This window comes from Vidua chalybeata, chromosome 6 (assembly GCF_026979565.1).
Source record: "Vidua chalybeata isolate OUT-0048 chromosome 6, bVidCha1 merged haplotype, whole genome shotgun sequence".
Lineage (NCBI taxonomy): Eukaryota > Metazoa > Chordata > Aves > Passeriformes > Viduidae > Vidua > Vidua chalybeata.
The window spans coordinates 51,160,845-51,232,563 of NC_071535.1; the positions used below are offsets into that span (position 1 = coordinate 51,160,845).

General features: G+C 42.5%; 1 protein-coding gene across 1 annotated transcript; it reads left to right on the plus strand.

The window, feature by feature from the left end:
* Positions 1 to 7,768: 7,768 nt before the first annotated feature.
* Positions 7,769 to 50,195, plus strand: RRAS2 (RAS related 2). Its single transcript, XM_053946498.1, has 6 exons — positions 7,769 to 8,101; positions 38,790 to 38,877; positions 39,358 to 39,460; positions 40,834 to 40,942; positions 48,118 to 48,236; positions 48,718 to 50,195. Exons 1-6 carry the CDS (start codon positions 7,997 to 7,999, stop codon positions 48,803 to 48,805), a joined length of 612 nt encoding a protein of 203 aa, XP_053802473.1. The 5' UTR covers positions 7,769 to 7,996; the 3' UTR covers positions 48,806 to 50,195.
* The last annotated feature ends 21,524 nt before the right edge of the window (positions 50,196 to 71,719 follow it).

Below are 71,719 nucleotides of genomic sequence, written 5' to 3' on the forward strand. Positions count from 1 at the left end.
CATCATACTAAAGTGTTATACTAAAATGGTACTACAAGTCTTTATCGTGGAAATTACTCTGTAAGTTAGCCAGAGAAATAAAATACAAGGAAGCTATTTCTGAAAGTATATATGTAAAAGGAGGGAGTTCAAGCTCAGCTGGTGTAAAATACCAAGAAGCAAGGAAAAGCACCAAGGAAAAAGTAAGTATTTTTTCCAGTTTTTTTTTCCTAATACACTTAGCTGCAATCAAATTACTAACAAATTCTTGTCTACAGGCAGAACAATATTGCATTGTTTCTGAATTGCATTCTCTATTTTTTAGAACTTTTCTTTAATTCTTGTGGTTATTCACAAGTCTTGTTTTCTTCCCTAGCATGCAGCTTTTGAAAATGTAGGACATGTGCTTTCTTGTTTCATAATCTAGGTTATTACTAAAATATTTAATAATACTAGATTGTGTGACATCTTCTGGATTGTTGTGTGCTGCTGCCCTCAATTTTGTCAATGAACCACTGGAAATCACTGGGTCCAGCTGTCCCACCTGTCCTGCTCCAGCTTTACTGCTGCCATCTAATATAACACAAGGGTTATGTAATAGCCTAATTATAAACACAGAGAATCATAAAACCATAGAATAGCCTGGGTTGGAAGGGACCTTAAAGATCATCTCATTCCAACCCCCCTGCCATGGGCAGGGACAGCTTCCACTGGACCAGACTGCTCAGAGCTCCATCCAAGCTGGCTTTGAACACTGACAGGGATGGGGCACCCACCACCTACCCTGGGCAGCCTGTGCCAGGGCCCCACCACCCTTACAGTAAAGAATTTCCTCCAAACAGGTAATCCAAAGCTGCTCTCTTTAAGTTTGAAGCCATTCCCCTTGTCCTGTCACTATGTGCTTGTGTAGAAAGTCCCTCTCCATCTTTTTTGTCAGTTCCCTTTAGATATTAGAAGGTACAATTATGTCTCCCTGGAGCCTTCTCTTCTTCAGGCTGACCAAAGTGAATCATGAAAGACAGCATCAAGATATAGGATGCATACTACTTCCTCCTACTCAAATGCCTGTTAGTGGATCACAGGAGAACAATATTTTGACACTATTTTTCCTGGAGAAGGACGTATTTGTTGTCAGTTGCCTCCTTGTTTTCTTAGATGTATTTACAAATAGTTTAATTATTTGTTTTAATACTTTTTCTTCCAGAAAATGAGATTAGAGTAGACAATTTTCTACTCTTGCTTTTCTGTCTTTTTAACACTCTCCTCAACTTCTTGCCCAGTTTCTATAAAGTTCTAAGGGTAACCACCAATGTCTCTGAGACTGCTAACCATGTACCATGTCACAACATGACAAATGTTGTCAGACTGAGATGATTTAGTCCAACCAACCTAATTTCTCACCCTTTCTTTCTCTAATCAATCTTAACTATCTCCTAATTGGATCTAGAGCAGTACTGGTGTGGGAGCTTTGGTGAGAAGTGGAAATGTGGCTTTCTTGAGTGCCCTATCTAGCCAACTCCATAAAAACAATAGAAGCCAATTAAGAGGTGCCCACAAACCTTCAGGTTTTTGCAAGGTGAGCAGCAGAGAAATCTTGGGACAGGTGATAAAAGCTGATTCTCCATTTTGGGGTAGCAGGATCGTGAATGATGGAAAGGTGTATGAAGATGTGGCTGTTCCCAAGGCTGAGATTCAGAGACAGGTTTGGATAGCTCTGTGTTTCCTACAAAAGAACTATCTTTTTATTATACTGCCTCTTGTAGCTCTGCAGAATCATCATAAATGTAAGAAAGCAAACAGGCTCATGAACATAAGGGGACAATAAGTTTTCTATATCCTGTATGAGGGGAACAGAAACTAGCAGTGTTTAGCAGTTTTGGTGATGAAGGAAAAAAAACAGTTTCTGACTCTGGAGGGGTTCTGTGGTGGTACATGGAGTGGCTGTGTGCATTAATTAAGGTCACTCATTTTCTGGCCAAGGAAGTCCAGCTGTGGTTTGTGGAATTGCCTTTCACAGCACTGCTGGTTCATCCCCTTCCAAAGCCCCCCAAACTGTGCAGTGAGCTCGGCTGCTGAGCCCCATCAGGCTGGAGATGCCCTCCTGCGGTGTGACAGGAGAGGGGCAGCTCTGTGGGGTGTGCTGATGTGACTCTGGCAGGCTGGGAATCCTCCAAACCTCTCTCATGCAGGTGGCACGTGCTGCCATTAGGGACGCACACCGAGACCGGCACGGGAACAGTGTTGCAGGTGTTACCTCAGCTCTCAGCTCTGAACTTTGAACTCACCACCCACAGGTTCACTGCAGCAAGTCAGGAGCTGCAGGGCTCTGCACTCTCACTGTGGGCAAGCTGTGGTGCTGTATGGCAGCTGCCCTTCCTGAGAGACAGCCCTCAACCTGCTCCTGCATCGTGGAATGGTGGATGCAGTTATTCACCAAGGAATGGACACCGTAATGCAATCCCCCCGGGATCTCTCTGACCCAGAGACCACTCTCAGAAGATGCCATGAAGACCCTGCGAGGAGTACAAACAGCAACCAAGGGCATGTGTGGAGCTCACCAGCCTCTGGGGAATGCTCCCCTCAGGTCCCATAGTGTAAGGAAGATGGGTCAGCCATGACCACACTGGATGGAAAAGGGTTTGTGGTGTAAGGGATTGAAGGCACCACCTCCATGGTGCAACATGGACATGGCCACTCTGCTCCAGAGGGAATGCCATCTGCTCTGAGCTTACTTCTGTGTCACAACTAGTGTTTGTACCCCTACTTACTGCCTTCATCCTGAAAGATACCAGGAAAGGTACACACCTTTCCAACAGAGTAAGAGTCTTCTTTCAAGTAGTAATTTGGAAGTGATTTGTGGAGAAATTTCCTATTGGGATCACTTTCTCATTTTTAAGGTCTACGGAGGAGGTATAAAAGGTATTAATTTAGGTTTCCTTCCTGCCTCTTTTTTATCCTAGTAACATAATTACATAAAGAGATAAATCAATACATGTGTAAAAATAGATAAATACATATTATCCAAATATACCTGGAATCACATATATCAAATCAGTCAAGATTGGATTGCTTGGTTTGGTAGAGGATTGACGGAATGCCCAGGTGTGCAGAACCTGAGCTGCTCACTAAAGAGATGATGCTGGTGCATTCTCTAAAAAAAAACCCATATATTTCCCCTCACATTAATTGCTCAAGGCAGTTATGTAAATGTTAGGGAAAACATATAGCATCACAAACTTTAAACAATCTTGTCTAAAAATACTATTCCTACGCAGTTTATTTTACTTTTTTCTCATGGGATATTATTTCTCTGCAATTATTACTGGGTATAAACACATGTGAATTGCTAATGTAATCACAATAATTAATAAAAATTGACAAACCCATCTTAAACATTACAGAAAAAAAACCCAAAAACAAAACAAAACAAAAAAAAAATACTTTTGTTTGTAGATCAGTTTCAATCCTCAAAGAAAATGATGCGTTTTGAAGTCTACAGACTTACTACAGACTACTTGACTGGAATAGGTAGATGTAAAAATAGATGAAGATTTATAAAAAGCTGTAGTTACTTGGCTGAAAATAGTTTTACTTTTTATTCAGATAGAAACTAATAAGTGTGTCTGAAGAGAAACAGCTTATTTTTCTCCCAGTTTCTGGGTGCTCATTGCTCATTAAATAGCTCATCTTTTTTGTACAGACAAGAAAAATTATCAGCTCTTTTCTTCTGAATTAGGTCTTACTTTCCTATTCCAAGGGGGAAAAAATTATATCTTTTTTCCACAAGCTTTTTGTTTTATGGCTTTGAGAAAGCCAGTTTCTCAAATATTCTTATGGTCAGCAGTGGAGTCCTTGATGGGAATTGCAGCACATGCATGTCCTTTAGGTGAAACTATCCACGGGAGAGGTGATGTTTATGGCCTGTTTTAGCAAGGTCAATAAACAAGTGATAGGTACATATATAATCCTAAATCAATGGTATAACTCAAAGTTACCTGCCACTCTGACTCATGTCCCAGAGATTTTTGTAACTTTTTTCTGTGCTAAGCCTGAGAAGAAGTTTTCCTCTAATTAAGCTTTTAGGTTCTCATGGAGCGCTTTTTAGCTTTCAGTATATCACTTACTGCATACACGTCTTCTAACCTTCCCAACCCACTTCTTTGCAAGGCTGCCAATGTAAAATAAAGTTCTGGATGTTTCCCTCAAGCCTTCCTTCAAGACTTCCTGAAGTCTTTTTTTTTTTCCCTGTCATTATATAAAGCACTATGGTGATCTTTCTTTTAAACCTGCCATCTGGATGTCATTCTGATTTTGTCTCTTTTTAGATATGCATATTCAGGCTAGACCTGAAATGACGCAGCTTCTTTCTATGCAATGCTTCTAAAGCTGTCCTTTCTTTCCCAGCTGCTTCATCAAAACTATAGTTTCGGCTCCCTCATCTCAACTCTTGGTATTTCGAGTTCTTCTTCTCTGTTATGAAATCCCACATTTGCTACCTCCCCAGGGATATGAAAACTGGTGCTATAAAATTTATTTTCCTGGCTGCATGGAGCACTCCAAACCCTTTTTGCATTATCTTGCCTTGCTGCCTCCTATCAGTCCCAAGTTTCTTGTCTTCACCTGCTGGGTAAAGTGCATCACCAGTCAAGTCTTTCCCAGGTTAGTGGATCTTGAAGTGAATCATGGAGTGTGTAGTTCCCTCATCTCCATGTCTTTATTCACATGTATACCCCTTGTCTTCTGAAACCAGGGCTCACAGCAAGGGCTGTTCCTGAGGGAAGACAAAGTGTAGAGACTACACTTCCAGGCTGGACCTGCCCTGGCTGCCCTGCTTTTAGACTGTCTCTATACTTGATATTCTCTCCCTCTACTTGTGTTTATACAGCAAAGAGCAAACAATTCTTATTGGCATCTTTGGGTGCAGTTACAAAACTACAAAGCCCACTGCTGTTCATTAACTGCAATCCATCTCCTGTTTTTCTGTGATCACTGCTTTGTGCTTTGAAAGAATATAACTCTATTTATAAAACTAGATTTCAAAATTCAGAAATGCACAGAATTTAACAGTATTTTTTTGCAATAGACTCTTTTGATCATAATAGATGACTGTATTATTTTAACCCGTTGTCATACCTACCAGTGTTATTTAAAGAACAACACGATTTTCTTGCAGAATTCACAAGATTGGATAGCTATATCAGTGACAATACTGATACTGTTTTCAGAATACTAAATTTGTTTTAAATGATGTATAATTAAACTGAAACCTAAAAAATAAGGGATAATAAAAATGTTTGGCTTCCTATGTAACTTTGAACCAAGAACTCAGATATCCTATTCCAATAGTTTGCATAGAGATTTGCGTGTCCTTAAAACTCACTAAAAATCTGCTTTTCATGTCACTGCCATTCCTGGCAGTGGAGTTTAGTGGTTACTGTAATAATGGCCAACTGTGAGACTGTAGCTGTATTTTGATTAAAAACCACCCAATACGTGATAAATTAGCTGCAGCTTCACTTTCTCACAATCTGTACTTTTGATTTTTCTTAGGCTGGAGAATGTAATTAAGAATTAGGAGATTTGTCCTGCTTGATTAATACTTGCATGGGTCCCTGATCCTGCAGTGGCCAGTAATTGATTTATAGGTGAAAGAACACCAGAACCAGGACACGTGGGAAGAAAGTGGGTTCTGTGTTCAGCAAACACTGTGCTTAGGAGCTGTTTTATGCTGCTTTCTGCTCTGTGACTTTGTCTAACCTTTCGTCACTCACATGCAGTTTCATTTTCCACAGCCCCTTGTGTCAGAGATGTCCACAGTGCCATTGATTGTGTCTGTGGAAAACAGTATCCTCTTTTATCCTTTTTTGTTTGTTTAAACTTGTTTCTTCCTACTATCACTGGGTGTCCCTCAGTTCTCCTATTTTGAGCCTTTCTCTGTTCAACTTCCCTATGCTGCTTAGGAATTTACAGACCTCTGCTTTATCTCCCACTCACTTATCTTTTTTCCAAACTGGAAAATATTAGGCTACGTATTCTTTCCTGTGTGAGTTGTTCCTTATTTTTGATCAGCATGGGCAATAAGGGAACGGATGTGAAAAAGCAGCTTATCACTACAGGAGAATACCGAGGCAACTGAGCCTGAGCTCTGGCGTTCCTCTTCCGAAATACTGTTGTGAGTCCTGGGGACAAAGTATCTCCCTCTCATACACTTACACCATTAACTCACAAAGTAGCAGTTTGTTTCCTGTGTGTCAGACGCTCTTCTCCCCTGAGACAGAATGGGCGTTGAAGGATGTTGTTCTTGGTTTCAAAGTTTTGGCGTTTTAAGTGGAGAAATTCAGTTAAAGAATTGCAAAGCTCAGCATGACAAATTGGGTAATAGTGGAATTCAGATTAGGCTACATAATGGATTTGCCCCCATGTGTATATATGATATCATGTTAGCTCCTAATTAGCTCCACAAGCTGTAATTTCTCAGTGGATCTCTGTTGGTTACTGCACTGGTCACTCAGTGCTGTCCTGGGTCTGTGGAGGGAAGGAGTCTCCTGCCTGTGGGACCCTCTCCTCCTTTGGTGCAGAGCTGAAATGTGTGTTGAACGTTGAAAGTCAGGGTTTCTTGGGTGAATAAGCAGGAGGATGCTGTCCCTGCCTCCCCACACAACTCCAGTGTTGAACAGGTCAGGCGCCTTCAGCGAGGATTCCATGCGTGGCCACTACTTCAGGAGTTTTGTTCAGGAGTTTGTAGGGAGGAGGAGCCTGTCTGCTTTGCTGATGTGATTGTGCCGTCCAGGCACATGATAACAGCTCTGTCACTCTGTGTTGGCAAAAGGATGCACGTGTGTACAGGTGTGTAAGATTAGACATACGTGGGGTCGTTGCTTTATATCTTCACAAAAAGGGGAGAGGAAGCGAAGAAGGAATTCCCTGAAAATTCCCTGAAAAGCAAAACTTCTGCTTCGTTGTATTATGACCATTTGCCGAGTGTTGGGTGTGCAGAAACACCGTGGACAGTAAGATATTGCCCAAGGGGTAAGGACACCACTGGAAGATCACAGCAGCCTGTCCCCAGCAGAGGCGGTGGAGATGCAAAGGGTGAATTTATCACACACTGAAACCAGAGTGCTCTGACCAAGTACAGAGGGGGATGAATATGGGGCTGTGACATCCAGCGGTGGGTGACACTCAGAGGAGAGGTTGGACTTGATCTGAATGGCTTAAATTAGTGAGAAAGCTATTCACGTGCATGCTCACAAGGAAACCTGATGAAGAGTGGCGAAGGGCTTTACTCACTATATGACTTTTTCCCTCTTGGTGGGAAACGACATTTGCGACGCTTCGGCTTTAAACCTCTCCGCGCCTTGGCTCTGCATCTGTACGAAGGGTCACCAACACCTCCCTCCCCATCCCGTGGGCATCCAGAGCCTCATTAATGGTGATGAGGCACTCAGACGGGCGCCCCACCAAAGCCCGTGGGGACATTGCTAATTACCTCCGCGGCGCGCTGTCTGCCGGGGGGCGGAGGGGACACCCGGGGGCCGCCGCCACCCGCACGACACAAACACGGCGGCGTGCCGGTGCCGCGGGCGGGCAGCCCTCATGCATATGCAAGAGCTCATTAGCATGGCGACGAGAAGGCCCCGCCCCCGACGGCCATTTGTACGGCGGCTCCTCGCTGGCCCCGCCCCCCGCGCATATCCCACCCTCCTTAGCATGCAGATAAGAGGTGACCCGCCCCCTCATTAGCATGGCGGTGCGCGGGCCCCGCCCCCGGCAGCCATTAGCGCCGCGGCGCCCTGGCTGCGGGGGCGGGCGGTGCTGCGCGCTCCGTTGCGCTCCGCTCGGTGCTGCCGCACCGCACGGCGGGGTGGGCTCTGCTGCTGCTGCCGGCGGCGCGCGGCGGGGCCTGCTGCTGCTCAGCCCCGGCGGCACGACGAGGAGCAGGAGGAGAGCGCCAGTGAGAGAAGCAGTTGTCGGACCCCGCGGCGGCGCTGCCGCGATCGCTCCGCTCGGCTCCCCCATGGCCGCGGGCTGCAGGGACGGCCCGGGACAGGAGAAGTACCGGCTGGTGGTGGTGGGCGGCGGCGGCGTGGGCAAGTCGGCGCTCACCATCCAGTTCATCCAGGTGAGGGGCCCCGGCGCCCGGGGGGAAGCGCTCCGCCCGCCGGGGCCTGGGCGCTGCCCGGCGCGGGGGGGCCGGGGCTGGAGCCGGCGCGGCGGGCGGCAGATCCTGGCGGCGCCTTGGGATGCTGCCGGCGGGGCAGCGGGAAGCCCGAGGCGGGGAGGCGGCGGCGGTCAGGCTGGTGCGAGCCCTCGGGAAGAGGCGGCCGCCGCCCTCGGCCCGTCGGGCGCCGCCGGCGGGTGGAGTTCGCTGGCCGGGCGCGCTGGGCTCCGGCCGCCGCGGCGCTCGGGACCGGCGGCTTCGGTGTGGCGGGCGGGGTCCGGCCCCGCGCTCCTCCCGGGAAGCGGCAGGCGCGGTCGGCAGCCGCGGCCGGGGAGCGGTGACACTCGGCGTCCGGCTCCGAAATAGCTGCCCTGGGCTGAGCGTCTTGTGCTGGCCCGGCAAGGGGCCAGGAAGCTCCCGCGGCTCTCCCCGAGAGGAGGGGTGTTTGCGGCGGGGCACGCTGTGCGAGCTGGGGCCAGCCAGCGCCCACCGCCCTTCGCAGCGCCTGCTGTTCATCCTGCAACTTGTAGACAATTGAACTTTTTCGTCCATTCTTTTTCAGTAGAAAACACGCCAGAATAGGCGATACTAAGAGTGCATGTCAGTGTTACGAGGACGATCCCTTTTTAGTGTTTCGCCACGAAATCAGCTGTACCTCCTTTACTTATTTTCATGCTCTGCCCTGTTGCTGTTAGCTTTTCTACTTCTGTTTATGGTGGTAGGAGGAGACAACTACTTGCATTCTGCTTGCTGCTGTTGCTGACGGCAGAGCAGCAAATCTGGAGAGCATGGCTTCTTGTTTGTTTTCTTTTATTCCACTGTGGAGAGCCGGTAATGCTCTACCTACCCCTAAGATGGGCTGCTTGACAGCGGGCAGACTTGTCTTTTAATGCTTGGGGCCATGATGTTCTCCACTAATATTTTGTTACAACAAAATAGGTGTTGGGTGATCTAATAGCAAATAGACTATTCCTTTATTTCAGTCGGTCTTTTCATTCACATGTGCACCCCATGTGTTCATTAGCTCAACTACTCTGTTAAAAATTTAAGCTCTGCAGCATAGACTAAGTAACTACATAGAAAACATTACTTTGAATTTTCCTGTAAGTACCGGATACCGGAATGCTTATAAGATCCAGTAGTGTAGGGAACATTAAAAGAGGGGACCTTTTGGGAGAATTAGTTCTTTGGAACTAGTTTAGTGTGACTGGTGTCTTTTGAGGTATATTGTACAGGTGTCTTTTGTCAGATGTGTAGATGGCTGGTCAGTTTTTGGTAGAATACTGGCTGGTTGGTCTGTTTGAAGGTGATGGGGCTGGAATAACTGCAGTCCTCTCAGTGTGTGGATTGAATTTCTTATTGCTTGCGTATGGAGATAATTAAAACCTGAGTTTTCTGCAGCTGGTTGAGGGTGCCATTCACTCAAGCACGACACTGCTGCTGTAGGTGGTGTTGACTGTGTCTCGCTGTGGCAGTCATGTGTGCAGCTGGGTATGGCTTCAGTTCTGTGATGCTGCTGCCTCGGGAAATATTGCTGAAGGGATTTCTGGATTGAGGCAGCATTGAGGGCTTTGGGATAACTTTACCTTTGCAACAAAAAAGCTGTAATTTCTACTAAAGATGTAAGGAGGGAAAAAAGGGAAGCTCACACTTGATGCCTTTGTATAGCCATATTTTCTAAGAGCAGTAAGGTTCTGCTGAGTACTGAGTGGCTTCAGTATTTGAGTACTTGTAGAAATTAAGTCTTTAACCTATTAGTTTGAGCTTACATTAAATATAAACATAAATTTTAGGACAAGTGCTGTGACTGACACTTGTCTTCCAGCAAATATCTGCAGAAGAGTACCCTGTGTCTGTTTTGCCACATATAAGGATCTTTTCAAATTAACAGCAGAAAAATAAATCGTTCACTTTGAAAGAGTGTTGAGGGAACAGCACCGTGGTGTTAAGCTGACACATTGAGGGTGAATTCTTCAAAACAACTTATTGTCAGTTTGCATTAAGTTATCTCCATCTTCTTGCCCTCTTGGCAGCTTTATTCTGAGATAAAATCTTGCCACTGCAAAGTGAAGTTTAGCAGAAAATTCAGCTTAAAAAAACCCAAACAACCTGAAACAAAACTGAAGATAAATAGCTGGGAAATAAAGACCTGGGCAATACTTCAGGTGCCTTAGAGAAGAGTTTTGTGTTGTTTCCGTGCTTGCTGTGTAGTTTTGGACAATAAGAGATGAGGCTTGGTGTACTATTTATATATCCCACAGCGTCTTCCTGAGCTCTTAAAGCTGTGATGTTATCAAGCGTGCGCTTTGCCATGCAGGCACCTGGGTAGTTTCTGTATGGCAAGCATATTGCCAAATATGTTGTTTGTCTTTTAAAGCTGCACAGAAACTGCTCCAAGTTGTTTTAAAATTGATTACAAGCAAGTCACGTGCTTCATTTTTGGAATTTCTTAGGATTAAGTGACAAACATGTAGTGGCCTTCACTAAAACATGGATCAGTACTAGCTTTTGCTACATGACAGATCCTGATGTCAGTGGAGGATTTAAATTTTTTTGCTTCTTTAGTGCTTGTGTTTAAAATAAGGCTCTCACCAACTGAAGCTTAAAAAGGAAAGCTTTTTTCTTCTTACTGATACTAACAAATATTTCTACACTTGGTATTGCTTTCCTTTTTAATTTTCAGTAAATCAGTACTCAAGTACAGCTTTTACTTCGGTGCTGATTGTTTTCTAGTAAATCAGACTTTTGTGGTGATAGGATATCATGAGGAAGCATGTGCCACAATTTATGTTGTATCTTTGAAAGACAGCAGGGAATCCATACTTGAAAATGGGAAAACTCTTCTTTGATTTCAGATAAAACAAAGGGAAACATGAGAAAGTGAAGATGCAAGAAGAACCAGTTAGTCTTCTTTCTTTAGCCAGCTTTCTGGGATGTCTGCACAGCTCATCCTTCCCTGCCTTGTTTAGATGATGGTGGCAAAGCAGAGAGCATCCATTCCTATAGGAGTGGCAGTGGCTGAGGTTATGGCAGTGCAGAGTGCTCCTGTGCTTGCTGTCCTGTGTGTGAGAGAATCAGCTCCTGAAGATTGTTGTACCTCAGTCTGGCCTGAAACAACAATGTGTTTTTTAAGGAGGCCAAGTGAGCAAACCCATCTCCTACAATGGAAGGTCTCTGGTGTCCTGAGTTCAGCCTCACTGAGCTAATTAGTGCAGTGCAGGAGTAAGTGAGGTGTAACTGGTCACTGGTGTATAACTGCCTGGGCTCACCTCTCAGACCTTCATCTGACACCTTGGAGTAACTTTAGAGTTAATTAGAAGATCAAAGCTTTCAGTGGTTAGATGAGTAGCATGTTCCTCAAAATTCTTCCTCTAGGGAGGTAACACACAGCTTGATATTGCTGTTGGTGGGCCAGGATTTCATCCTGGAAATATCAGATCATTTCCTTTAAATCAGGATATGATAGATGAATTTACTGCTGTTGAGCCCGTGCTCTGGTAAGACAGGAAGTGAAGTTGTTTTAATTGTGGAGGAGAGTTAATGGGATGTTGCAGCTATAAACTCTAGGAAAGAAGCAGTGAATGATAGTTCAGCAATACACCACAGCATTTTGTAAAAGGCTAAGTGGTAGAACTAAGCATTCCTTCTGTTATTGAAAACATACACAAATAATCCATCATACTCACATCCCAAGAGGCAGAAAACTTTTAAAATGCATTGCAGCCAGTTAACTGGCCTCTTAGCAGGCTGAGGTATTTGGGAGTATGAGCTGTGCAGAGCACACAGCTGTTGCCACAATAGCTTTTCTCCAGCTGTCATGCAGTGGTCTGTCACAAAATACCCCACATTCCCTTGTAACTCAGCCCTTTGTAATATTCAGGTTTCCTTGCTCAAATGGAATACAACCTAGCAACTACCTAATCACCCTCTGATTTTTTTATCCTGCAGTTGCCATTTACTTCATGCTTTTTTTTTTTTTTTTTTTTTGCAAAACTGAACAATATATAGCTAATTTTAGCAGTATGCAGCAATAAAGCCACTAATGTTTTATTCTCTCAAGTCTGCTGTGCAAAATACTGCCTATTTTTGATCAGAGTTGATAAATTTATTTGTCCTGGTGTTTTTTCCTCTTTGTAAAGCTGTGCCTTTTGTTTTGTGACAATGACATGTATAGTTTTGCATACTGAGTAGGCTTTGGTGACTTGTATGAATGTATTAGTTAATAAATGTCACTAGATCCTTGACATGATATTGAATAGATGTAATTCAATGTGACTGAGTTGAGCTTAGTTTGTCAGTCAGCTTAATGTTACCTGTGGTAATGCATGAACATGTTTGAAACTGCTAAAACACTTAATATGAAATCTGTGTAAGGCTTCGGTGTTTGGAGCTTTTTTTACCTGTTTACGGATTTCATGCTGTATTTACAAGCTCAGATCATACTGCCAAGTTTGTAAAAGAAAATACTTTTCCTACTGCCCTTAAAGTGCCTGTAACAAATTCTGATTGGAGCTAAGCTTACTGTTCCACTCAGTAGTGAGTAAAATGAGTTGGATGTAGATTTTTGGCTCTTTAATTTTAATATCAGATAATTTGTCTGAAAGCAGGCATATGACTTGCAGATGGATGGGTGAGCAGTTGTTCAGGCTTTTTTTCCCCTTTTTCCTTTCCTTTTCCAAACTGCTACTTTCACAGGACTGTTCTCATTAACTAGCAATAAACCCAAAGGTGGGTTATCTCAAAGTGTCTTTTATCTCTGATAGCTGTTGGGCAACAAAACAGCTTGTTCTGAATTTTATGGTCTATATGTGAATTCCAAGCTCCAAAATAGAGTAGTAAAGTAGATTGAAAAGCAACAACTGAATGTGCAGCTGGTGTTGGAGCCAGCATGCTGGGTGTTTGACAGACTCTGATGTCTTGGTGCCCCATTTCCCTGTGCTGGACTTGGGATGTGCAAATCCCTCCACAGTTTCTGGGTATTCTAACTAACCCTCAGTGACCGTCAAAAAATGTTCTTGGAGTAAGCGCGCAAGCAAATTAAAGGAATAAAATGCCACGGATTCCAGGCTAGAGATTCACGCAGGGCTATGCTGGGACTGGTATGCTCACACAGAGATAAAGCCTGGGGCCTCCTTACAGTAACTCTAGGTGACAAAATACAGTTCAGGAGCAACTGATTGTCAACATCTGTTGAGGTTAAAGGTGGGAAATAAAAATCCCAATCAAAACAAAGGACTTGTGGTGCAGTCACCTGGAATAATAAGGGCTGTTTGTCGCCCCTCTTGTGAAACTTGAACTGCTCGGCTCCTTGCTTCCTGCAGCACTGCTACCAAGCAGAGTCTGGGCTCGCTCTGGTTACAGATCTACAGCCTGGGAATGTAGTAGGTGACTTTAGGCTTGCCTTGCAGGCAGCCAGGAAACCTCAGGCTGCACGTGAGTGTTCCAGTGTAGGTTAGCAGTGGCATAATGAATCCTGTCATCCAGCGCTCATGCCTTGTACCGTAGTGCACGCACAGGGTAGAGCTGAGCTGGGTTCAAAAGCTGCCATAAATTTGGAGAAGTGCTTAAGTTTTGAGATACTCACCATTCTGGTTTTGAGTGATTTACAAATTTTTTTCCAAAGTGAAATTCCTTTGGGATAACTTAACCCCGGTGGCAGTCTGAGAGCACCTTTCTGTGCACTAGCTCTTAGCACCGGTTGCTTGTATAGCGAGTAAATATTGACGTACCTTTTGGTTATCAGGTCGTCTTCTACTACCACTTGCACAAGGAGTCCTGGCACAGTTTCCCAGATCTCTGCCTGGCATGCCCTTTGCGCTCCCAGGGATGAATAGGCAGCCGCTGGCCTCTAGACCTGTGCCTCCTTCCCGTACTAGAGGGAGAGGCTCCTGCCTCTGGTTTTGGCTGGAGCTCTGAATTCCAGTGCTCAGTAGCGGTGGTGGAGGGTGGCTTTTATAAGTAGAGTCCTTATATTCCAAGAGTTTGGAAGGGCATAAATGGCTCATGTTTGTATACCTTGTGCAACCTGTTCGCACTTAACGAAAGCATTCCCGGCACTGCAAATGTTGTGACTGAACTCCTTGAAGTATCCAAAGATAAATAGCAGCTTCATGAAGTGGAATGTAGCAGGCTTCTGGCTGGCTGATAGGAAGCCGGGTTTGCTGCAGACCTTCCCAGATTAGTCAGTCTGCAGGTCTAGACTGGTGTGACACAAGCAGAGAACTTCTCCCTTTGTTCCAACAATTCAGGTGGCTTAACTGCACCGGTTTGGTAGTCTTGTTCTTCAATTATGGTCAAAAGGCAGTGATAAAGGAAAATGGAACCAGAGAAATGCACCACTTCTTGTTCTAGTTCAAGAAATATGTAAAACCAACATTAAAACAGAAATCATGCCTGTACCTGGTATTTTTTTTTTTTAAACTTGTTACTCTGTTTAGGACATGTCCAAAGATTTCTGGATGTAACAACCAAGACAAACTCTTACTGTGAGGAGTAGGAGGCAACCAGGTTGAAAAGTTTAATTGCAAATAATGCACACGATGTTGGCCTCCAAGCACAAAGCTATACAAAGTTGCTGGAGTTCTGTTTTGAAATTCTGAGAGATAGCAGTGGTAACCTGCCACTACAAATTTCTAGTTAGATCCCAAGTGAATTATTTCTGTCTGGGCAGTGGGTGAGACCCTTTCTGTTCACCTTGAACGGTATCCTTCTTTATGAAGACATGCTCTGTGACTGTGAAAAACCTTTTTCATGTCTCTTTTTCATCTTTTCTTTCATATTTTGTATGCTGTGTTATGGCTCAAGTGTGGTTGCAGCTTGGGTTTGGGTAGCCTGTAGGGCACTTAATGGGAACAGGTAACACAAAAGAAAATATTTTTCTTCTCTTTATAACTTAGTTACTTAAAGTAGATAGCAGACATGGAATGTTTGCTAAATATGTTTGTTTTGCCTTTTCTTACTTTTTTTCCACCATGCACATACTTAAGTTGGTCACATCCCAGCTCGTGAAGTTCATGATACACATTGGTGCTTCTGGATGGAACTTTGGTGAGGTTGAAATTACTGTTTTATAGATTGCTTGCTTTTACTATGTTGTTTTTAAGAGGGTTGGCTGGACTGCTGTGCCTGGATTGTTCTTGGTTAAGCTAAAGAAGGTCACATACTCACATTTGAAGTGCTTGATCTTGAGGCTCATCAAGCATTGTGTGCAAGGGCTGTTGTTGCAGCGAGGTCAGGGATTCTGATCTGCTGCTGGAATGGGAAAGGCTGGAGAACTTGGACTTATGCAGAGCCTCAAACCTGACTGAGGGCTGCTGAGGAGGACTGTGTGCACTTCTCTAGTTGTGTGGGGGAATGCCATAAACCTCTCATAGAGGGAGATCCTGTTGGATGATGGAGTTCATGGTGAATCTTTGTAACACACAAATGTGCTCGTGCTAAATCTCACAAAGGACTAAAGAGGAGAAGGTGCCTCTGGAAGAGGCTTGTGTGGAGCTGCCCAGAACTGCAGTTGGCAAGTGAGGGCTGTATATGTGACCATGAGGGCTGTGCTGGTGCAGATGGGGAACTGGAGGGCCTTGGGAGCGAGGGCAAGTTGATTGTTTGCTTTTTAGAAGGGACTGACAGTAGGGAGGCACAAGGCTGGGGAAATGTTTTTGTTCTTCAAGCCTGAAGAAATAGGGCTTTGCTGTAACTGAAGGCTTAATTTGATAAGCTACTACTACAAGTAAGGAAAAATGTTCAAAAGGTCCCCTTGCTGCCACAGCAGTTTGCCATCATAGCTATTTACTCCCTCCAGTGCACCAAAACTCCGCAAGCCATTGGAGTTAAAAATAACCAGGGAATGTTTTTACCCGGGATCAGTTACCCTGTCTGGTTCACTGTGCAGCTCTGCAAACAACTTCATCTGGCAGTCGAGCTCATTTAACCAGGCCTGCACCAGCTTCTCAGTTGTGAGCAGAAAGTGAAGTGTAGTTTTCAGTGAATCCAGATAGGAATGAGTTCAGGCGATAGGAATGTATGCAGAAGAGCACTATTAAAGATAGCATAAAGTGCTGGCTGCTGGGACCAGCGTGCTTTAATAATTAACTAGATGTTAGCACTGACATGTAAAAATGGTGCAGTTGAAGAAAAAAAATTAGTGTAACACAAGCAAAGTACTCCACAAAGATCTTTATTCAGAGGACCTATGAGAAGTGTTATTTCTCAACAGGTTAGCTGTGGGTACACGCATTAATAACTATCAAATGTGTCACTTTCCACAAGTCTTCTAAGCCAGAAAATAAACTTGAGCTTCCACACAACTTACCAGTGAATTATTCTTCCAGTCCTGTTCAGAGTATTCTCTAACTGTAGTGTTATAATATGTTGAGTCACCAGTTATATTTGCTAGGGAAAGGCATTTGAAAATCACTCTCGTTACCATTTTGAATTTTCCTGACAAAACGAACAACTTAGCTCATATTGCAGAGCATCTTCAGTATTCCTCATTTAAGCAGAACATAAATCTTATAAACCTGCAAGCAAATCTAGGTGTTTCGCTTCATATGTGGTAAGTAGACCATGAAATGGTAGGATGCCAGTGATAAATCTGTGTGACAAATCTGGCATCTTTGGGTAGAAAAATGATCTACTAAATTTCTTGTTGTCAGACTTGTTCTATGCAGGGAAGGTAAGTGGGATTACAGTAATATGCACTGCTTGAGGTAGGGAGTTACTTAACTGTGTGTTCATAATATTTCTGTGTTTCTTACTCCTTTTAAGAAGGTGCTTCATGATCATGTTAAAAGGTACCTGTCTATAATATTCTTGTATATGTGCAGCCAGCTCTACTAAAAGCAGGCTGCAGTGTTTTCTTCTACTAGTTCACACTAACAAGCCTTCATTAGCAAAACCCAATAAAGTAATGGTGATATATTTAAATGGATTCTGGCTTTGCGTGACCCAGTATTACTGAGAATGCAATAATGAGTATATTTGTACTTTGCCTTGCAATTTCAGTTGCTGCTTAGGATATTTTTTTCCTAGCAGCTTGGGTTTGAAGTCCTCCAGAAACACAGCATCTTTGCCTTTGCATCCTATTCTCCTGCATCCTATTCTCCTGCCTTCTCTCAGACCCCAAACTATGTTACCGGAATCTTGACCATGTCCTGAGAGATTTCCAAGATGCACCCATATGTGCTGTATCACTTTGATTTCCCATACTTTGATTTTCCTTAAACTGATGTTCCCCCTCCTTCTGAAGCAGGTTTGCATCCTGATGGGAATTCTCAAAATATCATGGATGGAGGTGATATCCTCCTGTGCTCAGCAGCACTCCTGTAATGTTGCAGCAAATTCTGAAGCTTTTTTCTAATGGGTGTATGCCATGATAAACATTTTCCAGACCCTCCAATTTGAAATTGAGCCTGTGAGGCCAAGATCCTTCTTAGCACATCAGCAAAGTTAACCAACTGTGCCTTGTTTTACCATCTGAGAGTATTTAAAGGAGAACTTTTAAACTGTGTAGATAATCTTATTTTTGTCTCTGTAGGGGCCCTAAGAGGGATGGTTGTGGTTTTTTTTCTTCTGTTGTTTTTAGAAGTAAATTGTTCTGTCTGTGGCATCCAGTGGACCAACCACTTTGAATGTCCTGCCTTGCTGCTTTTATTGCTGGCTCTTAGCAGGTTGTCATCAAGCCACAGTGCTGTCATCTACTTAGCTTTGGTTTGGAGTCTTGTGCTTCCAGCTCTTTTGAGTTGGTTTAACTACTTCTCTAGCTGTTGGGACAATATTATTTTATGTTGTACAAGTGATGCTACCAACTGAAGGAGTGCTAAACCTTAAAGCTCTTGTCTGGTTTGATTGCTGCATGTTTTAGCTGCATGCCATACCTGGAATATGGGAGGTTTAATCCTCTGGAGGCACTCCAGAGTCATCAAGAAATTATCAGAAGGGAATCAGTCTGCTCACTCTAACTTCTTGGGCATTATTTTAGCCTTAAATTTTACATAAAAACCAGGCATTCTGCTGTAATGTAATTTAAGATGCTCCTGCTTCTAGCAGTTACGTAGTTTGTAACTTGTTGTGTCATACCGTGTCAGCCCCGGGGTAATGCTGTAAAAGCTCACGAATGTCCAGGTAGAATTGGAAGAATTCTCTGTAGCTCATGGGGACCAACAGAGCCATGGTGACACCCTGGTGCAGGCAGGGTGGGTGGGACAGGCAGCTGCTTCTGCAGCAGATTAACCACAGAAGATGATGTGTGTACAACTGGCTGCAGCCTTGTGCAATGTGGGGAAGTTGACCCGTTCCGGGGTGCAGGCTGAGACTTAAGGGTGGTTGTTCCTCTTGCAGAGGGCACGGGGAGAGCTGTGAAATGCCCCCTGTGTGTAATCCTGATGAGCAAGTCCTGCTCTCGGAAAAGAGGGTGTTCAGCTGAAGCCTCTCAGAGGTCAGACTGTGTCAAAGCAGCTAATGGAGCAAGAGGTTTGATTTCGTTCAGGTTCAGCTTGTAATGTCAAGGCAGCACTTAAGTTTTTGAGGTGTGTCTTCTGGCTGATCCAGCTGCTGTAGGAGCCTGCACATCTCTGAGACTGCCTGGCAGTGGGTTTGAGAACATGACTTAGTGCAAGGAGACGTTTTAAACAAGAGTGCTTCACATTCATCAAGGATGTTTAAAACCTGAAACATTTCTGAATTCCTGTATCTGTGACCTAAACCTACTATCTATAGAAAATATTTTGTCTCATGCGGAGTTTCTGGTTTGTTTCTATCTTGCTGGAGCAGTACACCCAAATATATTGCTGCAGACATCTCAACTTCTTTGAATTTAAAAAAGACACTTGAAAGCTCAGCTTTTGAAGTAGCTAAAGATGTTTTCCTTTATCTGTCTAGAAGTTTTTGCACCCATTAGAATGGATAGTGTCTATCAGGTAACTGGCAGATTTGACAAATTATTTTTGTCTGTTAAACTATTTTTAGTTATGTATATCCTACAAAAGTTGACAAAATTCACTAGCATTTGTAAATTTGAAATTGCCCAGTGTCTCTGTTGGTGGGACTGTATGGGAAAAGAGCCTCAGATCTGAAGTAGTTGACTTCCTTGTCCCATTATCTGCCTTCTGCCCAGTAGGTTACATTCCACACATTTTTAATAGTGGCTTCCCCTCCTCCTTAGCTGCTTTGACTTGTTTTGTGGGAGGACTTGAATATTTCAACTGACACTCCAGAGGTTTTCTCCCAAAAAAGGAAACTGATAATAAAATTGTTCACTTAAAGCAGATTTTTAAAATAATCGAGTCTGTGCTGATCCGGGTGTCTGTTGGAATTGTGACCTGGGGTTTTAAAATCCAGTTGAATTTGGGATTTTGCTCAAGGTTTGAGTTGGTTTTTTTTGTAGTTTAAGAGCTAAAATTGCACCTTGAAATTCTATCTCCTGTGCGTTTCTTCAGTTTATAAATACTCTGAAGAAAAAAAACAAAAGCCCTGCATCCCTTGAGCTGATCTCCTGAAAAAGATACTGGATGCCTGCCTGCATGAGGGAAGGTGGTGATCTGGAAGAATTTGTTCAGGGTGATTTCAGAAGATGAATAATTTAAAGTGCAGCCACTTGCTTCAGACTAGATAATTGAGGCTGGGTTTTCTTACAGCTTATGTTCAATCTTTAAAAATTCCCTGCAGCTCATGTACTTTAGGCAGCTGTTTTGTACGTGAGTTAATCCCATGCCAGTTGAGTAGCATGAGAAATTTAAAAGTATCTCAGCTTTTCCCCTGTGCTAGGAGTTACGAGTTGCTGCTGTGACTGCCTAGCTCTATTCACCTGGTTATTTATCACCTCTTTGTAACTTCTTCCTTGGATGGATTGTCTGTCCTCAGTCCAGAAAACACATGATACACACAGGGAAGGGGACTTGTGCTACTTGACAACAAACCCCACGTTCTGTTATTGCTGACGGAACATCTCCAAGTTGGAGCACTGACTTTTGTCAGCTTCCAGACTGTGCTTTGAGGTGTGAGCTGTTGCAGAGGAATGGCTGCCTGTTCTCCCAGCACTGGGCTGCCACTGCCATTCCCGGGAAGATTTCCCCAGATTTGTTTTTATGTCTTCAGGATCTGATGGTCATTTCCTAAACATGAAGCATGTAGACTGTTACTGCCAAAATGTACTTGAAGAGGTCTTTATTATAACTCTGCTTTCCTGGTTAAAAAAAAAAAAATATATATATATATATATATGAAAAACAGCAATGCATTAGTGGGATTTGATTCTATCCCACATGTTTGTAACACATACAGTCCCTTCAGGCAGCTTTGAGTTTTGGTCATTATGAAAGGTTGAGTTTAACACATGCACAGGAAATGAGTCTTCTAAGACTTATGACTTAAATTAAAATACTTTCTAATGCTGGAAGAAAGCTCAAAAGAGAAACTACTTCCCTTTAATTGGTAGCATCCAGCCTGTCTTTGTAAATAACATCAGCTTTGCAGCCTGTTAAACGCTGGCAGAGCTGTGTGGTGCTAATGCTGTGATCAGAGGGGCGTTCACACTCTGCTACATCCAAGTTAGAACAACAAGAAGATAAGGTCTCCTGAAGGGTTTCTGGACTGCCCGTCCAGAGGCTTCACCTAGGATTACTGCAAATCTGAGTAGTCCATTATTCTGAGTGTGATGAAGTTGAAAAACCTATTTCTAATCTATAAAAATGGAGAGAAACTAATGTGCTTTCCTGTGGTTTTTGGTGCAGAAGGCTGTCTGCCTGTGCATTCCACACTCTGTTTTCTCTTCACTGAATGCCTAACCACAAGATCTCTGCTTGGTAGAATATGGGAGCGGAAATAGCAGTAGGTTTTTTTTTTGTTTTTTTTTTTTTTTTTAAGCCAAGAAAAAACCGCCCTCTGATCAAACCCAGTGCATTCTAAAGCTGCTTTCTGTAAGTAAACAAATTGAAGGTCTTTGCATACTGCTCACACATTTTTAGATGGCATTTGCTGTACTGCTGCCTCTTTATACCTTTAAATGAAACATTTGCAGGAATTCTTTGCTCAAGAAAGCAATCAAATAATGATGCTCTCTGCTTATTTGACACGATACTTCATTATGTGTGCCTGTCAGACCAGGAGAGAATGCTGCACATTGCAATTTGAATTTAGATGTTGCTCTGTAGGTCAATTTCCTAATGAAAACAAGTGGCTTTCGGTGATGGAGTATGTTCTTGTCTTCAGGGCAGGATGTTTTAAGCTGTCTTTCCTACTAGATGTATGGTAAAGCCACTTATTCACGTGCTGTTAATCTGTTAGTAGCAAGTTAGCAGAGGCTGGAGTTAAGAGTTAGTAACAGTACAGAAGGACTGACATGTAGTGAGTCTGGTTGGTTTGCTAGGAGTCCCTTACTTCTGTACATGTTCTGAGCTGGGCTTGGGTAATTTACTTGTTAGCTGCTCATTTCCTGTCAGTGTGAACTTGCTTGCAGAGAAAACAACTTGAATTTTGTTTGTTTCTAATGTTTTTGTTTGTGGATTTTGTAATCGCTGCATTTCATGCTACATAAGCTCTTGGGTTGCCTTATTTTTTCTTGTTCTTTGCATGGGGGTAGCAAGGCCTGTTTGTGCTGTCCCTTCTGGACTCTGGAATCGGCCTCTGCAGGACTGTGGCCTCTAGAAATAAAGTGAGGAATGGAGGGATTGCTTTGGAGAGGACTAAAAAGCAAGTAAGAGCAGCAAAGAGTGACATTTTGGGAGTACTGACTCCCCTCCTGGAAAGTCTTATAGGCTTTGTCAACTTGAAAGACTATAAACTAATGTAGTGTGGCTGATTATGGCATGTAAGTATCATTTGGCATGTTGAGATGATAAACAAAAAGGATCTTCCTTGTAAGTTGGTCCTAGACTGTGGGGGAAATCTAATACTTTCTGTGCTGTTTGTGGAATTCGTAGAAGTACCCTCTTTTCTGAGCTTGCTATATGCCTATGTTGGTCTAACATGGTTTTCAAAAGCAAAATATTTTAGTAATAAACAAATTAATTTACTTTTGTGGCAGTGGCTGTTCACAGTGTCTATCCTGAAGAAGGTAGCTTACTTCACTTGGGATTTGTTACAAGTTAGTAATTGTAAAATCAGAGGGAGAGATAGCAGCTGCTAGTGGAACTAGCTTGTCTGAAATGGAGAAATACAACTAGCATGATCAAATTGTTTTTCATCAACCCTTGTCCTTCTTCCCTTTGATCATCCTTGTAGGTGGTTTAGACAATAAACCACCTTGTAGGTGGTTTACTAATGCCTTTCATGGGCTATATTCATCTGATGTACACCTCTGTTTTTCAGATAATAATGCTTCTCTCCTCAACTGATATCTGAAAAAGAATAATGTATGGAGAAATCAGCCTGTATCTTCTAATGCAAACGAAGTAAAAATCATGTGGTCTGGCTGCCCTGTGCAGGCTGGCTTGTAAGTTTAGAAAACAAGTTTATTTGAGAATTTATGTAAATTCTTTGTAAGAATGATTGCACACGGGGCAGAAGGGAAATCACCTTGCTGGAAACCCCCAGAGCAGATCTTGACTATATGCTGTTACTGAACTGAAATATCTGAATTTGAACCCTTAGTTTTTAAGTTCACACCTTCAACACTCTAAAAATCCCAAAGCCTGCTGGTGTTCATGAGGTGGTGATGATAAACTGGTCAGTGTGAATATGCTGTAGGAGAAAAATAAATTCTTTGTATATTTAGTGATGTGTCTTGCTTATTTTCCCTTAAATCTTGAAAGCCTGCTAAAGTACTAGATTGTTTTATTCAGAACAGGAATAGCAGGAGAGGGAGAGAAGAATTTTTTCTATTCTATTCAAGTGCAATTTGTTTGAAGAGTTGTTTTTGAAGGTTTGTGTGGACCTACCAAAGATTTAGCTCTTAGGAAATGGAGACAGAAAACTGGGCTCAAATCTGTTTAAATAAGCACATAAAGTTACAGTTTTGCAAAAGGATGAGAAAAGTAGTTTGTTTACCTGAATGGAGCTGAGATGTATTGTGTTGTAGTCTGATGGTGCTTCTGTTCTCTTCAAGTTGGGATGGAGCATTTCCCTAAAGCAAAGCATGTGAACAGAGCAAGATCTCTCAGCCAAAAGTCTGTCCTTTCTGTTGATGGTTGGTCTGCTAAACCTTGGGATTCCATTCTAGAGGTACCATCTTGTCAGGATTTGTGTACCTGCAGCATATATGGTGTCCCAGAGTTTTTTAATATGAGGTGAAGAGCGAGGAAAGAGTACAGGAAGTTTCTAGATCCAATGGAGGTTTGCATGCTCTTGATGGTCTCATGTTCTGTAGATGAATTTAATAGTTTTCAGAGTTTGCTGCTGTACTGTTGGAAGAGCATTTTGATGTCAAGCCCTGTTTGCTGTATTAATCTGCTTGCCCAATTACTTAAGGAAAGCTGTGTTTACAGGCTTTAAATGACAGAACCAAGAGTGGAGAATGACTGTCTGAGAGTCGTGCTGTCACAGCAGTTGTGGCTGGGCCGGTATATGGAGCACTTGTGCTTCAAACAAGGAATTACAAAATCCATTGTTTAAGAGAAAAAGTCACCACTGGAGAGCTCAGGTTCAGCCTGAGCATCCAGCTCTGGAAGGAAATCAGGAGCTGTTTCCCTTCAGCAATTCATGTGCTTCTGAATGGGAAGTGTTTGCTCTTAATTTGATCTTTAAACTCTTCTTCCCCTTGGAGAAACTTCACTCACAAATGGGTAGAGAACTATTTTGGAACCTGCTCTACTGTACTGCTAAATAGGATATTGGAGAAGAAAATACTAAACAGATTTTTCAGTGATCCTAAGGTCTATGTGACTCTAGAAAATGATTGTAGCTCAAGCTGTGAATTCCTGAAGTAATGATGATTTGCCTGTAGATGTGGTGTTTGATACAAAAAATATTTTTTTCTGTTACTTAGAATCAGCTTCACCATGGCAAGTGATGGTGCTTGGTGGGAAATTGCTCCAATCTTTCATTTGCCTTCTTTACTGCTACCATAAATGGCCATGCTGTAAAAACATTAGTTGACTGTGTGTGGTGTTTGATTGTGTAGCACCTCAGCTGAATGTTTGCGTGCAGTTTCTTGATGTGGTTCGTCAAAGATGTGGCTTTTTGACACGTGAAAGTAGGTGTTTGCACATAAAACTAGTTTGTGGCGTGAAGTAGATCTTAACATTAGAACAGGTCTCCCAACATAGATCTTGAATATGTCTCTGGGTTTTAATGGAATGTGAATGGTCCCTTACAGGAGCTGTTTGGCTTTTTTGCTTTAGTTGTAAAAGCATGTGTTTTGGGGTTAATTATAGTCTCACTGAGGTAGAACAATCCTTGCTTTTAAGATATACATGCTCTAAAAGTGCAAAAGCCAGGATTAACATCCAACTGGGTGGGTCCTCCAACTCAATGTGAAATATTAATCTAACAATCACAGAATCAGTTAGGCTGGAAAAGACGTCTGAGCTCATCAGGTCCAACCTTTGACTGATCACCACCATATTACCTAGACCATGGCACAAGGTGCCTCATCCAGTCTTTTCTTGAACATTCTTAACATAACATCAGTGCCATAGATATTGTTAGTTATCTCCACCTTTTTCTATTCCATACAGTGTCTGTGATAATTCAAAGTGAAAAATAAAACTCCCTCTGAGATTTCTATATGTTTCCCTGCCCTGTGAGTGGGGTGATGCTGACTAAGAGTGGTACTACACCCGCAGGTGCATAGGCGAAGGGGAAGAAACACTGTGGTTGGTTTTAGTACAACCACATGTTTTGCTGGTAAATAAGTTTTTTTTTTTAGATGGAAATTGTTGCTTGCTTAACTATGTAGACTGACTACTAAGGGCAAAAGCATTTTTAATAAAATTTAAGGACATAAATGTGTTTCCATTTGACACTCATTTGACATCTGAAGTTGCTGAGGCTGAAAATTCTGGCACTGCTTAAGAGCATTTTAATTGTGCTTACTGGGGCTTTAGGATCTCTTCCTTTTCCCTGTATATCCACTAACAAGCTAATTTAGCAAGACTGTGCTTATAACCAGTTCTGTGCTATGAAATGGTACTCATGTCAGGATCAACAATGGTAAAACCACTCCGTAGTTTCTGGTTAGGGGAATTTGACTGTGTGGGCATTCCCTGTATGTCAGTTGTGACAATATTGGCCACATTGTGCTTTTAAAGTCTTGACTAATTGGGAGGTTAATGCTACTCAAGCACTTGCCTCTGTCAAGCTCCCTAGTGAATATTCCAGTTGTGAATGATTTGGCTTTGTGCCTGCCATGCTGCTGGGGTGGGCCTGTGAGTGCTGCTTGCTTGGTGGAACAAAAGGGTGGCCATCCATGCATCTTCTGCCAGGAAAGCATCCTCTGCCCAGACAGCATCTCCTCCTTGTTCTGTGATTCTGATGTTGAAGGGACTTCATGCACACTGTAAAATAATTCAGGAAAAAGAGATACTGCCCCATTTGATACTCTTCAGCTGAGTATAAGCAAGTGTGGATCCTGAAGGAGGGGCACAGCCAATGTTAGGGTTGCACATAAGCTTCGTGTGTCACTCTGCAAATGTGCTGATTTAAAAGTGGTCTCACTGAGTAACCTTGTGCCACTGAAGTGCAGGGTCTGGAGACATTGCAGGACCGCATGTTTGGGTTGACTTGTGGGATGCTGATGCAAAACATGGAGTGGAGCCATAAATTCTGTCTTCCCAACCATGAGTCTGGTGGTTTGGGTTAACTTGTTTTTATTTATATTTAGGAGAAAACTTTCTCTTTTACTTCTTGTTTTTCTTTTAAGAACTTCAGCTGTCTGCCTGTGATGTAGAAGTTCCAGTAGACATGGCTTTGCTTCTGAAGAGTCAGAAATGAAGTGCTACACAGCCTGTTTTAAACAATCCTCATGTGCTGTACTGTGCCTCAGCCACTTGATGAGAAAACCAGGCTGAATTACGCTGTTGTCAGATGGGAAGGAGTAATAACCTTTGATCTTGAAATCTGCTGCTGCTGTAGTGAGAGACTATGAAGGCATTCTTCAAGGACATTAAGATTAAACTTCTCTGTGAGCACTGACTAAGCTGGAAAGGAAAACGCTGTACTCCCCTGGTATCTGTGATCGAAAATACTCTGTATTGCTGCTTTTCAAAGTGCTTTGTCCAGCTGAAACTTTGTTTCAGTTACACCGGTCCTCATTGCATGTATTCGCACCCCATGTATTTGATTTCTAAGTTTTGTTCTCCCAGAAACCTGGAATTTTGAGGATAGTGATATTAATTTGAGCAATTATTTCTGAACAGTAGTGTCCACATCTGTGAGACTAGCCTCTGTTTAATATGCTTGTGCTTTGTGACAGGCATCATGCCCCATCACGATCTCAGGTCAGCCTGCATCACTGAAATATCTGTGTTGGGTATCTCCCTGCTCACATGGGGTAGGATTTCCCCATCTTGCTCCAAAGGTGGAATGACATACCATATTGCTTTGCGAAGTTCAGTTTACAATGGCTAAGTCTGGGTTCTTTTTCTTCCCATCTGTCAGAATCAGATCTGTTGAATGCCGTGCCCAAGCAGTGGGACAAAACAAAGGCTTGTGTGCCAGGAAGGTCTGAACACGCCGTCCCCGGTGAGAAAAGGCTTACGCAGCCTGCCCCACCTTGGAAGAGATTCCCTTCCTTCCTTTCCACTCTCACAATCAGGTGCATTAACCTGACACCTTAGGTTAGAGCCACAATAAAAAATACGCTTAAGTTTTTTGTTGTTTGGCTCTAAATCCCAAACTGAGGTTATGAGTGCTTCTCCTTGATGTGTCCTGGTTAAAAATCAGATGGTGAAATTTGAATCTCTTGAAAAACTTCACTTGGCAGAGGGGACATGAAGGTTAAGGAGCTTTTTGCTGGTTTGGGAGTGAGTGGTGTGAAGTGCTTTGTTCTGCCTCCTGGTCCCCATGGGAGCCTGTGTGCTGGCCCAGCTCAGAGCAGCCAGATCTGCAAGTACAGATCACATGGAAAAAAACACCTATTGACCAGTGCAAATTCTCCTTCTTTCTGAGGTTTTGCTGCTTAGTCACAAACTTCTGAGAAATGGTTTCAGGTGGAGGAAGGCACATTTTCATCTTAGAATACAGTGTGATTGATGACTGATCCGAATGTGCAGAAAAAGCCTGGGTACTCCTGCTACTGAGCTACTGGGCCTGCAGCATGGGACCAGTGAGCCTTGGGTTAATATATCAGCTTGGCTTTCATGCCCTGCTACTGTGGTGTCTGGAGAACTTTGGAAATTGATGTGTTAGAAGTGTGTGTTTAGTACGGTTTTGCTGTTGGGAGTTTTTAGCATGAATTTCTGGTTGATGGCTTGCCATCTGCAAGCTGTTCAGACACCCTTTTCTAAAGGAAAGTTACCCAGTGTGGTTTTATTTTAATTAATTTTGCAGCACATTTTGCCATTATAATATATGCACCATGCAGCCTCTGATGCTTGCACTCCTGAATGATTAACACACTTTGAAGGAGTCCATCATTTCATGGGTAGGCAACCAATTATTTCATTATCATTTAAAATTGTCATGCTCCAGGATAACTGCTGTATGTTTTACTGAGTTGGGCGAGGATCTAGGGGGAAGGCCAGTAATTATTAGCCTTGCTAATGAAAATAGATGACTAAATAACACTTACACAGCTGTAATTTCAGCATTCCTGACACTTCTGGTTATGACACTTTCCAAACTTAAAGATAATAGTAATTGTCTGTAGTCTGCAAAATTAGTCTAGACAGTCTAATCTAAGGCCAAAAGGTTGGAGTTGAATAAATATGTAATTTGGGCAAATAAAGCTATTAGAGTTGTGCTTATCTTCTTGAAGCAATAGTTCTTATTAGATAGAAGTGCTATCTTATAGCTTTTTCCTAAATAATTAGCTTTTAATGATCAGTCAACAAATCTTTGAAAAATAAAGCACTCCAGACTTTGCTAATGAAACTGAGTGTTATTATGCTGGATATTGTCCAAGCTGATGTTCAAAAATTCCATGGAATTTACTGGTAATAGAAAAAACCCTACAGGACAGGAACTAGTGCATTGCTATCAATGTCTACAATGACCTGGCAGTGTAAATAAAATGTGTTACTGGGTCTGAAAGAGTAATTTCAATGTTTTTGTTTCCCAGCAGGACAAGTGCTATGATCAAAACTTCTGGAAGCTTTCATTCTTTGGGTTCATTCCTTTTTTGGCATTTACATATTTGAGCAAATTGTGTATTAATAAAGTAGTTGAATATACTGAAGTTAGGTCAGAAGGTATCTCTTGGTGGTATTATGTGAACTTTATTAAGGTGCCTGGACATGTAAACGTGGTTTGCATGGCCAGTATTTATTTGGATGAGGGATTTTTATAATTTTTATGTGGCAATTTGAACTTTCTGATCTCTTGATCATCCTGAAGGCAGCAGGGAATTACAGTGGAATGCCAGGACTGGAGATGATAAAACCTCCCTCTTTCATTAGGAAGTTGGCTGTAGTTTAATTGTAGAATGAAATACTATCTTATAAATATTTAATCCTAGCTTGACTCATTCTAGAAAACTCTAGGCTCTGGGTTTAGTGGGCTAGTCAACCTGATTGTATCTCCATGCTAAAGAAGTGTTTTAAGAGGAAGAATGTGGAGAATTTACCTTCCTCAGTCTTTCTGCCTGACTCTTTCTGATGAATGGAGTCAGAATAAGAAAGGTGTTAACTTCAGAAAGTTTTGATGTTAGCTTGCTGTGAAGTCCCAGGGATCAAACATTTTCAGGTACCTAAAATGTGAAATAGGGGTTAGAGTTGCTGGAGTGCAGCTTTGTTACACTGACTTTTTGGGCTAGAAAAACTTCTCACTTTAATTGATTTAATTAATGTAACTGTCTGGCTCCAAATGTCCATAACCTAAGCTAGACAATCTGAAAAGTCCAAGAGTTATGAAGTGGCTTCTTTGTTAATAGGCTGGAAATGCCCTGAACATGGGTCTCCTTGGAGCCACTAAGGTGAAGGCTGTTGCTGACTGTGGTATAGTTACATCTAAGTTACAGGAGTGAAGAGAGATTTTAATTGACTAAGTCTTTTCCAGTTACTGTGCTTAGCTTATAAACCAAAATCTCTTAATTACACTGTCTGTCTTGAGGTGTTCTAATGATTTCATGTGTATGAGGAAAAAGTATTCTGTGACTTTTGCCTCAACAGGGGGTTTTTGGAGCAACCTTACTTTTTTTTCTTACAGCTGTAGTCCCCATTATCTGATTATACAGAGTCCTAAAATCAGTCCTAAAATGTACTTTTAAAAAAATATCACAGCTTTCTGGAGAAAAAACTTGAGTTCATCGTGAAGAGCTTGTGTGAGCTGCTAGTTTGAAAACTATCTAAACATGATAACACTTTATGGATAAAAAGATGGTGTGTCATGAATGTTTTCAACATTCCTTGAATTACAAGTGGTTAAGATGAGGAAGATGAAGTACCTGGTGTGTTCATAGTTCCTGAACATATTTACTGTGAAACAAAAATGAAATTAAATTAAGTCAAGACTCAACTAAGCTTGCAGTGTAGAATATGCTTTACAGTCAGACACGTTTCAACTTGAGAAATTGCATTGAGAGCTGCCTTCAAAGAGCTCTGTAGGTGCTTACTGGCATTAAAGGGCATTAACTGAAGGCATTACAAAGAAGTCTTCTCAGACAGTGAAAGTGCACCTTCTCTGATCTTCAGCAATGAAAACTGCACCACTAGGAAGTACTTGAGAGGCCAAAGTTTAGTGCACATATTGCCTAAACCAGGTGTCTGAGTGAGTGTGTTTGGTGTGGTTTGAGTTTTGAGAATTATAAATTGGAGGGAAATGTTCACAGGTTGGTGAGCAGTTAATAGCAAGTTGCTGTCCCGTGGGGAGAGCTGTAAGCTGGGAACTGAAAGGATACCTAAGCACAGTGCAAATTCAGTTTAAGTTTAAAAGGTGGAAGCTGTCTTTAAAAAGTATCGATTGGCTGTTTTTTAAGGGAGTTAATATTTTAAAAGATGTTCACATGCACTACAAAACATATATGAAAAGAAAACCCACTCTCATCAGTATTCACATGATGTTCATGTAGCCAGCATCCATAATTTGAATCACAGAGTTCTTTAAATTGGAAAAAACATTTAAGGTCTTCAAGTTGAGACTGTACTGGCATCTGATGGTGTGTTTAAGCTTGGCAGTATGTTAGCAAAAGGGCATGTAACTTTTCAGAAAAAATAGTTTTAATGATTATTCTTGAATTATTCATTCAGTAATGAATATTCTGGAATATTACTCATATTGAAGAAATTTTCTTGAAACTGAAATAATTCAATTCTATTATTTGAACATGTATTGAAAGGCTGTCTTAGTCAAAGTGGTGAAGACACTTTCTTTTCCCCAAGCAAATCTACTGTAGGTGGTTTTATTTTTTTTTCCCCTACTGGATCTTGTTATTATCTCTTTAGCAGCTGCACTCTCCAGATTTCTACCTGTAAACCCAAGCTATTTTGTCAGCCATGCCTTAGGTACCAGGGAGAAAAAAAGGATGGGTTGAAGAAGGTAAAGCTGCTTTTTTAAAAGTAGCAGTTAGGGGAAGGGCAAAAGTTAGCAGACAGTTTAAGGCATGTTGAAATGTGTAAGAGCTGATGGATGTTCCCTGTCAGTGCACAAAAGGTAGTTTGATTTCAGTCTTTCATATCCCTGACTATTGGTCCACTACTTGACTGCAGAATAAATTGATGTTCCAGAACCAACCCAGCTTTTAAATCTGTCACACAAGTCAGTCCTGCTTAACTGGGGTTGAAATCTGAAATTTCCTAGCATGCCTAGCTGTCTGGAGAAATATCATTGGAAATTAGTGTGTTAATAGTTACAAAATCCAAGTGTTCATTTTGGAAATGCAAAAATTAATGGATAGAAATTAATGGATAAAATTAATAGACAGGTTTATGTGTTAACATTCAAACTGAAGACACTATACCTTCCATACCCCTTCCCCCTTGCCCCTCCCCCGCCCCATCCTAGCTCATCTTTCCCCACACCTGTGGGGGATGCAGAACCAGTTTTTTTATTAGGTATTCTGGGTAGTGAGCAGAACAAATCCCATGGAGAAGAAAGCCGTGTTATATTTAGCTATGTGCCTTAAATATGCCCATGCACTGAACAGGCTTTTCTTAGGAGTTTTCTTTTTCTGATGTGCTCACTCAGTAATCAGTGTCCATGGAGGGAGAGGGACAAAATAGTCTGTGACTGTGTAATAGGACTCATACTTTTAGTGTTTTCAGGCTAAGCACAGCTTTTGACAATCCTTGCATTGCACAAAAAAATTAAGGAGAAGACTTACCTCTACTTAACCAAGTCAGGTGTTTATTTCTGTATCCTACTCTCTTCTGTCTTCAAGTTGTATGGTGGCAGGGGAGTAATCTAATGGATGTATTCTAAGGCTGCCATGGCTTATAGAACAACTTTGCATTTTCCATTATTTTCTTCTTTAGTAAAACTGTTAATGTTTGATTAAGCATGTACTTAATAACAGTTTGGTATTATATATGTGTGTGTTGCTATTTTTTCAGGAACAAATAAAAATTCTCAGCTTTTGTATGAATTTCCAAAGGGCTTAGCTTGTACATGTCTCATGTCATCTTTCTTTTGCTATAACTTCCTTCAGCTTAATCCTCTTCTGACTTTTTGACTTCATAAAATGAAGTGTTTCACATCACTGGGTAATGGCAGTAATTGAAGTTACAAGTGACATCTGTTTCCCTGGACAGCCATATCAATGCTGACAGTACACATTAGGGCAGTGGAAAGTAGTGCAAATTGAGGGAAGCCTCATTGATTACTTGCAAGCATTGACTATCTTTTAATTTATATTTCTTGGAAGAAAGGAATGGGTGCTCTTACTTGTTTGTATAATTAAAAGAAAGAACCTCTTAAAGATTTGTAGGAATATGGGATGATTGGATGATGACACACTTAGCCTTCTGTAGCATGAGGCAGTTTTCTAATCCTTGTTTCTTTAGTCTGGCCTTTATCAGGATAATTCTAGACCTTTGGTCTCCTATTCTCCCAACATTCAACACCAAAATATTTGCCCTCATTCTGTAAAGTGTGACTGTTTATGCCAGCAAAGTGTGCTGAATGCAGTCCTGAACATTTGTGTTTGGAGTGGTGCTGGGTTGCTGTGGGTACCTCCTGCAGTCCTTTTCTGGTACTGGTTTGGGCATTGTACAAAACCTTTGCAGAGGCTGGCAAACCTGTCATCAGGCTGTCATCAACCCCAACAGCATCCACCTTTTGCTTTTCCAGCACCAACCAATTAAACCTGTCTGGAAATACTGGGTTCTAGTGAGCCACCTGCTCCTGGGGAGGTGTGTGTTTGCTATTGGAAAAAGCTTGTCAGAGACTCTCTGATTAGTGGTGTGCTTTTAGTTTGGGTTTTTCTGTGACCCAAGTGCTCGGGGCTCTGAAAAATGCTAAATTTGTGTGTTTTGCTCTGTCTGTTCCTTTATTCTGGAATGCAGTCTGGGTTTATGTTTGCTTCTAGAAGTCACTCGGGGTTTTTTTTTACTGCCTGTTTTCCTTGTTTTCTAGCCAGCCAACTCATGTACTCTAAAAGAATGACTTCTCCTTTGTGCTGTGAAAGGAGGTTCTTTTAATCCCTTGAGGTGCTGGGGCCCTGAGCTGCTGCTTTGTCTGATTGCCCCTTCTGCTGGGCAGGTTAGCTCTGGACCAGGGCAGCACAGTGCTTGGGCAAGGTGACAGGTTACTGTCACCCATCCTCTAGCAACTTGCCTGTGGTGACATAGAACCTGTCTGCTTCCTCCTCCAGAGACAGGACCCTAGATTAGAACTCCTAGAAATGGTCTCTCACTTCCTTTGCAAGCTGAAGGAGAGCACAGTGTGTTCACTGGGTCACTTTAGTGCAGACTTGGCTTCTCTGCCACTCTCAGGTAGAAGAGTTATAGCAGAGGCTGTAAGATGTCATGGGAGGGAAACCAGTGGAAGTTGCAAACTGAGTTACTCAGTCATTTAGATGTTAATTCATGGTCTGGGAAGGCTTTTATGGTGTAGTCAAGTACCTCAAAGAGAAAGGTGTCCACTTTTGGCCCTACTAACTGGCCATGGCACTGGAGCCCTGGTCTTAACCTGTGGCAATGACCTTGTCTATGGCTTGGAATGAATGCTGGAAATACTTATTTAAATGAAGAGAACTTAAATGTCTGTCTTTCTGGGTTAAATATTTCTGATGTGATCAGTGTGGTGTGTGATAGGGCTGTAGCTGGTACTGCTGTATGTTGTATGCCCATGGTGAAGACCTGGCAGTGCAGGGGGTGAATTGGACTTCACATTGGTTGAGTGGGTCAAGAGTGTTCTTGGTGAAGTGCAGGGGAAATGAGGCAAAACCTAGAGAAGAGATGATAGTGTAAAAGGCAGGAAAGGCGAGACTGCCAGAAGAAATACTCTGTCAAGGAGCACAGGAATCTTGGGATCTTACATTTCAGGTATTTGGGAATGTATTCAAGTCTAAAGTTGAAGCTTTAGTGTTGGTGGATGCTACACATATTTGTTTTAAATTCTATCATAAAAATTATAGCTAGGAAGGATTTTTTTGGGCTGTTTGCAATTCTCAAATTGCAGATGCTTATTTAAATCCAGAGCTGGTCTGTAACTGTAGCTGGAGGGTGGAAACCCTTCTATTTCCTTGCCTTTACTGGGTTTGAACCAAAAACTTAAAACATGTGGAAAAAATTTAAATAAGCAACCAGTGGCTCTTTGAAATGTTATGTGGATGTTTAGTAAATACAGATGGAGATTATAGAGACAGCAAGGATGAATATATATTTTGGCATGTACCTCTCCTTTAACTTACTCATAGTGGTGGTGTGCTCTCACTGTGCTGGGCTGCCTTTCATTGCATGGCCTTCGAGCTTGGTGTGAAGAGAAAGGAAGAAGGTTCTGCAGCCAGCCTCTGGACTGCAGCTTAGAGCAGCTTCCTGTCACCCACCCTAAAACATAAAAGTGCAAAAGAAAGTTATCTCCTGACTTTTCATTTTGTGGACTGTTTATTACTTTATGAAGGGTAAATGTGAACAGCAGCATAAGAGCCATGAATTGGCACTGAGGTTTTCCATCAAAGGTGTCTTTACTTAGTCATTTTTATTAATTTATGGAGTGGGACTCAAGCTTGTCAGCTAATGGAGGTGTTTCTTTATGTGTATTAAAGGCAACAAATAAATGGAGGAAGAGGATAAACTTAAGAGCAGTTCTCTTATCTTCTCCTTACCAAAAGACTTGAGTGATTGAAACAATGACTTAGGGATTGCTGTTGCCTAAAACAAAGACTGCTAGAGCAGTAGTCTGTATAGTGTCATTGTTTCCATGCACTGCAAGTAGAAACTCCTCTGAAGGTCAGGAGATCATTTGAAATGCATTTTAAGATGATGAGTGCATACATAAGAGGGATTTTAGTGGTGAGTTGCCCAGCTATAAGTGATGTAGGTAGTGTGGGATCAGGGGTTTTTATGTTCTTTTGGTTTTTTTTTTCCCCTTTGCGAAAGTCCTTGGCAGTGAGCTTTCCCATTTCTGGGCTTGATTGCCTAGGCAGTCTTAGAAAGAGAAAACCTAGAAAAACTGTTGCATAATATACTGGGTAAATTGAATGGTTGATGAGACTACTGGGCTCAACTTCTCGTTTCCATTCCAGGAGATGGGTGGAAAGAGCTTTGATTTTGCTGGTGATTAAGGGAGTGGTGTAACAGGAGAGAGTGTTCAAGTTACTATCTCCTTAGAAGAAATTTAACTGCTTCTAATTATTTCCTGCAGGCAGTGGCCAGCTGCAGTGGAGCCAGCTAAATGAGTCGTGGCTCTTTGGATTTGTCAGAGAAACTCAACAGCTCCTAGAGGAGCAGATCTGACACCCTGGGCTGTGTTGGGCTACCCTAGAGAGCTGTGCCGTGTGCTCTGTGCCAGCTCTCTCCCAGGCTTCTGCTGTACTTCCTGGGACTGCTGTAGCCTGGAAGAGTGGCTGCTCTGAGGTGTTAGGGCTTGCACAGACAGCTTTCATCAAACAGACAGCACTAGGCAGGCCTGGGTATTCCAGCTCTCTGGGATGTGCTTCCTCCTCTCATTTGTCTAGACTTGGCATCAGTTTGAAACCAGTAGGTTGTCAGTGGTTTGTGTCTGCTAGAACTGGGCTCCTGTTAGGTTTTTAAGCAGTTCTGCCACAAACTCCTTGACCTCTACAATGTTATTTATACTGGTATAGGGTCTTGTGCTTGCTGGGTGAGCAGGCACCTTGCCCAGACAGCATTCAGGAGCAAAGCAATGGCCTCATGGAACACTTCAGCATATCTGCCAGGCCTTAATACTTTAAACACTGCCTGAACAGCAGCAGGAAGGTCCATTTCTGCTTAAATTGATAAATACTGTGTCTACTACATCTGTTTTTTGTAAATCAACCCTGACTGAATAAGGCCTGCAAGCTGTGGTTGTTGTGTGTCCTGTAACACATAGTCCCAGTGCAATCTGGGAAGACTCCTTCAAAACCAGCAGCTGTTTCAGGCACATAAGCCTTGCCCAGTGCCTGGAGCTAAAGCACAGCACTAATTGCCTTGCAAACCTCTCCTGTAGTGTCTGCGACAGCAGATTTGGCAGTACAGCTCCATGGGAGGGAAGAAAATACTTGTAAGAGCAATTGTTACATGGGGGATCTATGACTGCTCATTCTGAATTTGACATGTGGCTGATGCTGGATCAGGATGACTTAATCTTGTTTCCCTTTTTGACGGAGGAACCACGTTCCATGTCTCGTACCTAGTCTTACACTCTTGCTTTGTGTATAGTTGGGGTTTTTTAATTAAAAAAAACTAAAAAGGGTGGAGGGAATCACAGAAATGCCCTGCAGATTACAGAACATGCTGTAGTTGTTGGCCCTTGGACAGATGATGAGGAAAATAAGAATCCATCTGAGATGATTATGGCTTTCTTTTTCTGAACTCTCTTAGTGAAAAATACCGCCCTTGCTGGATACAAACTTGCTGCTTTAGGTGTTCTACTAACACTGATTCATGAGAGCAAAATGAATTGATTCCAAATGCTCCCTTTTATTTAAAAACTGCTATCCTTTATCATTTTGTAGATGTAAAGGTTCAAACAGTAACTTTGAATTCTGCAGGATGGAGGAATAAAAGCTGAAGCTGGAGATGGATAGGGAGTAATTTCAGAGTGCAGGCTCTATATTCCATGGTTTAGTCACCTAATGCTTTTTTATAAATATCACTTTCTATTTCCTTAATGAAACATAGGACTTAAATTCCCTTCCTTGTGATCATCCCTTTAAAGTCAGATTCTGTAAGTGATATTATTTATATACTTGTATGTTCACATAAGTTTCTCATCCATCTTTCAAAGTTTGTTAAAGGCCTCGGAAGAATTGAGACCTTATTTACAGTTCATGTAAATTCATTCCTCAAAGTCTCTTAAACTCCTGGATAGCACATGTTGAGTCATGGATACAGGCAAAATAAAAGATAGAGAACAGTTTTGAAGACTGAATTTTTTCCTCTTTAAATCTTAAAGGGAAGCAACGTAAAGGGATGAGTTGTAGTTGAAGGCGCTTCTTGTTCTGAGGTGAGTGTTCTGCTGTCTATAGATGGGCACTTTGGCTGTGTGTTGCATTTAGGATCCCATGGCTGTTGGTTAACCAGAGTTTTTTTAGTGGTAGAGGGTTTGTTTTAGGGTATTTTTTTGTTTTGTTTTGTGGTTTTTTTTTTTTTGTGTTTTTTTTTGTTTGTTGTTTTGTTTTTTTTTTTTTTTTTTTTTTTTTTTTTTGTTTTGATTGGTGGGTGGGGTTGTGGGTGGGATTGAAGCAGGCAGACTGTTTAGCCTGGGTGCTATCAATGCAGAGCGTCTGTGACATATGTGTAGGTGTATCCTGAGAGGACACTGATGTCTGCTTAAAATGCAAAGGAGCTGCTCAGGGTTTCTGCTCTGGGGGCAGAAGTCTTTCAGTGTGGTGCCAGATCTAAATAACAGATCAACAGCAACCTGTACAAGCTCCTCCTGCAGCCAACTGCATGATGGCTGTGGTATATGAGCACAGGTCATATATAGCACCCACAGCTGGTTAAGTGTGCCACAGCTGGTGATGTGCTTCTCCCAGGAAGAGAGCTGCAGCTCAGTCCATGAGCTCTGCTGGGGATCCCCTGTCCATGCTGCTGAACCAGGAGCCTAGCATGGACATGTCCAAGTGGTGAGGTCAGCTGGGTGCAGTCAGGACAGCGTCCTCATGAGCAGCTCCTAACCTGAGCTGGACAAGGGCAAATACAGCCACATAACTTATCTGCAGAGAACAGAGTTAACTGTGTTCTGCACTGACAATGGTGTGTCTGGAGAAGTTTAGTGGACTAGTGCTGTGATTTCAGTTCTTTCCCCCCGCCCCCCCCTTTTTTTTTTTTGTTTTGTTTTTCTTTTGTTTTTTGTTTTGTTTTGTTGTCCCAGTGGTAACATCTGTTAACTTGATTTTGGTAAGTTTAGAGGAGCAGAGTGTTGTCTTATTGGTATCTTTAAGTTTGTGTCATGGGAAAGGTGCTTCAGCAAAGCCCCCTTGTTTTTTTGTTTTTTTTCCTAGGAGCCAATATGTAGTTTCAAAACATTCCTAATTCCTTACTGGTTTACAGAACTGAATAATGTACACAGGTGGTAGACCTGCAGTTCTGCACAAATAATGCACTGAGTGCCTGCTGGGAGCATAGATGAGGAGGAATTTGATCAGGGTTCAGATTTCTTCAGTTTTAGGTGAAGTTAACTTTACTATGACTGCATGCAAGCTAAAAACTTCATCCTTTGAATTCTAAACTTGTCTTCTGATGGTGTTGTTAACCCAGTATTCAGTACCAGGTCACCCAGTCTCTAGAGAAATGTACCAGAATGTGCTCTGCTCCACAGTCTGGGTGATAAGCAACAGCCTGGCAGTGTCTGGTGGAGCCTTGTGCTTAGGCCATGGGTGGCACAGGCATTTCATGGTTTATTCTGCTTTCAGGGGTTGTCTGTCTGGAGGATGTGAGTGCTTAAAGTCATTAAAACCAGGAGAGAAATCCTGGCAACAAGGATGTTCCAACAAACTTCTTTCAGCTAACAAACTAAGTGCTACTTGTGCTGTGTGGAGCTGTTGCTAGAAATTGTTCTAAAATGGCTAGGGAATTTTAGAAACAGCTGAGAAAGTCCTGGTACTTTCTAGAAACTTCTGGCTCTGGGAGGGGGAGAGGAAGTCCTGTAGACTTGAGAATTTCAAGGAACTTCTAAACCCTACCAGAGTTTCAGAGAAATTAGAAGAGACCTTAGAAGTCTCTAGAAACTGAAAGTTTCAAGGGATTTCTGAGAAATCCTAGGAATTGCCAGTAATGTCTAGAAAATGTTAGAAAGGCTGTGGGAATCCAGTTAACTCAGTGACTCTGCTGGTAATCTCTACAATTTATGAGCATTTTCTAGGAATAGGAAAACCATTACTGGTTATCTTTGGATGAAATATCAAATAGTTGTATATGATAAACACATTCACCTTATGCTGTCAAGTGTCCAGTTTTAGCATCTCCCTCAGTGAGTGTCCTGTGTGTGCTTGTCTAACTTGTTTTCTTGTCTGCAGTCCTACTTTGTTACGGATTACGACCCAACCATTGAGGACTCCTACACCAAGCAATGTGTGATAGATGAGAGAGCTGCACGCTTGGACAGTAAGTAGCCCACCCACAGTGCCCACAAAACTGGGATTAGGAATTGGTGTTATTCCCAGGAGCTACCTGGGTGACATGGTGGCATGAAAAACACACCTCTGTGCTTCCTCACCCAAGTGCAATAGAAATGCTTTGCTTTAAAATTTTCAGTTCTTGCATGTTGGTGATTTCTTTAAGAATAAACCAAGAACCCTCATCCCCATGTATCTCTGAGCATTTTCCATCTGTTTCAGATGGTCAGGAATTAGCAGAAGTCCTCAATTGTTTTGTTGTTTAGTTTCTTTGGTAGGTCTTGAATTGTTCAATCAGTGCAAGAACTTGTTTGGAATATTAGAAAAATATCCAGTAGTATCTGCGAAAAGTGGTTTCTGCTTGGCAATGATGCACAGGAGAGACTGTCACAATATCTTATCAGGAATTTTTTTTTTTCAGTCTATCAGAACATGAAATGTAGTAATTCATATTTTTGTTTATGTTCAGTTCTGGATACAGCAGGACAAGAAGAATTTGGAGCCATGCGTGAGCAGTACATGAGGACAGGGGAGGGCTTTCTGCTTGTTTTCTCAGTCACAGATAGAGGAAGGTAAGCCTGAGGTCAAGTTATTAAAACAAACAAGTTTTAATTATTCTTAAATTGCACATGATCCTTAACTGAAATATTCTCAAACAAAACGTTAAGTATGTGTTCACTCCTAGGTGCAAGGTGTGATGCTCTTTCAGCACTGAAGAAGACCAATTTTGAGCCAATCACTTTGTGAAAGTGTCTTTTTGTTTCAGTAGATGACTTGAAAGCGTACACAAAAAAATGACAGCTCTATTCAATAATTTTATTACAGTCCAGAATACCATTTTCCTGGCAGTGTCTGGTATTCAGTCAGTTCTTAGCAATATCCCTTTGCCATGTGCAGCATCAAGTATCTGGCTCTGGGTTTCTGAGTGGGTTTAGAGTATGTGCCTGCACTCTTTTGCAGGCAGAGGTCCCTCTGGTTACTCCCGTGCATTGACTGAATGGCTGCAGAATGCAGATTAAATATCTTAGAAGCTCATGGAGAGCTGTGCTTAGTGACATACATCCCTTCTAGTTCACCTTTGCATGAGGTGTCTGGCTACCTAGTTCTTTTTAATGTGACATTTTTACTGGTGATCATCTTGCTTTTAAATTTTAGCTGGTAAATTAGGTGTAAATGCCTTCAGGCTACCAGGGGTATGTGATTGTCTGTAAATGTCTGTGCTGAAGGTCCTTATGTAGTGATGTAGCTTTAACAGTGTTTACTTGAAAGCAGTGATTTCTTTATTCATTCTCCAAAAATCCTTGCTTAGGCCAGGATTAACTTCTTCCAGGATGGTAAACTAAACAAGCTTTCTGCTCTGCTCCTTTCCTTAAGCACTGCTGGAATATTCCTTGTGCTTGGACAGCATCAGTACCTGGTATAACTTGGTAACTGCAAAGCTTCTGATCATTTAGCCCTGCCATTTTTCTGTGCTTGAGAAAACAAAACTTTCCAGCTTTGATAGCTTCCCCCAGAATTCTTAGAAGTAGCTCTGGAGGGTGCCAGCTGAAATATTGATCACCAGGGTCTCTATGCTGTAGTTTAAATATTCTAGATGGAGTAGAACTCCAGAGTCGGTATTTGTAGAATGGACTGTGGTTGCTTGATTCTCTGCAGCACATTGGCTGTGGGTCCCTATGGACTGAGACACAGTCAGTGTTTTGCTCACCCTGCAGCCCCACCTCAGCCCAGTGCAGAGGACACTGCTCACTTGGGGATTTTTTTTGTTTGAGTGTTGAATGGTTCTCTCACTGGTCATGCTGTGACTCTGGAGTGCCTGCAGCTGTCTGTGCTTGTGTGTCATGGCAGGGCAAGTCCCAATAGGTGACTCATAATTTCTGAACTTTTTCAGAACCTGAGAATCTGTGAATTAGTGCATTGATGCTCTACTTGTGTTCTTTCACAGCTTTGAAGAAATCTATAAGTTTCAGCGACAGATTCTTAGAGTGAAAGATCGCGATGAGTTTCCAATGATTCTCGTTGGTAATAAAGCAGATCTGGACCACCAAAGACAGGTAATTCATTTGCTCTTAGTTACTGTTCACTTTCTTCCTGAAAATTGAGTTTTTCCCTCAAAACGAAACTTCCTTCCAGAATGGGAACAAACAAATGAAAAACGTAAGTCATATCATACAAACTAATTCCAATGCAAGAAACTCCACTCACTTTCTGTACTTGAAGAACCTTAGGAGTGTGATGGCATTCCAGCACATCATCTGTCTGACTCAGTGGGGTTATGTTGAGACTAAGTCTATTCACAGAGCTGAGAGCTTTCTGTCATGACTTGATTACTCAGGCATGAACGTGTCTAATTCCTCAGTTCTGTTACTCACCACTGCACTGTGCCAGCAGAGTGCATTCCAACACTAACTCCAATCATCCTTAGTCTTCAGTGCTCTTGCTTTTACCTTTCACCGCTGTTATGTATAAATTAGTAGTTATTCACTGCTTTCTCTTTGGCCACTCATCTTCTGCATAACTGACTTAAAGCTTTAGAAGTTGGAACTACAGCAACACAGTTTGTTATATTTATGTACCTTAAAGTTTTGAAACCAGTAGTTTTCAACCTCACCTCTAGTCTCAAGACTACTTAAAATATTTAGTTTAAAATGATTTAAAGGACTTTCAAATATGTTTTTCTTAGTAGCTGTTGATTTTTAATGTATCAAACTAATTTGAGCTGAAATGAAAATAACCTTACTATAGCAGCAGGAAAGGAACAGATATCAAACTTGCATTTTCTTCAGCAACTAATTTGAGAAGCTTAGTATTTTCTCTTGAGACAGTAAGATGACACCGAAAGCTTGGTGGCAACCCATGATTTTCTGGGAATAAAGTAAATTGCTAAAATTGCTGGAATTGTTCTAAGAGTTTCACAAGGAAAAAAAAAACATGGCTTAAAGAGCTCAGTGAGTTAGTTTTTGCAACACTGAATTACAATTACAGTACAAAAAAAGTTCCTGTTGAATATGGTCCCTTGACTGTCAGCCTCTTCATCTCAGAAGCTGTGTAGAAAGATCATGACTAAATTAAAAGCTGTGCTGAAAGATGCTGCATTGAAATAACTTTTCACAGAAGTAGCTCACAAATTCCTCTAAAGTAACTTTGAGTACTCACACATACACACAACAGCCTGTGTCTGAGACAGGGGGCATTTCATTTCATTCCCTTCCATTCTTCAGTTCCATCAAAATTCCTAAATTTAACCTTGCAGGTCCTGGAACATGGGTACTTCATCTCCTGCACAAATGTTGGCATTGAAATTATGGAGATGAAACAGAACTTTTCTGCTAATTGTAATTGCTCAAGGACAAACTCCCCCCTGGTGGGGGGGAGGGAGATAACATTTGGGAGGGAATCACATCCATGTTCCCTACTTAATAATATTTGGGAGGGAAATAACATCATGGCTGTCAGCCCCAGGATACCTGCAATTGTAGTTGGTAATCCTGGACATCCATTTCTAGAAACAGCTGTGAACTTTGCTCTCTCTCCTCCACCCTCCTCTTGTTATTACACTGCCTCTGTTTCTCCCTTGAAGGCAGAGAGGTGCCTGTCACCTGTTCTGCTGGTCCCTCTGCCCTGTTCCAAGCTGCTTTTTCAGGTGGAGATGGGCTGGAACACATTCAAGTTCAAATCAGCTTTTTCTAAATTGCCTAACTTTGCAATTTTGCTGCTTATATCAATATATGTCTCCAAAATTTCCTTTTGTTTTTTTTTATGGCAATATTAATTGCCTTGATTGATTAGATGCTGATGGGCATAACCTTTTGGTGCTCTCATTCACCATTTATATGCCAATTGGTGGGCTTCATAAGCTGGGGCTTAGGCAGATGTAGCTGAGAACTTTTCGGGGTTTGCTTAAACAGCTACTGCATGTTCTTAACTCTTCCCTGCCCCATCACATGTGTATTTCACTTAGCCTTCAGTCATTGTGAAGGAATGGGATTATGGGATGCTGAGCTGACATAATGGGATCCCACAAGGGAGAGGCTCCCCTCCCACTTGACTTCACATTCCTATTCTTTCCCAGATACCACTTGAAGCACTTTTGGAGTTGAATCATCTCTCTGGATGGGGAGGAGCAGGAATGGCTTCCTGGGACCTGCGTGAGCTAAATCAGTTTGCAGAAAGATTTGAGTGCCAGTGCTGGAAGCATGGGAAGGGGTGGGACTGTGGCTTGGAGCAGAGCAGGGAGGAGTTGGGCTGGGGGAGCAAGTGAGACCTCGCCCTTTGGCAGTAGCAAGCAGTGCGATGTTATCAGCTGGGTGTTACATAGGGGGGTTGTTTCTGCTCCACAGTGTGAGCTCTCAGTACAGCCATCCACTCACTGAAGGGGACCAGCTTGTTCAACTGGCTGAAAACTTGTCAACTAGTCCTGCCACCAGCTAAACCAACTAGTCCAAAAATGAGGAAAAACTTCAGCCTGACAAGCAAGGTCATCCTGCTCTGGCTGCAGGTTTCTTGGCAGGCAGCTGCCATGGGAGCGGTGGGGTCAAAGGAGAGAGTGCTCCCTCACCTTGGCTGGGAGTGCTGGGTGAGTGGGAAGTATGGGGCATCCCCAGGCTCTAACTTGTGGCCAGAAGCATGATAAGGGCAAGTCCTCTGCATTTTTACACTTTGCCTGCTGTTGTGTCAGGCCTCATTGAGCACCACCAAAAACCTGCTAGGCCATGCTTATCTTTTACTTATCTTGTTCTTTCTCTCTTAACTTGTTTAATCCCAACTGTACATTTTTCAGCTTCAGAATTAATGTAACATTTTTAGAAAGTCAGGAAGCTGGGTGTCAGTTTTTGGAGTAAAACTGCTTGTACCTCCTTTTTCCAAAAGGCAGGAGGCAGACCAATGAAACAAATGCAATCTCTGAAAGACTTTAAGCTAAAGAAAGTAATTTAGTATGTGTTTGGATCAGCAAATGACACTCAACAAATCTGCCCAGAACCCAAAAGAGTTAAGCATGTGGAAGAGTTCTGGTTGTCTCAAGGGTCTGGCCACACCTTTATCCAAGTAAATATGTGTTGAGGTTGAACAGAGTACTGTCTTTGTGACGCCATAAATCTGGAGGCTAATGATGCATAACTAATCATCCTCATGTGGTGGCAACTGTTTTCTCAGGAAATACATGAACTGGGTTGTACAGCAGAAGTGCACAAACAATGGTACAATCTTGATGAATTGTTGGGACTCACCAAAGGTGTGGTGTAAATTAGTGGGGCTTTATATACCAGAGACCAACTCGCAAGTGGTTTTGGGAGGGATGTGAAGGAGTAAGTTTGAAATAGCAATGTGTCATGGTAATAACTGTATAGATAAATAGAGTTAAACAGCATTCTTGTGACTTTTGTCTCTCAATCTCCACAGGTTACGCAGGTTACATTGACAAAGAAAAGTGAGTCTTTAGAGGACAAGCAAGCATTAATCTTTAGAATGTATGATAAGAAATGAAGCTGCCAGTGTTTCCAAATTCCCCAGTCACAAATTGCTGACTCTGAAACTAGAATTGAAGCACCATCTCTCACTGCTCTTTCCTAAAGTAAATGCTATGTAGCAGTCTTTCTGTTAAATGGGTTAATTCCTTAGAACTCAACACTGGATGTTTCTACTGTAAGATAATTCAGTAGAGCACCAGATGTTTTAATAATAACCACTAGTGATGGAGGAATAGACTTGTCAGTGCAGGATATGTATGACCTTCTGTAGATAACTGCTAGCTTAAACTGGGTCAACTCTGATCATTCCCCAGATGGCAGGGTTTCAAGGAAAATCCATGTTGCAACAGGAAAGTGCTTGGGTTTCATTAAATGCTAGTTCTTGCTTTTGCATCATGACTGAACTAACACAATGACCTAGTGCTGAGATCAGCTCTGTTACCTTTAAAGCAAGAAGAGAAAGATAAGTCCATGTGACTTAACTCTTAACTATCTCTTTCTTGTATGAAAATTTGATGATAACTTCTTGCAGTGGTGGATGTTGGGACTATGTCCAGGGATACCTCTGTGCCCACAGACAGATTGTACCTTTGATAGGAAAGTGTGGACAAACTGGAATTAGGGGACACTGAATTACCCTTGTAGGAAAACTGGGATGACAGATGCACTCTTCAGGAGTGATGGAACTCTTGGCAGAAGTGGGCAATGTTTTTGTGCTGGGAGCACTGTAGGGTGACCACAGAGTGGTAGAAATTGATTCCTCTCAAACTTGAGGAAACATTTAATTGTTACCTGTGTGATGTGTCCCTTAGTCTTGTGTAAGTGTCCAGGCAAAATACAGGTGTCGTGCTAGGTTAGGCAGCCTTGTAGAGTTGCTTTAGGTGGAGGAAAGCATGGAAGCTTCAGAAATTAATAAATTTCTGACAGATACCAGACAGAATAGTGAAGAGAGAAGGACTTGTGTTCACAGGATTATTGTGCAGATACTCAATTAGAAACTGTTTCAGAAGAAGAATGTTAACTTAGGAAGGTGAGGAATAAACTTTTCCATGTTTGACTGGCTCATATCTTCTGTAACGAGTTTTCATTTGAGAAACTTTTACTAACTGTTAGAACAGGGTGAATGAGTGATATCCAGAAACAAACTGTAAAATGTCCTATAACAAAAGGGTGAGCATGGGTGAGCATTATGAGTGATTCTCATTTGTATTCAGCCTTAAGCTCACTAAAACTGCAGAACCAACACACACAGAAATACACACAATCACTACCATAAAATCTGTGGTTCTCTTTAGTTCTGTCAAGATAACACCCAGTCTTCTTTGAAGAAAAAGGATTTAATTTTTATTTTGGTGGTGATGTTAAATAAGCTGTCCCATCACACTTCCTGGAAAACCTATCATGTTACAAGGTTGTCATACTCTAGAAGGGACAACAAAAAGATGAAAATTCATGCTTTTATTTACAAGTATTTCTATGTGTGTACTTACATTTCCCTCAGCTTTGAAGATGGTACTGGTATGTTCTGGCCTTTAACTTACATCTTGGGCACTGCACATGTTTCCATAGTGTTTGCAAACCAAATATTTTTTTAAACTGACTTTTGAGGTCACCAAAATTGACCACAAGTAACTTGACAATATACTCCTGAGACTGGCAAAAATTATTTTGGAATTTAACAGTTACAGGTATTCTTGTAAGTACAAGAAGAACTTTAGTGTATTTCTAATGTTTTAGGTGCAGGATATTGTGAAAGTGTAGCTTAACTTCATCACAGTGTCAGTTTGACTTGTACCTGTAATGTGTTTTAGGTACAATAGTGAAGAAATTCTTTAAACATGTGCTTAAAGATTGAGTTCAGCTTCTCCTCAGAATTATACATTCTTTGCAAATTATTTATTTTTGTTGAACTTCAGCCTCTCACTTTCTGGGGCTGCAACAAACTGTGCAGGGATGAAGAAAAGTAAAAAGAGCTAGTTTTGCTAGAACTGTTATAGATATAGCTTATTACTCTGAGGTAGAGATGTACAGAAGGTTCTGGAAGCACTGGTGCAAACTTTAGGAGATTCTACAGTCATTGAAGTGCCAGAAAAGCGCTACAAATATTTGTCCACATACAGTCTTTATAAGCTTTGCAATTGGAATATTTCAACATCTGAGGTTGGCATGGAGGGTTGAAGTGGAATTGTTCTAGCTGGGGGAGCAGGGGTCTTCATTTTCAGTTTTCAAACAGCAGTAGAGGATTGAAGTTCCAATTCTTAGAATTCTCCTTATGTGCCCTGCAGTAAAAAAGGCAGCTCCAGTAGCTGATCTTGGGGTTGAGTTGTTTCTGGGGGTTTCTTTTTTGGCTTCACCTGGTGATGATAACACTGAAATGAATGCAGAGTTGCTGTGAGGGTTTGAGATCAGCAGATGCATCCTGAATTACTCCAGCTAATGGCACAGGATGCTGGGAGCATTTTGTAGAGCTTCACAAGAGTTGAGTGGGAGCAGCCCTGATTTCAGCAGGAGGTGTATTGATACAGTACTAGTGGGATGCTAAGGACAGAGGAATCAAACATGTGGAGATGCTATGCATGAAGGCTCTTAAACCACTGTGTAGCTGTTAAGAAACTATTTTACAAGCTGAAAAGTACTTCTAGACCATGCACTGTGGTGAATGCTGCCACTACTTTTCTATTCCCGTTTCTGTGTAGCTGCTTAATCTAATGAATATTTTGAGTTCCTTTTCAGAACTAATTTTAAAATAAACTGTCCTTATTTTTGTTCTTATATCAGTCCTCTACGTGCTGGTTTAATGTTTTTCTGTAAATGCAGCGTAATCTTTGACATTTCTTCCATTAGGCATTGTCTTGGCAAGATCTGTTGTACTTCCTTTTGTCACTGAAAGCTGCCCTTTCCTCCCTGGCCCTGGGGGTCACCTTCCCGTTGGAGCCTTGCAGCACTCAGGGTGGCCTCTGTTCTCTGACCTCACTGCTTTCCACCTCATCCGAAAATACACTATGGTCTCCTTTGGTTTTGCCTTGTGCCTGACTTATTCGTCCTTCCTAGAATGGTCCACTGGCTTCCTGTCTTCTGCCTCATCACTTCAAATTTTGTACCAGCTTTTCATGATGCTCTTTGTTTCCTGTTCATCTCCTTTTCCACTGTTGTCTCAAGGAGTCATTATGTAGCCAGGGTTTCTTTAATATTTCTGGATTGCCTGAAGGCCTCATGGATTTTTAGAACTCTGGTAATCTAAGATATGTTTAAAACCAGCTGTGTTTTGCTATGTCATTAATAGATTTTTTTTTTTATGCCTTTTCAAAAGGCTTAGAAGCTAAACAGCAGTTGATGTTTTAATAGTAGTCTGATTTTTTGGTTTTTTTTTGCTTTCTCTAGATTTAGCTGGGACAATGCAAAGGTGAATTTAGTAATAATATTCAGAATTCTGTTAGTAATCCAGCAGATGCTGACTGAAGCACTTGCTTTGAGGAGGAGCAAGTGACTAATGTCTGCCTGTGAAGGAAAACTTGGTCTTACGCAGAACTGAAGGCACCTGGAGGGAGGGGAATTTCTTGGAAAGTCAGTCTTTATTGCAGAAACTTCCTTTTAAAAAAGTCTGTTTGCCAGCTGTGTAATGTGGACAGGGTGAAAACTGTGTTGTGCCCAAATAACCATTATTTCTTGAGGGAGCTAGATCCTTAACATGCACATGCAGAGTGTACTGGCAGAAAGCTGCTTGCAGAACCCTTGAGCTTAATGGCTGATGTCTGTTACAGGTGACACAAGAGGAAGGCCAGCAGCTGGCACGGCAACTTAAAGTAACGTACATGGAAGCCTCAGCAAAAATCAGATTGAATGTAGACCAAGCTTTTCATGAACTTGTCAGAGTTATAAGGTATGGTAATTGAGACCAGATTAATTCATGTCCCTGTATTAATGGATAGCTGCAGCAAAGGTATTGAAATGCAGTGGGAAATTGCTGGGAGGATTCTGCCTGCTGTTTCCTCTAAGATTTAGCCAATGATTTCCATTATAAAACACTCAGGTGCATTAGGAAAAATGCTTACATGAAGTTAATATATATTTGAAAGAGAATGTTGTTGTCTTAATCTTTCGGCTTTTATTGATCACTCAGTCTGTAAATGTGATAAACTGCATCTGAGACTGGCCTTCTGTAAAAAATTTGGTTTCTTAAAAAAACCAAAAAAACCCAACCCCAAAAGGTGAACTCAAAAACTATCACTTTATCAGTAATTTGAATGTAAGAAGGAAGTGCATTCCCTATGAAAGTACAAAAAGAAAGTGTGGAATACAGTAGTTGTGTTTATTTACCTGAAAATTATTCTATGAATTTAATTTGAAATACCTGTTTCCAGGAAATTTCAGGAACAAGAGTGCCCTCCTTCACCAGAGCCAACACGGAAAGAAAAAGACAAGAAAGGCTGCCATTGTGTTATTTTCTGAGTATCCCAAGAACCAAGCTATCAACTGCCAGATCTTTTTTTTTTTTTTTTCTTTCCATCATTTTACATCACTTCTGGTATTGGTCTAGCCTTACATGCGCATGTCCTAAAAGTGGTCACCAGAATAGCCTTAGTCCAAGAAGCTGGCAGAATAGTTCCTGAAGAAGACTCGGTCATCCTGGGGCAGACTTCAAACCAAAACACTAAGGCTGCTTCTCTAATACCACAGTTCCTTCCTTCTCTCCCTTCAGAGCTTGCACCTTGTGGAGTTTTATTTGCAAAGGAGATAAAACAAAACCGTGTAGGACGAGGTGTTGAAGTCATGCATAAGTTGTCTCTTGTGAATTAATTTATTTTTACTTCTGACATTTCATTAGCTATTGCAGAGACCTATATTGGAATATAGAGAATACTTTTTAAAAAAGGGGTGGATTGGCTTTTTTTTTTTTTTTGTTTATTTCTGCCCTCAGTTAAATTAGACTTGAGTATTCAGCTAGCCTTAAGAAACCTACACTGAATTTCATTGTCAGCAAAAATTTTCATCTCTCATTTATGCTGCAGTTTTATTTTGGTGGCCAAAACATTCTACTGTATTTATTTTTTGAATCCAGAACAGCTACAGGATGATTACTACTACTATTAGGATATGGCCAAATACCTGAGCTCATTCTGGATTTAGGCATTTCAGCTTATTAAGAAATCTCACATTATGTTTGAAAACAAATTGTGTCTTCCTTTGTATTTCTGGGTAAGGGATTAAGGAAAACTAAAATTGTAGCTGTTTTTGTTTCATGTGATATAAAAATGAATTTGATCTTTCCATTGTCAGAGATGATTAAATGTTTTTGCTATATACTTTTATACATTATTTTCTTATCAAACTAGTTAACAAGTATTTTTATATGTTTGTAAGCAAATATGCTTTCACAGCATAACTTGTGTATATGTAAAGATGAGTATTTAATTCTCACAGTTCACTTTTAACTGACAAAATGTGGGATTTGCCAAACTGTGGTAAAATTCTCCTTATTCTCCCGGTTATACCCAAGAATGGCCAATTATGTGCCTGCCCAGCACACCTATAGAGTAAAATCTAGTGTTGTGTTTTAATGAATTTCAGTATCCCTTGCTAAAGACTGACCATTATGTGAATTTTTAAACTGTAAGAACTTTTAACTGATTGTTTAGTTAAACTGTGGATGGTTGTTTAATTTTGAGTTCTGTGGATTGTGTTTAAACAATTCAAGAGTATGGTCCCTGATATTGAAATACTGAGTGGTATTGCACAGTTGTCACCTTAACTGAATGTGTCCAACAGTTCTTTGAAACTTGATTATTAAGCAAACCCTTGTATAACTTCAGGTGCTAGAATTAAAGATGATCTAACCATTTTCAGGGGGTAAACACACTGCCTCTTTCTGAATCTCTTCCAAAACCTGCATTTTTTGGGGGAGGTAGGGGGGAGAAGGGAGTGATGGAACCTGTCTGGGGAATAGCAACGCATATCTGCAATAGCTCAAGCTCGGAAGTAAAGAAACTTTACTTTGAAGAAACATTTCAGCTTAAGTCATGACAGATGACAAAAGCTGATGTTTGCTTTGGCTTGAAGTGTGTAGTTAGTGGTCCCATCAACAATCCTTATGTTTTCAGGCTGTGCTCACTGTCAGATGCTCTGCCAGAAATCTGGCAGTGTCTCCTGAGAAAACAGGGCTGAAACAAGTTCCAGGTACCTTTACAGCAGCAAGGCATTAAACCTGGTGTTCAAGCTACTGCCAGGCATTGCAGAGGAATTCAAGTTTTTTTAATGTAATTTAGATTAGCTTGTGTAATGCAGTTTTGAGAGAGTGGGCAGCTTCCCCTCCCCGGTGGATTTATTGGTTGATGAAAGGCTACTTAGGAGGAGTGTGTGGAAGATTCAAACAAGGAGTTACAGTGGAAACACATTTGGGAGATGCATTGCATTTTTCAAGTCAAATAAAGAAATTACAGCCTGTAGCAAACACCACATGTTTTCTTAACTATGTAAAGCTCTCTGGAGGTAAATCACTGAATATGTGGCTTTAGAATGAGTTAAGACAACAGATTACAATATGTGTGCTGAGACTGAACTTGTTCAGTGAACATATCTTTAGATTTTATAACTTTTTTCCTTTTTTTTTAACCTTTCACTCATGGTAGAATGGCTTTAAATAGTAGAGTGTTACAAAAATAAGTTTTTTTTAACATACAGCTTCTCATAGCTGATAGAGAAGGTGGTAGAGCTCCATGTGGAGAGATGGATAACTTTGAGGACGTTGATGTTAAAGAACCTACACCTGCTAGGCCACGTTGTAAACACAGTGAACCTTACAAACAAAATAAACAACCCTGGTACCACCAGCAGCTGCTGTGCAAAGTTTATTAACTAAGACATGTGCATGTGCTTTTTAAGGCTTCTCTTGGAGAGAATGTGCAGAGAAATCTGTGTGGTGTTATCTCTTTTCTGGACTGTGGCACTTTAAGGAGGTGTTAAATGTAGGCATTTGGATCATACTATTCGGGCATGAAGTAAATATTTAGAAAAGCAATAGGGATTTTTGGTGTGTAATGGTGATCTAGGTGGTTGTGAGTTCAAAACAGCTGAAGGTATTTCAATGATTTGCTTTTCTAATGGTTGTAGCTGAAAGTAATGGTGAAGAATGATGCTTCTGGCCCTGGTGTGGTGCTTGAAGCAATAGAATAGGGACCTTGTCAGTCTTCTAAAAAGTAGTAGCCCTGATCCATAGACCATGGATTGGTTGTGAATTTACAGCATTGCCACCTTGCTGTAGGATAAAGTTTAGCTGACAGTTCAAGAGAGATTCTTACAACTTTTCCTGGCAGAAGAAATGCTTTAATATTTGTCACTTATGTTTGTACTTACTTCAGTTCAGGGCCACATCCATAAATCTATTAAACTTGCAGTTCAGAAATCTAGAGAGCTTAAAATGTACCCAGAAATTATTTCCTGTTCCTCCTAGATCACAGGGTAGGGTCTGGATCTGTGTTTCAAAGCACAAAACACCTTTTTCTGGCCTCTCACACTGCTGAACCTGCTATTCCACTGGATGAGGAGTGGGGTTCACGTGCTCATATGCAAAAGCCTTTTTATGCATGAGAGCATGAGATGAGCTGTTGTGAAAGGGTTAATAAAGCAAAATATATTTGGAAGGTGTTAACTCCCACTAATGCCAAGGAAAACTCTCACTTTAATGCATGGCCTTGTGGTTAGTCATCATTGATAAAGTTCAAGTCTGGTTTATAACAGAAATATTGGCTAAGGTTCTTCTGACATCATGTATGTGACACGATTTCACCCGTGGTGTTGTGTAGTCGCTGACTGGCCTTGCCACATCTTGTTACAATACTTTGATGAGCTTACTCCAAACAGGAGACTTTTGAAGTCAGCCACCTCAAGCCCAGCACTGCGAAAAATTATCTGTACTTATTCTTTAGAAGCTCATTGCTGGGAAAGGGTCATGCTGAACAGAATGCATTTGCACTCGATTTAGGTATAGATTTTGAAGTTGGTTACCCTCATGTACCAAAACCACGATGATAAAAACATTCAAACAGAATTTAGGAAAACAACAAAGCTGGAAATAGGGGGAAATGGGAGTGTTTCCTTCATTACTGCACTGACCACAGCAGGGCAGCAGCCTGCCAAAACATGAAGGCTTAAAATTGGCAAGATAGGCTCTTGCTTAGAGCAATGATGGTAAATGCACTGTTCATCACTTTGTAAGTGTGGCTTTTCCTGCCTTCTTACCTGGATCTGTTGTAAAGTCAAGTTAAAATTGCAGGCTTGAAGCGAATTCTGGGTTTTGCATGGTAAGTAGAGATCATAATCCCAATGTTGTGTACACATGTTGGAAGGCCAGAAAACTTTGGAAAATTCTTGATACTTAAATATCCTTATAGAGATCTGACCATGGGAACGCTTGCATGCAACAGGTCAGGTGTAGAAATGAGGATGGGGGGTAGGTTAGAGTAGCCTTTAGCTGGGAAGATAAAAAACTTTAAATGAGAAACCACAGATGTGGAAAAGGCAAGGGATTCAATGACAAGGAAAACTTAATAACAATGTTGTGAATATGTGCTGGGCTTGCTTTCTGTTCTAGACTTTTCTGTTTCCTGCTTGCTATTCTAAACTTTTAAGACTTCAGTTATTAAGAGTTTGAGAGACTCTTACTTATTTATAGTGACCTTAGCACTTAAATTACTACATTTTTTAAAAATGCTTCTGACATGGTAGAGGGAGAAATTAGCAAGCAATGTGCAAACAACAAAAATGCAAGTAGAGGTAGTGATTAAACCTCATAATTCCCTATCTCTTAGTCCAAAGTGTGGATTAGGGTGTGCTAAATCCAGTTTTCACATCAGTTAAACTGAACTGAAGAGCAGTAGAGCACAATTACTTCTCTGAATGCCCCGGGATTCTCCTACAGACCACCACGAGATGGCACCAGGGGCAGCCCTATGTGCAGCTGGGAAGTGCTGCTTTCCCAGGGATTCCCTACAGAGCTCAAGTGCCTGCTCTTAATGCACAGGGTAAGAATGCAAACCTGTTGATCTGTAATAAAACAGGGCCGTGTGTCAGAGTTATTTCAGAGTAATTATTTTCCATGGATTCTGTAAAATCCAGATGGTCAGTAGCTGGGGAAAAACAGTGGTTTATAAATAGTATTTCTGAAGAAATTGGTATGAAAAGCAGGAAGGATGCTTGCAAGTTGAAAACATTAGATGTGTGTTAATTAAAACATTGTACAAATTCTTAATTTCTTCAGAGTTTGCCAACTTTTATAGTTGCCAGCTGTGTTGGGAATATCAGAGACAAAGCAAAGATGAGTGATATTTGTGTATTGTTAGTAACAACAATAACAATAAACATAAAATTTGCAGTCAGAAAGTTATGTATAAACACTCCAGCTAAATAATACATCAATGATCATTACTGAAACCAAATTTTGTTGTGTTTGTAGGGTATCTGGGCTCCTCCATTGCTGCTTTGTGATCACTTCTTTCCGGCAGTATCACTTGTAATGAATGTCCTTGAGGGGCAGGGGAGTGGAAATAGAAAACACACACCTGTTTCTCACTTGTAGCACAAGAGCAATCCCTTAGAACTTTTATTTGACATCTTCATATTGCTAGGATTGAATGTGACATATTCCAGACCATTTCCCTCTGTCTTTTAGGAGTTAGGTGCTTGACAAGAAAAATGGGGAGTTGTTGCTGGGTGATTTAGTGACAGTAGATACAGCACCCAGAGCCTCCACTGCCTCTTGACCTACCTGATTTCCAAGGTCCATGTGAAGAGGTAGAATGAGGAGAAGAGGCAGGAGCGGTGGGTAAGGATCAAGGCAGGGGTTATTTTAGAGGGCTCAACCTATACAAATTTATAGGGACTTAATGGAGCCCACCCAAGATGGAGAGAGAACCTGCTGATGCCCTCACAAGGTTGTTGGGACATCTTTCATGACCATCTTTAATGGAGAGCAGGGAAATTCCTGGTGTCTGGAGGAAAGCAAGTGTTGCCCCCCTCTTCAAGCAAGGCCTGGGAAACAAACGTTGGGAACAAAAGTTCCCAATGTAGGGAACTGCAGGGAGTCATCCTTGCTTCTGTGCGTGGAAAGTCATGCAATGAGTCCTCCAGGAACATATTTCTGGGTACATAAAAGAGAAGTGGTTGAGAATGGTCTGTATAAATGTATGAATTGACTGGAGTCAGTCACACCTGACCACCAGGATTACCCTCTGTGATGAAGTGACTGAATTTGTGGATGAGGAGAGAGCAGTGTATACTTTTACCTCAACTCAGCAAGCCTTTCAACACTGCTTCCAACCCTATTTTGATATCAAGGTTCAGGGTGTTGTGGGCTGGGTAAAGCATGGACTGATAGATTGGGCTCAGAGGGAGTGGTGGTCCTCAGAGTGTAACAGGCTGACCTCCAGGCAGAGTCTGGTGACAAGGGAAAGGCTGCAGGCATCTCACCTGGCATCTTGAACATTTTGCCAGTGAGCTGGCACTCTTAAGTGCACTCTTAACATGTTTGCAAGTGACACCATATTGGGGAGAACCACCTGGTGAACTTAGGCATGAGGCTGCTGGAGGAACAGGTCAAGGGGAGCCTATGGAATTTTACAAGGACAAAGGCAAAGACCTTTTTAAAATTCAAAGTTTTCTTTAAAGCAGCTTAGAACTCCAGCAGAGCTCTGTGACTTACCTGGGGCTCAGATGTGCACTCATGCATGCCAGAAGGTTGCACTGGACTGTGGTGGCTACCCAGAGCATGCCAGGCTTGCATTGCTGGCTCCAGCTCATCAGAGATCCAGAAAGAAGAAACAGGAGCAGTGGCTTGTGCAGCTGATGTGTTTTAGGGGGTTAATCAGATATTTCTGTTACATTTTTGAATGTATGAAATGCTGCTTCCCATTTCAGAGAAGTTGCTTGTTGAGTGGGATGTCAAGGAGACAAATGGTGAAGTCTTGCAGCTCAGGCTCAGATGTTTTAAGTGAACCATGAAATAGGTATTGTATCTTGTGTACAGAAGGACAAGGGGCTTTGGTCTTTAATTTGGGCTGCTGCCTATGAATGAGGAATAAATGCATTACAAGGCTTTTGCAGTTTGGTTTCCAACTGGTCACCTGCCAGAAGATTCTGCTACTTTAATATCCATACATGGATCCTCTGAGATAATGCCTTGCACAAGAGCAGACCTCTACTGTGGTTTTATGGTCTAGTGAAAGATTTCGTACTTCAAAACTCTTCTCAGCCTGAGCAGGATCAAGTGACTTTTTTTCCATATCTGGCAATTACATTATTCATTGCAGAACAACATTAAAAGCCTGGAAAGCATAACTGTTGTGTTCCAGGGTGAAATCTGTTACTGTTTTTCACAAACCTGAGATGTGAAAGGGCTGACAGCTGCAGGGAGATTTGTTGATGCTTTTTTGCCTGCTCTACTGAAAATTACAGTGGTTTTTGCCCTTTGAAATTTTTGGTTTGTGTCACTATGCTGCGGTGACAAAGTTCCCACTTTACAGTAGAGGGGACAGCCTGATGCATGTGGGCATGCCTCTGGATTTCAAATTCACTTTTTGATATTTTCATGTTCTGTTTACCTAAAGTAATCCACAATTCTCATGACATTTAAACAATGATAATGTATTTTGTAAGCTTTAAAAATTAATTTTTAAAAGAGTAAATTGATTGGATTTTTGTTTTGCTATTTTTGCCCCCTTCCGCCCACCCCCCCCTCCCCCCCCCCCCCTGCTTCCCAAATCTGATTTATAAAGCCTGAGGAGCCTTTTTTAATGCTCCTGGTACTGAATTCCTTCTCTAGCAAAATGCCTTATGGAGGAAGGCATAATTCTTTACTATGAGGGTGTTGAGGCACTGGAACAGGTTGCCCAGGGAAGTTGTGGCTGTCTTTTCCCTGGAAGTGTTCAAAGCTGGGCTGGCCTTGAGCAACCTAGTCTAGTGGGAGGTGTCACTGCCTATGGCAGGGGATTGGAATGAGATGCTCTTTGATTTCCCTTCCAACCCAGCCCATCCTGTGGTTTAAAATCTCTGTATTAGAAGCCACCCAGTGTCAGTCCTTGTACAGGACAGGGCTGCCTGGCTAGCTACTTCTCCACTATCTGTGATAGCTGCAGAAATCTGGGAATGTCAGTATGGTGTTCAAGGACACAACCCAACGAGGCATCAACAGTTTCCTTCTGAATGCTGGAGCCAGCAGGAATCATGGAGGAACAGGAATGGGAACAACATATGTAGTGCAGGGCAGGGATTTAAAACGCCTTTACTAATACCTGAGGCTGATGCCATTGCTCCTGCAGCATAAATTGGAAAAAAAAAAAACCAACTACTGTGGCTTTTTTGAACCTGAATTTCAGTTGGTAAAGCTCAGGACTTCTTTCACAGATAGGAGGATGCCAGTCCAGAGGGATGAATGCAGTATAAAAATCCCCAGGAGATGGGGACTGGAATTTCCCAAGAGTGGCACTGCCAGCTGGCTCCTGAGGGGCTTCAGGGCTGACACAAGCTCCTGCATCCTTGAAGGAAACATTGGAAAGCTGCTGGTGTCCCAGAGGAGGGGAACGTGGTCGATTGGAGCATCATTGTCCAGAGCTGCTTTGTGCCTTCTTTAACACAAGGGAAACTCCAAATTGTCAGAGCAATTTTTGTTGTATTTCAGCTTTTTATTTTTATTGATTAGCAAAGCAATACCTCACTGAAGGCCACTATACTCATCCATTGGCACAGTCTTGTTTTATGTCCCACCATTTCTGTACATGTGGGAAATCAGGATATATTTCAGAGGGGAGTAGAGGATGAAAAGAGCTAATGAATTACTAAGAGATTGCCTTAGCAATTCACACTGTACAGATGGATGAAACCACCATGCTGTCCTTTCAGCAATATGGTCCATGAGGGAGACTGAGCCTGCTAAAAAATACAGATCAGCATGCACGCTGCTCTGGACTTCCTCTGCTTTAGTAATTATAGTATTTTCTATAGAGCAAGTATAGCATACACATCATATACATATATATAGTAAATATAGTATTTTCTAGCTCTTACAAAGAAGGAAGAAGTTGAGCTCTCAAGAATGCATTGCCAATTTCTTACACTTGTGAAGACTGGGACTTTAAAACCACCATGGGTGGCACGGTCAGGTTTCTAAACACTTCCAGGCAGAAGATTACCAGAGGGTTGGGTCATCCTGTGGCTGTGTAGGAATGGGGGCATTGCAGTGTGGAGGCTGCAGGGCCAGTGTGGGTGTCTCCCAGGCTGTCTTGGTTGCTGCTAGGAAAGCTGTGCTGCTTCAGGTTCCTTTCTGCAAGATGTAAATTTTCATGCTGGCTTCTTTGCAAAATGCCTGGAGCCTGACGAATAAAGTTGTTTATTGTATCAGGAGCAGCATAAAATCATAATGGCTCTTGGAGGGAATTTTTAGAAGCTGCATTATCCTTTGAAAGGAAGATGGAATACAGAATTATGCCAGATGCTCTTAAGGATGTAAATACTCTCTTTTCAGGCAAAATTGTTAAGTCCAACTTTCATAAGCTTTACTTTGGCAGGGTAATGTGAGGGAAACTGGAAAAGCAGACAGGCACGTTCCTCCTTCCTGTGTTCCCTGCATAAAGTGTTATGTCATGCAAGGCACTGGTTTATGGAGTCCCCAGCAGGGATGCTGGGTCTCCTAGAGTCACCACTGCTTGTCCCATTGCTGCTTCTTCTCACTTCAACGAGCTGCTCCACAAGCCTTTTGTGCTGTTGTCTTTTTTTTTTTTTTTTTTTTAATTTTAAAATTATGTAGTGTTTTTTTCATAGGCATCTCATGCTTCTTGTAAGGGCAGCAGAGCTCCTGTGGGGATGCAGACTCTGCAGTGTTGTTCCTGTGTCCAGGCCCAAATCTCCTCCTAAGCAAGGTCCAGGTGTTTGTTCTGCAGGGGAGTGCTCTGTCCAGGTGTGAAAGGGTTTGTAACTGGTTTTCCTGGAGGTTTTCCTGGAGCTGTCTTAGAACCTGTCTAGTTACTGAATGAGAATTGGTGTGTTTTGTTCAAGCCAGCCTGACTCCCTCTGGAGCTGCCATGAAGGCTGGGCTGCAATAGTCTCTTGCTGATGTCCCCAAATAGTCACCCTGGCACTGTCCCCAGCTCGAGGCAATGGTTGTCTCACATCATGGGACAGTGGTGTTCTGAAAAATCCCCTTAAATGGTGTTTAGGAGACCAGATCTCCCCTGTCCCTGTTCTCCCCTCACCTCCTCCTCACCTGCAGGACCCCATTTGAACCCAGGCAGCCCCTCGGGAGGACAACGGGAGGAACTTCTTTGTCGAAGCAGCAGGGCAGGGACATTAATGCGCGACATTACTGTGGCAGGGCAGCGCCTCCAGACCCGGGAGCATCCTCACCTCCAGGCAGCAGCCCCGAGGGCTTGGAGAAATCCCTGCTTGCGTAAACACTAATTAGCGCTGCTGAAGGACTCCTAATCTCATTGAGCCACTGTTTGGAGTGGTGGGGACAGCGTCGGTCCTGTTGATACAATATGTATGCATAATCACAGAGTGGGCATGCCTAAAAAGCACACTTAAAACTCAGAGTGTTTCTAGAATATCTAATCTGGAGTTTAGGTTGAGTTCTTGACTTTGCACTGTTAAACCTGCTAGGCTCCATCCAATGACTCAGCAGGTACTTTGCCATTTGTCTGCAGGGGAATGCAGCAACAGCCTGTTTGCTGCAGCCCTGCTGCCAGTTTAATTTCTGTGGTATTTCAACAGCTCAAGCCAATATTCCAGATCACATTTATTTGGGTGATAAAGTCATTTGCTGTATTTTGAACACCTGAAACAAGGAAGGTTTTGTGTCTTTTCAGTGCTCAGTTCCAGTCTTTTTCCCAGCTGGCACTGGGGATGGGGAGTCTGTGGGGCAGCTTCTCAATGCTTTTAAGAACTGAAATGTTATTTCTGCTCTAGCATTCATATGCTGTAACCCAGAAGCCCAGCCCCTCACTCCCCCCAAATTAAACATGCCTGCTTTGAGATGTCCCTGCATCTGCAGTGGTCAGAGAGACTCTCTGGAAGCAGGGAGCAGACATGACTCATTTCGGATGTGTGTGGATGCGGCTGTGCTCAAACACACGGTGACACGTGCCCTGAAGCACTGGGAGCAGAATGAATGACAAGAAACCATTTCTCTCCCTGACTGAATTCCAGCATGGATATAATTTGTGTGGCTGCCCCTTGCAGAGGCTCATGGATGCCCCAGCTTCACCATCAAAACCTTTCTGAAAATTTCAGGTTTGAAGTGATATTGTCAGCAATGCAGGCTCTGGGGTCAGGGGCAGGAGCAGAACTGGTACACTCGCAGAGGAAAGTCACTGCCCAGCAGCAGGACTTGGAGCTGCTCACAATCGATCACAGGCAAAGGCTTCACTGTCAGTCATTAGCATTTGTTTTGAATTGGTGAAACAGGAATTGACACACCCCTGAGCAAATGGGTCGGGAGACTTTGCATTCAGGGAGCTGTCACCCACATGCAGGAAGCAGGGAGACACCTGGGTCCCAGGAGGCTAAGTCTGCTGCCCAGAGTATTTTTCTGAGGACTCACAAGCTGTTGTTTATCTGCAGCAGAGCAGTGGAGACCACACTTGGTTCTACTCTGGAGCACCTTTTCTGTGAGGACGTGTGTGAAGGGGTCCCCTGAGGCAGGCACAGGCAAGTTCTCCAAGCACTACTCTGCCAAAATTTGGCGGGGGAGGAGGGGCTTGTTTTTGCTGTGTTACCGGTGAGGAGAGGCTGTGCTTGCCCTGAGGTTCAGCAGGGTCAGCCCCAAATCTTTGCATCCCGCCTGCCTCAGCATGGTGGGACAAGACAGCTCTGGGTGTATGGCTGTGTTTGCACTGTGAGAATGAACCACTGTGGTTGACATTCTCCTGCTCAGTGCTTTGGTCCAGGATGAGTGAGAAGGAGCCTGAGGTGCCAGTGAGCTACACTTTGAATGAGGCATGTACAGAGGAGAGCAGCCAACCTGTGCTCCTTGCTTTTATTGATATGCCTTGAGGGGTTTGTTCCTGACAGAGGCTTCTCTGGGCTGCAGGGGCTCATCAGGATGATTTTCAGCTCCTCCCATGTGGAAAATACTGGCCTGAGTAATCCCACAGACAAGCAAACGGTTTCAGTTTGCCCATTTCCAAATGGCTCCGTTTGAGCAGAGCAGGTATGTGGAGGAGATGGGCTGTGAGTAACTCTGCTTTCCAGATGGTCCAATTCATCCAGGTCACTCCATGTGGATTATGAAAGAGATAAATGGGAATGCACTGTCTATACATCACATCAACAACAGGGTATATGCAGTTACAAGGTGCAGGGCTCAGGTCTGGGCATTTTAATTGCCATTCCAAGGAACTCTGTTTAATGTTTTCCCTGTTTGAAAGAAGTATGGCCAAATACCACCCATATTCAGAAATGGTTTGATTTGGGTTAAAACTGGTACATGGAAAAAGCTCTCGGGGTTGTTCTGCCTGTCCTGATGCAAAGGGATTGAGGGTTTGCTCTATTCAACCTTCCAATATAAAGACCGGAAATTTAAAGAGTGATGGCAGGCATTCATTTACTTGAATAAAGGAACTGAATGGTGCAAGAACAATTGGCTAACTGATGTCCATGAATACCTTTGAGCTAGGAATGGAAAGTCTCTGTCAGCAGGGTGGAACTCCAGGACTTTCAGCTGCTTTCTGGAGCTCTTAGAGCTCTTCACTAGCGGCCTCTAGAGCTTTAGCATGAAACTCTCATCAGTGGTTTGTGAGAAGAGTGACTGGGCCTGATTCAGTCAAGTCCCTTCCAGACCTTATTATGTATCATTGGGATTTTTATACATTTCTCACGGGAGATCTTACACATAAGAGCAGGGCTGGGCACCCGGCTGGCCAAGCAGTGAATGAAGGAACCAGAAAATACTAGCAGAGGCCAAAGAGCTGGGACTGTCTGGGAAAGGTTTGAGAGCAGTCCCCCCACCTCTCTTGTGTGTCTGCAGATGTCCTACATTGCCCTGGGGGCTGTGCTGACCTGGCACCGCTTCTGGAAGCACCTCCCTTGGCTAGGGATGGTCAGGCCTTCTGGGCAGCCCCATGTGCTGTGGTGTTGCAGGAGATGGGGTCATGATCCTGCTGTCTCTGCCTGACATTGCACAGCCACGCAGCCACGCCACAATCGTGGGACATTGGGAAGCAGACCTGATTCCCAGCCACTGGGCAGGTATGGGCATCTGGGAGCACCACAGGCCCTGTGCTGCCTTCAGCTGACGGAGGTGACAAATAGAGTGCTCGGCGCAGGCCCTGGCACCGGACACTGCTGTCCCCACCAGGGACGTGTGTGCAGGAGCCATGAAAGGTGGTTTTGTCTTGGGTCCCAGCTCAGGAAGAGCCACGTCGAGGCTGGAGGGCTCTCACACCCCTGCCCTGGGGTGAACTGGGACCATGCACTGTGCCAGACCAGTGACTGAAACCGGGAGTGCAAGGCGTTTTTTCTGCACTCCGAGTGCCCCCTGCCCACCCCCTGCCACCTGCAGGGGCCGCAGCGAGCGGAGCGGGCCATCAGCAGCAAGGCCGCGTCCCTCAGGGGACGCCCCTAACCCTGAGGGCAGCCACGGCATCCGTGCGCGCCTCCGGGAAGATCACGGCGCTGGGTGGGAGGCGGCTGATGTCAGCGTAATGGACCCGTATCTGTGGCAACCGGGATAAATAAATAAATAAGGCGCGTGTGCCGGAGCAGGAGGCGCACAAGCCGCTGCGCTCCTCAGCAGGGCCCGGCTGAATATCCCTTAAGCGGCTTAGCAGCCGCGCTCCCGTTTGTTACCTGCACGTCTCCGTGCCTGCCGGTTGCCTCAGAGCATCCGGCCCCTCGGCGGGGACCCCGGGAGCCTCCCCTTCTCTTCATCCATCCATCCCTCCCTCCCTCCCTCCTCCTCCTCCTCCTCCTCCCTCCCCGGCACTGGCAGTGGTTTGCTCCGAGCATCAGAGCTCGATGCGAAGCCGCTGCCGGGCGGTGAATTTCGGCGGTGCCACGCAAGGCCGGAGGCGGCTGCCCCCATCCCCGGGGCGGGTCCGGCCGCAGGCAGGTGTGTGAGCGCCCAGCCCTGCCCGCAGCTCCGAGCCATGCCGGGAGCGCTGTAGCCGAGCCGGAGATGGATGGTATCAGCAGCAACAGGAACATGTCTTACAGTAGATGGAGTTACAACAGGTATCGTCTATCTTGTTTTGCTTTGTTGATTTTTTTTTTCCCTTTTCTTTTCTTTTTTTTTTTTTTTTCCTTCCTGATATTGTAAAACCATCACGCTGTTTATATAAACCGAGATGGGGATCCCTCTTCAGGGAAGGAAAACCCTTTACTGATGCTGCTTTTCCAGTCTTGGGACACCCTGCGTTCCCAGTAACTCCAGCAGCAGCGTTTGATGATATTTAGCAGGTGTTTGTTTGGAAACCAGGGTGGGAGTTTTCTGGGGTGGCCAGACTAGGGGTGCTCCCAGCCCTGAATGCAAATGTTTCCCAGGCTCTCTCCTCTGAGCAGGGCTCTGAGATGCACTGATCACCTCAGCAGTCACCCAGACTTCTGAAAGGTGATCTGTAGGAGCTGCTGCTCAAAGCTTTCAACAAATATAAACTAAAGCTTGGGAAATGGAGGTGGCAGGGAGCCAGGATATGTTTAAAGAGTGATGTTTTCAAGTAAGCACTGTGTGCAGCCCGGGTACCACAGAGCTGAGAGGGCTGAATTTGAGAATATTTCAAATTTGAATTTGAAATACTCCCACTGTGTTTCAAACCAGCATGTATGATTTTCCTCTTCCCGGAAACAAATTTATTGTAGCATTAGTTTTGTTTTATGTAATTCACTGCTGTGACCGACAGGTTCTTCAAGCCTGGATCAAGAAAAAAAAAAAAAGGTACAAACTTCATACTCTTTTTGTTTTCTTTCTTTCTTTCTTTTTTTTTTTTTTTTTTTTTTTGTTTTATTTTCTTGGTTTTGTCTGTGTAAATGTTACACCTGAAATGCTAAGCATAAACAGTGTTAGCACCTCACTGAATCACCGCCACAAGCCACCACGATATTCTGGAGAAATAGCCCTTGGAAGTGGTTTTCAGTGGTTAACCAGGTATTCAGCATTGCCCACGCTCCCTGGATGCGTGGGTATGTATGTTTTATTATGTGCATCTAGAAAGTTTCACTCATTTTTGGTGCATTCCCACTGCTTCAGCAGTAAAAATACAGATACAGTGGTGCCAATGGAACAATATTTTCTTTAAAAAGAAGGTGTATGTGTTTATGTGTATGTAAAACTGAGTTATACAACAAGCTGTGATTTTATGCGTGCATTGTCCCATGCAGAGGATCTTTTCCATCTGATGGCACATCCTCAAAGAGCAGCAGTGAGACCCTGAAGTCTATCCCACGCAGCCCAGGTTTACAGCAGCTTCAATATTCTTACCCTACAGTAAACAACCCAAACATTTCACATAAACTCCTTTTGGAGGTTTTCTCCTAGTGCTATCACATTGTGATCTAAACTTATGTATTACTTGCAATCTATTTCTCCAGTTTTCAGTCTTCCTGACCTTGATGGAGAAGTGACTGATGAGTGTTCATCAGCCTTCACCTGGGAACATTCTGCACTTATGTGTCCACCCTGCTTGTCTCTCCTACATCATCTTGGGGCATAAATACAATATTTCAGTGCCCAGGCTGTATTTTTTTGGCCAGTTTTCAGATTTGGAGGTTTTTCCTAATAAATCCAACTGTGTACTATACATACATATAGATAGATAGATAGATAGATAGATAGATAGATAGATAGATAGATATGCACACACATATTTCAGTGCTGTGAGGATGAGGAGTCCTTTGAAGAATCACAGCTTTTACTGATAGTCTTCTTCTGAAAACCAGTGCAGAGTTGCTCTCTCAGGCTGAGCCATCCACACCCATCTTGTGTCCAGGTTCCTGGCAGGAGAAGGAGCTAACTCTCTTTTATCCCAAACCCCGGTGGCTGATGTTTGCTTTTGGATCATGTTTCAGCTTTGGTCTCACTCACCAGTGGCCACAAGAGTCCCAGCGGCTCTCGGGGTGGCAGATCTGTGGCAGAGACATGTGGGACAGCCCTGTGAACAGCCAAGCACTGTGTGAAGGCCAACATCTTTTTCTTGGGAAAAAGAACACCCAGGTACTCCTCTTGTGTTGGCATCCATGAATCAGCATTGCAGGAAAGAGGGATAGGGCCAATGGAGCAGGTGCTGCCTCCCATAAATGCAATTGAATCCATAAAAAAAAAAAAATCAGGTATAATCTATGAAATTAAACTAATTAAACGAAGGGTTTGGCCTTTGGACTCTGTAAGATGCATGCAGGGATTTTTCTCCATGGAAAGGAGGGGAGTTGCTGTGTCCCTTCTAAATGGCCACACGTGTGTGCAGCTGGCAGGTATTTTTCTAATGGGCTTTATTTGACATTTGTTGTGTGTCAGCATTTGGCCCTGTGATTGTGGTATTCCCTTAGGCTTGCTGCCAGGATATCCACAGGCTGTTCCTGCAGATAATTTGTGCAACCCAGAGCAAATCCAATCACTTGTCTACGAAACTCAGGGTGAGGGAGCCCTGTTGAGAGCACAGTTCCCCTCAGCTGCTCTCCTAACCAAGGGGAAGCTTCCCCCCACTCCCTCTGCCAGCCTAGACCAGTGTGTGTGTGAGAAATAAGCAGGTACAATTGAAAAAGGCTCTCAATGATCAAGTTTGGCATTTCCACACCTGGCTTCAGAAAGCTGGCCTTATCTCATGCACATCTTTGCTTTCCTCCAATTTTAGTGCTGTTGTAATTCCCTGATCACTCTGAACACTGCCAGCTGAAAGCAAAGGACAGGTAGAAAGTTAAACAAAAACTGGGCATATTTTGATGATCCTGGAACACTTGGGAACTCTGGGTTCAGATGGCTAACTTCTAGAATAAAAAAATCTTCTCTTTCACCTTCTGCCCTTGGTGACAAGCTGTTTATAGGACAGTTTATATTCAGTTTCTGTTTGGCTTCTTTTCCTCTTGATCATCATGCTACCTGCTCATCATGCCTGCAGTCCCTGGGTGTGCAGAAATGTTCAACTTCCAGGGCAGAGTGAAACTTGTTCTCTTCCAAGCTTTCTGTGTTCAGTGCTGGTGCAGGTTTTGGCAGCTGGGCTGGTGCCCATAAGCGCTCTTGCTGCCTCCTCCCAGCTTTCTTTGGGAACCATGCAGGCCCTTGCTCTTGGAGAAGCTTGAAACTTCCTTGTGTTGGTGCTATCTGCAAATAGAGGTGCCAAGTGCAGGTTTTACTCAGTGCTTCTCATCATTCCCAGGTGGAAATGAAAGCTCAGAGAGAAAAGACATTAATATGATAGGAAGGTGAAAATGGGGAACAGTCTCTGGCTGCTGTAAGACTGAAGAGCCATTCTCATGAGCTGGAATACCTGAGTCCTTCCTAGTACTCACAGCAGCTGATGACCAGATTGTCAAATGCCTCAACAACACAACCCAAATTTGACCACTGAAGGTCAAAATGGTGCTCGTGAAGACTTGAGGGAGCTCTAATACCATTCATGTAGTTGAATTCAATTGAAGGCACAATTTAGGACAGTGTGCAGAATTCAGTCAATCCATGGGCACAGAAGACCTGTTTGAAATCAAATACATGGGCAAGTACTGCGGAACGGGAATCTGCAGTCCACATTTGGAAAAACTGCAAGGAATCAATTTTGAAAGGTTTTTTCATGAATCAGTGGACTGTGCTTAGCTCTCATGGCTAGTCCAGAAGGTTTTCTTCAGAAGCAGCAGAAGTTTTGCAGAAGGAACGAGTAACCTTCACATCATACCTATGCATGAAATTTTTTTTTTACAAAAAAACGAATAAGCCCCAGTAAAATACCAGATGTCAAATAATCCATCCTTTCTCACATCTCTTCCTGACACCAACACATCCATAGTTTTTTCACCCTTTTCTCTCTCTGTCTCCAGACTTACTTTCTATTTCTTTCCTGGAGGGCTTCAGTGCAGCCATCCCAACCTCAGTAATTACCACACCATGAATGATAGAGATTTTATCCAACAGCATTTGGAAATATATTTTGGGAAACCTACTCTCAGGTTGTTTCAGCTGTTGGAGACAGCTTGAAACTTTTTTCCATTGATCTGTATCTTTGTTCTATTCTGGATATCAGTGTTGTTTTTTACTTCTTTTTGAAGCTGCTATTTCTGGTTTTGCCTTTTTTTTAGCCTGTGTTGAAAAGCTGTGACAGTGCATCTGGGTCACAGAGTTGGAGGGCTTCGATCTTAGATCTTTGTTTTTGAAGGTTTTTAGATTCCTCTGTCTTGATTTTTCTGGGACATGTTTTCATCAATGAGTAAACAGGGCTGTCCTCCAGACTTCATCCAAAAAAGTTGTATTAGAGAAACTTAACTTTCTTTTTCCTTCTCTGCTTTGAAGTAGCATCTGTGAAATCCTGAAGCATGTACAGGTTTGCTGCAGTGAGTGCACTTTAACGACACCAAAGAGCAGCTCCTCTCTATTTGCAGCCAAGCCACCCTTCTCTCCTCTGCCTTTTTGTATCTTCAGGTGTTTCCTCCTGGATGAGGTACCTTTAAAGCTGTAATCACTGGACAAAGAGTCTGGGAGGACAAGAAGAGAAAGTTGTTCTACAGGTCAAAAGGAGAGGTAGAATCAGCCAACCCTCAAGTAGAGCCAGAATAAAACATTCCTGTAACAGATACAGAAATCTTTATAAGTTTATCAGTATTGTGCATTTAGTTTGTGGGAATTAGGTTCTTTGTTTTTCTTTCATAATAAAGCATCTCAATTTCAATAACGTAGGAGAAGCTAGAGTTTGAGAGTGATGTTTCTTTCCTTAAGCCAAGGCACTCGGAATGACCTGAGGTGAGTTTATGTGCATCCTCCCATGCTCAAGGGTGAATGTTTTGTGTTGGTTGGCAGCATGTTCTTGGAGTGTGTGAATCCTCCAGAGACTTGTGACAGCCTTGCAAAGAGGTGTGGGAGAGGAAACTTCAACTCCTGCTTCCCTCAAGAAGAAATTTTAAAGCTTCTTAAACAAAAGTAGCTTGAGAATGTAATTTAAACCTACTTGGCTCATGTACAGCATGATAATACTAACAAATGTAAGGATTTCTTCACTGAAAGAGTTGCAAGCACTGGAACAGGCTGCCCAGGGAGCTGGCTGTGTCTCCATCCCTGGAGATATTTAAAAGCCATGTTGATGTGACACTTCAGGACATGGTTTAGTGGTGGACTTGCCAGTGCTGGTTTAATGGTTGGATTTGATCTCCATGGTCATTTCCAACATAAATGATTCTGTGGTTGGTGCTTGGAGCAATAAAAATCACAGCCAGCAGCTCAGTAGTGAGAGTGAAGGGTACGTTTTCAAAGGAAAGTCAGTGTTACAGCTGGTCTTTGATTTATCTGTAGTAATGTTATATATCCAGGTAACATAAGCTAGGAATTTTCAGTAAGAAGGAGAGAATCACTTGAGTCTTAGCTTGCAATCAAAATCGACACAAAATATACACATCTTTTGTCAGTGCAGTTTTAGACCTCTGTAAAAGTTCCAAGGTCTCTGCAAAGCTTTGTGCTTAAATCCTGCCTTCATCTTGTCTCTTGAACCATAAAGACAACTCAAGCATTTCTTCAGGATAGAAGGTGGAATAGGAAACCAACAAAACTATCTGTGAAGAGTGATGTACCACAAGAAATGGCATGTGATATACCACAAGAAATGCTGCTCTGAGTCTCTTATTAGCACTTTTCTCTTTCCTTGCTCTGTGGTCTTATCGCACGCTCCGTGCGAAGGCCTTTTGTTACCATGTCTAAAAGACACATTAAGTGCCTCATCTCTGCTGCTGGAGCAGGGAATTGTCACTCTCTGCTGTGTCTGAATCCATGCACAGTGCAGGGAAGATAGAACACTGCAGCTCTGAGCTATCAGATATTCTTTGTGCTCTCACTGCAGCTCTCAGCATTAGAATATATCTTAAAGAAAAATCAACCATGTCACTCGTGATCTGCATTATCATAAAAAGAAAACCTTTTCTCTCTCCAGTATGTCATTTGTGTGATTGCCACTACTAATGGAAGTCTGAGGAATAATTTTCATGGCTGAACACCAACAGAGATGGTTTTCCCCTTCAGAAATGAATCAGGACAGAAGAGCCATCCCAGTTGTTGACACAGCTGTCCATTGAGATGACCAGGCTGAGTTCAGCCAGCAGCCACCTGTGTTTGTAGAAGAGGGATGTTAGCCAGTGCCTGGATATATCTGAAATGCTTGAATGCTGAGGTCAAGAGCAGGGGAAGATTCTAGGAGCTTGTATGAAAACAAAGATGCTCTCAAAGGAGTACAGGTCTTTGAAGAGCAAATTGTCAACAAATCAGCTCAAAATCAATTTCAAAAGTAATTCTTAAGTTCTGTTTTGTCTCTAGAAGTATACTACATAGGTGATCAGGCAGGCAAGTCACCTTGCTTGGAAAAAACCAATATTATTTCTTTATTTTTATGAGCTTGCTGTGTTGTGTGTTTGATTCCTTTTATCCTACTGGTGCTGTGGTGTGTTAGGGTCCTGTTACTGTGACAAACTGCCACACAGTGACAAACATCCAATTACTTACTTACCTTGTCAGGTAAATGTGCCAGCTCAAATTCCTTCACTGATTTGTGGGTCCTTAGGGAGACAAGATCATGCCTAGATGTAATTCCAGAGGCAGTGCTCTTCTGTTTTGGAAACAGTCCAGTTTGTTTTGAAGTTTCACTGTTTCATGCACCTCCAGCACCCTCCTCCTCCATGCTGTGCATTTCTGCTGCCTGTGAACACAAAGGGCTCTTTGGAGGGTGGTACAGTTCCTCATGGCCCCTCTAGGCACAGGTGTCATTGATATTAACATTGAACTATTGATCTGTTCTTGAGGAATTGGTGTGCAAGCTCACCTAGGTTCACTCTTATCTTCACAGAGTTTGCTGGCAATCTTTTAAAACATATTTCTCAAAGTGAGACTTTTCCAACTTGAAAATCCCGCTTGAAAATCCTGCTCAAATATCTTCTGCTGGGACTCCTGGAGTATGAAAGCCAATTCCTTAATGTGGCTTTTCTAGATATGCTCTTCCAGGTTGTTTTGCAGAGCTGTAACCTAAAATCCTGCTGAAAGACAGGGAATTTGCTTGGCTGGTGAAAGATGCTCCCAGAGAGCTTTCTGAGGAAGGCTGTGTAAGGAAGAGGTCTGCAGGGATTTGGCAGAAGCTGTCAGTCACAGAGTCAGTCCAGGAGAGGTTGGCTCCACACAGACTGTTTTGCCTGTCTGCAGGATGCTGTGGTTTCTAAGAATATAACTCCATTTTGCTTCATTCCTGACTTGAATTTTGTTCTTTTTTAATACAGTAGTACATTAAGTATAGATGAATGAGCTTTCCCAAACTGAAGTTTCTGCTTAGTTTATCCCTCCATCATATTTCTTTTCATCTTAGGTGGAATAAATAAAAGTGCTCTGCTTTTTAGTATAATTTGGCTAGATTAGGAAGAATATTGAAACTCGGGCTTTGTAACGAGGTCTAGTAGAATGGATTTATCTTCTGGATTATGAAACAGTGCACTCAGACTAGATAAGATTTTTTTGGTAGGAAGGTGCAGATGAATCAGAAGTAAGAAATGAAGAGACGAGCCAGTAGGGAAACTGGGAGCTGTTCATTATTAAACACTGAAGAGCAGGTGAGCTGATTTTTATGTACACGTGAGGCAGTGCTGTGACCAAGAATGACATATGTGGTCAGTGGATTTGGTTGGGTTTATTTAGGTGGGTCTGAGTAAACTCAGAGGAGCTAAATTGCACAGTGCAGATTTCTGGAGGGGGGAAAAACAGCTTTCTAAATAATTAATAGTTTATAGCCTTGTCTTACCAGCAACAAGTGAGTAACAAGTAAATGCTGAGAGGGAATCAGTGGGATTGGAGCGGGACTTTAGTGTGTTGTGTGAACAGAAGACTTGAAGGTCTTGGTGGTAGCTTTACTTCCATGGCATTCTGTGCTTCAGCAGGCCTAAAATCCAGACACAGATGGCTAAGTGCCCCCTTCTCTTGGAAGCTGTGGTGTTGCCTGCTGTGGTTTTCTTTCCACCTATGTTCTTCAGTGTGCACAGATACCCTGCCACATTTTCCCAGAAACTGCATTACCCACATCACCACCACCTCAAATTTCACTTCTCTTTTCACCTTCAGCATGCACCAAATACACTTTTGTTTCTCTCTGGCATGCTTCATTTTTCTTCTCACCTTCCTAGAAATCTCTTGCATGTATTTAACTAGTGAGGATTTTGAAATTCAGTGTGGGCCACTCATGGAAGAAGCAGAGGAGCCAGCCTGGGCTATGAACCCTGTCTGAGGCCAAAGCCCACTTAAGTCCCTCCTTAGAACCCTTCTGTTCTTCTGCTAATCACAGTAAGAGGATTACCTCCAGGAGTATGGGATGCTGGCTGCTACAGCCAAAGATGTTCATATCAGACTCCAGGCTATTTTCATTCATCCTTTTGCAAATGTAAAATGATTCCTGAAGCAATGGGTGTACTGAGATCCAAGGCAATTTACTTGTGCCTGGAATGCAGGTGTATGGATAGCAAGGAAAGGAACTGTGAACTAAAATATAAAAACTAGTTTAAAATGAAAGCTGAGAATTAATGTTCCAGACTTGTTGAAAACCAGAGATTCTGATTCCACTCTCCATTTGTATTTGGTAGTTGTATTACACAGATGTTGTTTGCTCTCTCTTATGAAAAATAATGAGCAAACACACCATATTATACTGCTTTTTTTGGATGTCTGAATTATACCTTAGGTGAAGGTGCACTGCTCCCATCAGCTTTGGGTGCAGGTGAGCTGCTCTTTGCAAGAGAGCTGAGGCTAAGCCACGGCTATTTATGTTTGTAATTTTCTGAGCTCCTGGAGTTGAACTTCAGTCTAACTACAGGGATTATTAAACATAACATCTCAAATATGGCATCATTAAGTGCAAATATACTGCTTTTTGCCTCTGAGACTGGGAAGGAAGGTGGTGATATTTTCCTGATATTTACTGTCTTCCCTGGGCATCAGGTCTTGGCTGCCAATAAGACAGAAGGCCCTGCTGCCTGCAGCACCCCCACTCTTTGCTCCTGGGGAAACGAAGCCGGGATTTGTCCACCAGGCATCCTCCTGGCCAGACTGGGACTGCAGGCATCTCAAATGTGCCTGGGAGGGAAACTGAAGCTCAGATTTGGTGATCTAACTCTGTTTTGTTCACTGTCATGTCTTTATGATACATTATATGCATTTGATTCATTCACTGGGAA

Bases quoted from the DNA above. Each gene is read 5' to 3' on its own strand.
- RRAS2 (XM_053946498.1), top strand. From the start codon at position 7,997: ATGGCCGCGGGCTGCAGGGACGGCCCGGGACAGGAGAAGTACCGGCTG. The intron at 39,461-40,833 runs GTAAGCCTGAGG...GTTCTTTCACAG, and splicing joins TCAGTCACAGATAGAGGAAG to CTTTGAAGAAATCTATAAGT. The intron at 48,237-48,717 runs GTATGGTAATTG...ACCTGTTTCCAG, and splicing joins GAACTTGTCAGAGTTATAAG to GAAATTTCAGGAACAAGAGT.